The sequence below is a fragment of the Carassius gibelio genome, chromosome B21, assembly GCF_023724105.1.
Source record: "Carassius gibelio isolate Cgi1373 ecotype wild population from Czech Republic chromosome B21, carGib1.2-hapl.c, whole genome shotgun sequence".
Taxonomy (NCBI): Eukaryota; Metazoa; Chordata; class Actinopteri; order Cypriniformes; family Cyprinidae; genus Carassius; species Carassius gibelio.
Window position 1 is genome coordinate 2,554,770 of NC_068416.1, and position 72,089 is coordinate 2,626,858.

The following is a 72,089-nucleotide window of genomic DNA, read 5'->3' on the forward strand; positions in this document are numbered from 1 at the left end:
TGTGCATATAAATTCTAACACATTAAAAACTGTCTTACAGCATTGCAGAAAACATTGTATTTCATAAGGCATAAGCATCTTTCAGTTTGGCAAGATTTGCACTGAATATTGAATGAAACAGCTTTCTCTATTAGAGAGACAAGCTTTTGAGCAAATTTGGGCTAGATTTCATTTCATTTGAACAGAAGCACTATTTCAACATTACTGGACTCAGAAACATGTAAACTGACAATCTTGAGCATTGTAGTACTAGCATAAGTTTTTGTGCATATAACTTCTAACACATTAAAAACTGTCTTACAGCATTGCAGAAAACATTGTATTTCATAAGGCATAAGCATCTTTCAGTTTGGCAAGATTTGCACTGAATACTGAATGAAACAGCTTTCTCTAATAGAGAGAAAAGCTTTTGAGCAGATTTGGGCTTGATTTCACTTCATTTGAACAGAAACACTATTTCAACATTACTGGACTCAGAAACATGTAAACTGACAATCTTGAGCATTGTAGTCCTAGCATTAGTTTTTGTGCATATAACTTCTAACACATTAAAAACTGTCTGACAGAATTGCAGAAAACATTGTATTTCATAAGGCATAAGCATCTTTCAGTTTGGCAAGATTTGCACTGAATACTGAATGAAACAGCTTTCTCTAATAGAGAGAAAAGCTTTTGAGCAGATTTGGGCTTGATTTCACTTCATTTGAACAGAAACACTATTTCAACATTACTGGACTCAGAAACATGTAAACTGACAATCTTGAGCATTGTAGTCCTAGCATTAGTTTTTGTGCATATAACTTCTAACACATTAAAAACTGTCTGACAGAATTGCAGAAAACATTTTATTTCATAAGACGTAAGCATGTTTCAGTTTGGCAAGATTTGCACTGAATATTGAATGAAACAGCTTTCTCTAATAGAGAGACAAGCTTTTGAGCAGATTTGGGCTTGATTTCACTTCATTTGAACAGAAGCACTATTTCAACATTACTGGACTCAGAAAGCTGTAAACTGACAATCTTGATCATTGAAGTCCTAACATAAGTTTTTGTGCATATAACTTCTAACACATTACAAACTGTCTTACAGCAATGCAGAAAACATTGTATTTCATAAGGCATAAACATCTTTCAGTTTGGCAAGATTTGCACTGAATACTGAATGAAACAGCTTTCTCTAATAGAGAGAAAAGCTTTTGAGCAGATTTGGGCTTGATTTCAATTCATTTGAACAGAAGCACTATTTCAACATTACTGGACTCAGAAAGCTGTAAACTGACAATCTTGATCATTGAAGTCCTAACATTAGTTTTTGTGCATATAACTTCTAACACATTAAAAACTGTCTTACAGCATTGCAGAAAACATTTTATTTCATAAGACATAAGCATGTTTCAGTTTGGCAAGATTTGCACTGAATATTGAATGAAACAGCTTTCTCTAATAGAGAGACAAGCTTTTGAGCAGATTTGGGCTTGATTTCACTTCATTTGAACAGAAGCACTATTTCAACATTGCTGGACTCAGAAAGCTGTAAACTGACAATCTTGATCATTGAAGTCCTAACATTAGTTTTTGTGCATATAACTTCTAACACATTAAAAACTGTCTTACAGCATTGCAGAAAACATTTTATTTCATAAGACATAAGCATGTTTCAGTTTGGCAAGATTTGCTCTGAATATTAAATGAAACAGCTTTCTCTATCAGAGAGACAAGCTTTTGAGCAGATTTGGGCTAGATTTCACTTCATTTGAACAGAAGCACTATTTCAACATTACTGGACTCAGAAAGCTGTAAACTGACAATCTTGATCATTGAAGTACTAACATAAATTTTTGTGCATTTAACTTCTAACACATTAAAAACTGTCTTACAGCATTGCAGAAAACATTTTATTTCATAAGACATAAGCATGTTTCAGTTTGGCAAGATTTGCACTGAATATTGAATGAAACAGCTTTCTCTAATAGAGAGACAAGCTTTTGAGCAGATTTGGGCTTGATTTCACTTCATTTGAACAGAAGCACTATTTCAACATTACTGGACTCAGAAAGCTGTAAACTGACAATCTTGATCATTGAAGTCCTAACATTAGTTTTTGTGTATATAACTTCTATCACATTAAAACTGTCTTACAGCATTGCAGAAAACATTTTATTTCATAAGACATAAGCATGTTTCAGTTTGGCAAGATTTGCACTGAATATTGAATGAAACAGCTTTCTCTAATAGAGAGACAAGCTTTTGAGCAGATTTGGGCTAGATTTCACTTCATTTGAACAGAAGCACTATTTCAACATTACTGGACTCAGAAAGCTGTAAACTGACAATCTTGATCATTGAAGTCCTAACATAAGTTTTTGTGCCTATAACTTCTAACACATTAAAAACTGTCTTACAGCATTGCAGAAAACATTGTATTTCATAAGGCATAAGCATCTTTCAGTTTGGCAAGATTTGCACTGAATATTGAATAACTGGCTGTTATTAAGCCTGTTTGGCTGTTATTAAGCCTCTCATCAAAAAACCACAACTTGACCCCTGAGAACTTGTTAATTATAGACCAATCTCGAATCTCCCTTTTCTGTCCAAGATACTAGAAAAGGCGGTATCCTCACAATTATATTCCTTCTTAGAGAAAAATGTTATATGTGAGGATTTCCAGTCAGGATTTAGACCGTATCATAGTCCTGAGACTGCTCTCCTTAGAGTTACAAATGATCTGCTCTTATCATCTGATCGTGGGTGTATCTCTCTATTAGTTTTATTGGATCTTAGTGCTGCGTTTGACACAATTGACCACAACATTCTTTTGCATAGACTTGATCACTTTGTTGGCATCCGTGGAAGTGCATTAGCATGGTTTAAATCATACTTATATGACCGCCATCAGTTCGTAGCAGTGAATGAAGATGTATCATATCGATCACAAGTGCAGTATGGAGTACCTCAAGGCTCAGTACTAGGGCCGTTACTCTTCACGCTTTATATGTTACCCTTGGGAGATATCATCAGGAAACATGGAGTTAGCTTTCACTGTTATGCTGATGATACTCAGCTCTATATTTCCTCGCAGCCCAGTGAAACACACCAATTTGAAAAACTAATGGAATGCATAGTCGATATAAAAAATTGGATGACGAGTAATTTCTTACTGCTAAATTCAGAAAAAAACAGAGGTGTTAATCATAGGGCCTAAAAACTCTGCTTGTAATAACCTTGCTTGTAATAACCTAGAACATTGTCTAAGACTTGATGGTTGCTCTGTCAATTCTTCGTCATCAGTTAGGAACCTAGGTGTGCTACTTGATCGCAATCTTTCCTTAGAAAGCCACGTTTCTAGCATTTGTAAAACTGCATTTTTCCATCTCAAAAATATATCTAAATTACGGCCTATGCTCTCAATGTCAAATGCAGAAATGTTAATCCATGCATTTATGACCTCAAGGTTAGACTATTGTAATGCTTTATTGGGAGGTTGTTCTGCACGCTTGGTAAACAAACTACAGCTAGTCCAAAATGCAGCAGCAAGAGTTCTTACTAGAACCAGGAAGTATGACCATATTAGCCCGGTCCTGTCCACACTGCACTGGCTCACTATCAAACATCGTATAGATTTTAAAATATTGCTTATTACTTATAAAGCCCTGAATGGTTTAGCACCTCAGTATTTGAATGAGCTCCTTTTACATTATACTCCTCTACGTCCGCTACGTTCTCAAAACTCAGGCAATTTGATAATACCTAGAATATCAAAATCAACTGCGGGCGGCAGATCCTTTTCCTATTTGGCGCCTAAACTCTGGAATAACCTACCTAATATTGTTCGGGAGGCAGACACACTCTTGCAGTTTAAATCTAGATTAAAGACCCATCTCTTTAACCTGGCATACACATAACATACGAATATGCTTTTAATATCCAAATCCGTTAAAGGATTTTTAGGCTGCATTAATTAGGTAAACCGGAACCGGAACCGGAAACACTTCACATAACACCGTACTTTCTACATCATTAGAAGAATGGCATCTACGCTAATATTTGTCTGTTTCTCTCTTGTTATGAGGTCACCGTGGCCACCAGATCCAGTCTTTTTCCAGATCAGAGGGTCACTGCAGTCGCCTGGATCCAGTACGTATCCAGACCAGATGGTGGATCAGCACCTAGAAAGGACCTCTACTGCCCTGAAAGACAGCGGAGACCAGGACAACTGAAGCCCCAGATACAGATCCCCTGTAAAGACCTTGTCTCAGAAGACCACCAGGACAAGACCACAGGAAACAGATGATTCTTCTGCACAATCTGACTTTGCTGCAGCCTGGAATTGAACTACTGGTTTCGTCTGGTCAGAGGAGAACTGGCCCCCCAACTGAGCCTGGTTTCTCCCAAGGTTTTTTTCTCCATTCTGTCACCGATGGAGTTTCGGTTCCTTGCCGCTGTCGCCTCTGGCTTGCTTAGTTGGGGTCACTTCATCTACAGCGATATCATTGACTTGATTGCAAATAAATGCACAGAAACTATTTAAACTGAACAGAGATGATATCACTGAATTCAATGATGAACTGCCTTTAACTATCATTTTGCATTATTGAGACACTGTTTTCCAAATGAATGTTGTTCAGTGCTTTGACGCAATGTATTTTGTTTAAAGCACTATATAAATAAAGGTGATTGATTGATTGATTGAATGAAACAGCTTTTTCTAATAGAGAGACAAGCCTTTGAGCAGATTTGGGCTTGATTTCACTTCATTTGAACAGAAGCACTATTTCAACATTACTGGACTCAGAAACATGTAAACTGACAATCTTGAGCATTGTAGTCCTAGCATAAGTTTTTGTGCATATCACTTCTAACACATTAAAAACTGTCTTACAGCATTGCAGAAAACATTGTATTTCATAAGGCATAAGCATCTTTCAGTTTGGCAAGATTTGCACTGAATACTGAATGAAACAGCTTTCTCTAATAGAGAGACAAGCTTTTGAGCAGATTTGGGCTTGATTTCACTTCATTTGAACAGAAGCACTATTTCAACATTACTGGACTCAGAAAGCTGTAAACTGACAATCTTGATCATTGAAGTCCTAACATAAGTTTTTGTGTATATAACTTCTAACACATTAAAAACTGTCTTACAGCATTGCAAAAAACATTGTATTTCAAAAGGCATAAGCATCTTTCAGTTTGGCAAGATTTGCACTGAATATTGAATGAAACAGCTTTCTCTATTAGAGAGACAAGCTTTTGAGCAGATTTGGGCTAGATTTCACTTCATTTGAACAGAAGCACTATTTCAACATTACTGGACTCAGAAAGCTGTAAACTGACAGTCTTGATAATTGAAGTCCTAACTTAAGTTTTTGTGCATATAAATTCTAACACATTAAAAACTGTCTTACAGCATTGCAGAAAACATTGTATTTCATATGGCATAAGCATCTTTCAGTTTGGCAAGATTTGCACTGAATACTGAATGAAACAGCTTTCTCTATTGGAGAGACGAGCTTTTGAGCAGATTTGGGCTAGATTTCACTTCATTTGAACAGAAGCACTATTTCAACATTACTGGACTCAGAAAGCTGTAAACTGACAATCTTGATCATTGAAGTCCTAACATAAGTTTTTGTGCATATAACTTCTAACACATTAAAAACTGTCTTACAGCATTGCAGAAAACATTGTATTTCATAAGGCATAAGCATCTTTCAGTTTGGCAAGATTTGCACTGAATATTGAATGAAACAGCTTTCTCTATTAGAGAGACAAGCTTTTGAGCAAATTTGGGCTAGATTTCATTTCATTTGAACAGAAGCACTATTTCAACATTACTGGACTCAGAAACATGTAAACTGACAATCTTGAGCATTGTAGTACTAGCATAAGTTTTTGTGCATATAACTTCTAACACATTAAAAACTGTCTTACAGCATTGCAGAAAACATTGTATTTCATAAGGCATAAGCATCTTTCAGTTTGGCAAGATTTGCACTGAATACTGAATGAAACAGCTTTCTCTAATAGAGAGAAAAGCTTTTGAGCAGATTTGGGCTTGATTTCACTTCATTTGAACAGAAACACTATTTCAACATTACTGGACTCAGAAACATGTAAACTGACAATCTTGAGCATTGTAGTCCTAGCATTAGTTTTTGTGCATATAACTTCTAACACATTAAAAACTGTCTGACAGAATTGCAGAAAACATTTTATTTCATAAGACGTAAGCATGTTTCAGTTTGGCAAGATTTGCACTGAATATTGAATGAAACAGCTTTCTCTAATAGAGAGACAAGCTTTTGAGCAGATTTGGGCTTGATTTCACTTCATTTGAACAGAAGCACTATTTCAACATTACTGGACTCAGAAAGCTGTAAACTGACAATCTTGATCATTGAAGTCCTAACATAAGTTTTTGTGCATATAACTTCTAACACATTACAAACTGTCTTACAGCATTGCAGAAAACATTGTATTTCATAAGGCATAAACATCTTTCAGTTTGGCAAGATTTGCACTGAATACTGAATGAAACAGCTTTCTCTAATAGAGAGAAAAGCTTTTGAGCAGATTTGGGCTTGATTTCAATTCATTTGAACAGAAGCACTATTTCAACATTACTGGACTCAGAAAGCTGTAAACTGACAATCTTGATCATTGAAGTCCTAACATTAGTTTTTGTGCATATAACTTCTAACACATTAAAAACTGTCTTACAGCATTGCAGAAAACATTTTATTTCATAAGACATAAGCATGTTTCAGTTTGGCAAGATTTGCACTGAATATTGAATGAAACAGCTTTCTCTAATAGAGAGACAAGCTTTTGAGCAGATTTGGGCTTGATTTCACTTCATTTGAACAGAAGCACTATTTCAACATTGCTGGACTCAGAAAGCTGTAAACTGACAATCTTGATCACTGAAGTCCTAACATTAGTTTTTGTGCATATAACTTCTAACACATTAAAAACTGTCTTACAGCATTGCAGAAAACATTTTATTTCATAAGACATAAGCATGTTTCAGTTTGGCAAGATTTGCTCTGAATATTAAATGAAACAGCTTTCTCTATCAGAGAGACAAGCTTTTGAGCAGATTTGGGCTAGATTTCACTTCATTTGAACAGAAGCACTATTTCAACATTACTGGACTCAGAAAGCTGTAAACTGACAATCTTGATCATTGAAGTACTAACATAAGTTTTTGTGCATTTAACTTCTAACACATTAAAAACTGTCTTACAGCATTGCAGAAAACATTTTATTTCATAAGACATAAGCATGTTTCAGTTTGGCAAGATTTGCACTGAATATTGAATGAAACAGCTTTCTCTAATAGAGAGACAAGCTTTTGAGCAGATTTGGGCTTGATTTCACTTCATTTGAACAGAAGCACTATTTCAACATTACTGGACTCAGAAAGCTGTAAACTGACAATCTTGATCGTTGAAGTCCTAACATAAGTTTTTGTGCATATAACTTCTAACACATTAAAAACTGTCTTACAGCATTGCAGAAAACATTGTATTTCATATGGCATAAGCATCTATCAGTATGGCAAGATTTGCACTGAATACTGAATGAAACAGCTTTCTCTATTAGAGAGACAAGCTTTTGAGCAGATTTGGGCTTGATTTCACTTCATTTGAACAGAAGCACTATTTCAACATTACTGGACTCAGAAAGCTGTAAACTGACAATCTTGATCATTGAAGTCCTAACATTAGTTTTTGTGTATATAACTTCTATCACATTAAAACTGTCTTACAGCATTGCAGAAAACATTTTATTTCATAAGACATAAGCATGTTTCAGTTTGGCAAGATTTGCACTGAATATTGAATGAAACAGCTTTCTCTAATAGAGAGACAAGCTTTTGAGCAGATTTGGGCTAGATTTCACTTCATTTGAACAGAAGCACTATTTCAACATTACTGGACTCAGAAAGCTGTAAACTGACAATCTTGATCATTGAAGTCCTAACATAAGTTTTTGTGCCTATAACTTCTAACACATTAAAAACTGTCTTACAGCATTGCAGAAAACATTGTATTTCATAAGGCATAAGCATCTTTCAGTTTGGCAAGATTTGCACTGAATATTGAATAACTGGCTGTTATTAAGCCTGTTTGGCTGTTATTAAGCCTCTCATCAAAAAACCACAACTTGACCCCTGAGAACTTGTTAATTATAGACCAATCTCGAATCTCCCTTTTCTGTCCAAGATACTAGAAAAGGCGGTATCCTCACAATTATATTCCTTCTTAGAGAAAAATGTTATATGTGAGGATTTCCAGTCAGGATTTAGACCGTATCATAGTCCTGAGACTGCTCTCCTTAGAGTTACAAAGATCTGCTCTTATCATCTGATCGTGGGTGTATCTCTCTATTAGTTTTATTGGATCTTAGTGCTGCGTTTGACACAATTGACCACAACATTCTTTTGCATAGACTTGATCACTTTGTTGGCATCCGTGGAAGTGCATTAGCATGGTTTAAATCATACTTATATGACCGCCATCAGTTCGTAGCAGTGAATGAAGATGTATCATATCGATCACAAGTGCAGTATGGAGTACCTCAAGGCTCAGTACTAGGGCCGTTACTCTTCACGCTTTATATGTTACCCTTGGGAGATATCATCAGGAAACATGGAGTTAGCTTTCACTGTTATGCTGATGATACTCAGCTCTATATTTCCTCGCAGCCCAGTGAAACACACCAATTTGAAAAACTAATGGAATGCATAGTCGATATAAAAAATTGGATGACGAGTAATTTCTTACTGCTAAATTCAGAAAAAAACAGAGGTGTTAATCATAGGGCCTAAAAACTCTGCTTGTAATAACCTTGCTTGTAATAACCTAGAACACTGTCTAAGACTTGATGGTTGCTCTGTCAATTCTTCGTCATCAGTTAGGAACCTAGGTGTGCTACTTGATCGCAATCTTTCCTTAGAAAGCCACGTTTCTAGCATTTGTAAAACTGCATTTTTCCATCTCAAAAATATATCTAAATTACGGCCTATGCTCTCAATGTCAAATGCAGAAATGTTAATCCATGCATTTATGACCTCAAGGTTAGACTATTGTAATGCTTTATTGGGAGGTTGTTCTGCACGCTTGGTAAACAAACTACAGCTAGTCCAAAATGCAGCAGCAAGAGTTCTTACTAGAACCAGGAAGTATGACCATATTAGCCCGGTCCTGTCCACACTGCACTGGCTCACTATCAAACATCGTATAGATTTTAAAATATTGCTTATTACTTATAAAGCCCTGAATGGTTTAGCACCTCAGTATTTGAATGAGCTCCTTTTACATTATACTCCTCTACGTCCGCTACGTTCTCAAAACTCAGGCAATTTGATAATACCTAGAATATCAAAATCAACTGCGGGCGGCAGATCCTTTTCCTATTTGGCGCCTAAACTCTGGAATAACCTACCTAATATTGTTCGGGAGGCAGACACACTCTTGCAGTTTAAATCTAGATTAAAGACCCATCTCTTTAACCTGGCATACACATAACATACGAATATGCTTTTAATATCCAAATCCGTTAAAGGATTTTTAGGCTGCATTAATTAGGTAAACCGGAACCGGAACCGGAAACACTTCACATAACACCGTACTTTCTACATCATTAGAAGAATGGCATCTACGCTAATATTTGTCTGTTTCTCTCTTGTTATGAGGTCACCGTGGCCACCAGATCCAGTCTTTTTCCAGATCAGAGGGTCACTGCAGTCGCCTGGATCCAGTACGTATCCAGACCAGATGGTGGATCAGCACCTAGAAAGGACCTCTACTGCCCTGAAAGACAGCGGAGACCAGGACAACTGAAGCCCCAGATACAGATCCCCTGTAAAGACCTTGTCTCAGAAGACCACCAGGACAAGACCACAGGAAACAGATGATTCTTCTGCACAATCTGACTTTGCTGCAGCCTGGAATTGAACTACTGGTTTCGTCTGGTCAGAGGAGAACTGGCCCCCCAACTGAGCCTGGTTTCTCCCAAGGTTTTTTTCTCCATTCTGTCACCGATGGAGTTTCGGTTCCTTGCCGCTGTCGCCTCTGGCTTGCTTAGTTGGGGTCACTTCATCTACAGCGATATCATTGACTTGATTGCAAATAAATGCACAGAAACTATTTAAACTGAACAGAGATGATATCACTGAATTCAATTATGAACTGCCTTTAACTATCATTTTGCATTATTGAGACACTGTTTTCCAAATGAATGTTGTTCAGTGCTTTGACGCAATGTATTTTGTTTAAAGCACTATATAAATAAAGGTGATTGATTGATTGATTGAATGAAACAGCTTTTTCTAATAGAGAGACAAGCCTTTGAGCAGATTTGGGCTTGATTTCACTTCATTTGAACAGAAGCACTATTTCAACATTACTGGACTCAGAAACATGTAAACTGACAATCTTGAGCATTGTAGTCCTAGCATAAGTTTTTGTGCATATCACTTCTAACACATTAAAAACTGTCTTAGAGGATTGCAGAAAACATTGTATTTCATAAGGCATAAGCATCTTTCAGTTTGGCAAGATTTGCACTGAATACTGAATGAAACAGCTTTCTCTAATAGAGAGACAAGCTTTTGAGCAGATTTGGGCTTGATTTCACTTCATTTGAACAGAAGCACTATTTCAACATTACTGGACTCAGAAAGCTGTAAACTGACAATCTTGATCATTGAAGTCCTAACATAAGTTTTTGTGTATATAACTTCTAACACATTAAAAACTGTCTTACAGCATTGCAAAAAACATTGTATTTCATAAGGCATAAGCATCTTTCAGTTTGGCAAGATTTGCACTGAATATTGAATGAAACAGCTTTCTCTATTAGAGAGACAAGCTTTTGAGCAGATTTGGGCTAGATTTCACTTCATTTGAACAGAAGCACTATTTCAACATTACTGGACTCAGAAAGCTGTAAACTGACAGTCTTGATAATTGAAGTCCTAACTTAAGTTTTTGTGCATATAAATTCTAACACATTAAAAACTGTCTTACAGCATTGCAGAAAACATTGTATTTCATATGGCATAAGCATCTTTCAGTTTGGCAAGATTTGCACTGAATACTGAATGAAACAGCTTTCTCTATTGGAGAGACGAGCTTTTGAGCAGATTTGGGCTAGATTTCACTTCATTTGAACAGAAGCACTATTTCAACATTACTGGACTCAGAAAGCTGTAAACTGACAATCTTGATCATTGAAGTCCTAACATAAGTTTTTGTGCATATAACTTCTAACACATTAAAAACTGTCTTACAGCATTGCAGAAAACATTGTATTTCATAAGGCATAAGCATCTTTCAGTTTGGCAAGATTTGCACTGAATATTGAATGAAACAGCTTTCTCTATTAGAGAGACAAGCTTTTGAGCAAATTTGGGCTAGATTTCATTTAATTTGAACAGAAGCACTATTTCAACATTACTGGACTCAGAAACATGTAAACTGACAATCTTGAGCATTGTAGTACTAGCATAAGTTTTTGTGCATATAACTTCTAACACATTAAAAACTGTCTTACAGCATTGCAGAAAACATTGTATTTCATAAGGCATAAGCATCTTTCAGTTTGGCAAGATTTGCACTGAATACTGAATGAAACAGCTTTCTCTAATAGAGAGAAAAGCTTTTGAGCAGATTTGGGCTTGATTTCACTTCATTTGAACAGAAACACTATTTCAACATTACTGGACTCAGAAACATGTAAACTGACAATCTTGAGCATTGTAGTCCTAGCATAAGTTTGTGTGCATATAACTTCTAACACATTAAAAACTGTCTTACAGCATTGCAAAAAACATTGTATTTCATAAGGCATAATCACCTTTCAGTTTGGCAAGATTTGCACTGAACATTGAATGAAACAGCTTTCTCTATTAGAGAGACAAGCATTTGAGCAGATTTGGGCTAGATTTCACTTCATTTGAACAGAAGCACTATTTCAACATTACTGGACTCAGAAAGCTGTAAACTGACAATCTTGATCATTGAAGTCCTAACATAAGTTTTTGTGCATATAACTTCTAACACATTAAAAACTGTCTTACAGCATTGCAGAAAACATTGTATTTCATAAGGCATAAGCATCTTTCAGTTTGGCAAGATTTGCACTGAATATTGAATGAAACAGCTTTTTCTAATAGAGAGACAAGCTTTTGAGCAGATTTGGGCTAAATTTCACTTCATTTGAACAGAAGCACTATTTAAACATTACTGGACTCAGAAAGCTGTAAACTGACAATCTTGATCATTGAAGTCCTAACATAAGTTTTTGTGCATATAACTTCTAACACATTAAAAACGTCTCTAGGTTACGTATGTAACCCTAGTTCCTCGAGGGAACGAGACGCTGCGTCAAAAGTGCTTTGGGTAACGCGCCCAGCTTGCGCGCCTCTGAATATCGTGTGATATCAGACCAATGGAAGAGCGTGATTTCACCGGCGGAGTGACGTAAGCAACCAGGAAGCTAAAAAAGCACGTGCCACGCAGCTGGCATCAGCTTCGAGTACCAGCAAGCGCCGGCAGGGGTGCCGGGGGGTATGGCTCCGAGACGCAGCGTCTCGTTCCCTCGAGGAACTAGGGTTACATACGTAACCTAGAGACATTCCTCTTCAGGAACTCGAGCTGCGTCAAAAGCGCTTTGGGGAACGAGTACCAACGCCGCCAGACTACCAAACCCCTGCCTAGTGTGTATCCGAAGAGCACAGCTTAGGTCAGGAGGACTGAAGCGCCTGGAGTGACTGGCATGTCTAGGCCATAGAATCTGACAAACGTGGAGGGCGTGGACCATCCCGCAGCGTTGCAGATGTCCAGCATGAATACACCTGCTAAGAAGGCCTTGGAGGCCGCCATACCCCGGGTAGAGTGAGCCTTGGCTCCCGACAGCGGGGGACGACCAGAGGACTCATAGGAAGCGTTGATAGCCTCGACTATCCAACGACTGATAGTCTGCTTAGAAGCAGGAAAACCCCTCTTGGGGGGACCGTAGCATACAAGCAATTGATCGGTCTTTCTCCACAGGGCAGCTCTGTGGACGTATGCGTCCAGCGCTCTAACTGGACACATACAATTTAGCCTAACCTGGTCGGGCTCCCGAAAGGGAGGAGGACAGAAGGCCTGCAGTACGACAGGTTGTGGTGTAACAGAGGGAACCTTAGGAACATATCCCGCTCGAGGGTATATGAACGCTTTAGTCATGCATGGTGCAAATTCAAGATAAGTAGGGGCCACAGAGAGGGCCTGAAGGTCTCCTACTCTCCGCAGAGAGGTGATAGCCAACAGAAAGGAGGTTTTAAGTGTAAGATGTCTGTCTGAGATATCTTGAATAGGTTCAAATGGGGGTCTGCACATTGCCTCTAACACCACAACCAGGTCCCACGGGGGAATACGGGACCGTACTGGAGGTTTCAGCCTCAGCGCACCGCGGAGGAAACGTGTAACTAGGGGGTGTCTTCCCAAAGACTGGCCATCGAGAAGGGCGTGCTAGGCCGCAATAGCCGCCACGTAAACCTTCAGCGTGGAGTGGGTCAACCCTGCAGAGAGCCTAGCCTGTAGAAACTCCAGAACTGTACCAATCGGGCAGTTTGCTGGGTCTAGCTGGCGGTCTCTGCACCATGAGGTGAAGAGTTTCCACCTCAGGGCGTACAGTTTCCTCGTTGAGGGAGCTCTGGATTGGAGAAGGGTCTCAACAACCTCGGTTGAGAGACCGGCTGCTAGAAGTTGTGCCCCCTCAGGGGCCACACCCACAGCTTCCACAACTCCGGGCGAGGGTGAATTATCGTACCCTGCGCCTGCGAGAGAAGGTCTGTCCTGATCGGTATCTCCCACGGAGAGCCGTCGAGGAGCGAGACTAGATCTGAGAACCATACTTGGCCCGGCCAGAACGGGGCTACTAACAACAGACGGACCCCGTCCCGGCGCACTCTCGCCAGAACTCCCGGGAGCAGAGCAATAGGGGGAAATGCGTACAGACGAAGCCTCGGCCAGGTCTGTACCATAGCGTCCAGTCCCAGAGGAGCTGGATGAACTAGAGAGAACCAAAGGGGGCATTGAGACGTCTCTTGAGATGCAAATAGGTCTACTTGAGCCCTGCCAAATATTCTCCATATCTGCTTCACTACTTGCGGGTGAAGTTTCCATTCCCCGGGCCTCGGCCCCTGCCTCGACAGTATGTCTGCTCCCACATTTTGTTTCCCAGGAATATATACTGCTCTTAGTGAGAGGAGTTTGCTCTGGGACCACACCAGGATCTGGTGCGCCAGCTTGTACAAAGGGCGCGAACGCAGACCTCCCTGGTGGTTGATATAGGAGACCACCGATGTGTTGTCGGTGTGCACCAACACATGGTGACCCCTTAGGTCTGGGAGGAAGTGCTTCAGTGCACGAAAAACTGCTAGCATTTCTAGACAATTGATATGCCATGTTCGATGGCGATCGCTCCACAGACCACGGGCAGGGTGGCCACTCATGACTGCACCCCAACCAGTGAGGGATGCATCTGTCGCTAGCGTTCCACGGCGACAAAGAGCTCCAAGCACTGGGCCCTGTTTCAAGAACCAAGGTTTCTTCCATACATCTAAGGCACGTAGGCAGCGCCACGTGACCTTGATAGTGCGAAGTAGATTGCCCCTCGGGGAAAATCCCTTGGTCTTGAGCCACCACTGCAGGGGCCTCATGTACAGCAGGCCAAGAGGTATCACGTTGGACGCAGCTGCCATCAGACCCAACAATCTCTGAAATTGTTTGACAGTGAGTGACTGGCCTTCTTTGACTCTCTCGACTGAGATGCGGATCGACTCGATACGAGCAGGGGACAATCGTGCCTGCATCGTGGTCGAATCCCATACTACGCCTAGATAGGTGGTTCTCTGAACCGGAGAAAGTACACTCTTCTTGGCGTTCAGTCTCAAACCCAGCTCCCCCATATGTGCGAGGACGACATCTCGATGCCGAACCGCAGCCTGCTCTGACTGAGCTAAGATCAACCAATCGTCGATATAGTTGAGAATGCGGATGCCCTGCATGCGCAGGGGGACCAGAGCCGCGTCTACACATTTTGTGAACGTGCGGGGTGAGAGTGCAAGGCCGAAGGGAAGTACTCGATATTGGTAAGCTTCGCCCCCAAAAGCGAACCTCAGAAACGTCCTGTGATGTGGAAGGATGGATATATGAAGATATGCGTCTTTGAGATCTATTGTGACAAACCAGTCCTGGGACCTGATCTGCGCTACAACTTGCTTGATTGTGAGCATTCTGAATTTCAGTCTCATAACTGAACGATTTAAGACCCTCAAGTCTATAATCGGACGCAGCCCCCCATCCTTCTTGGGAACTATGAAATAGCGGCTGTAAAATCCGGACTCCCTGTCTTGAGGAGGGACCACCTCGATGGCCTCCTTCTCTAATAGGGTTTTCACTTCCTGTTCCATAACCAGACCCTGCCTGAGGCCGACTACTGTCTGAACGACCCCGTTGAATACTGGCGGCACGGAGCCGAACTGAATGCGGTAGCCTTTTTCTAATGTGTGCAGGACCCATCGAGATACATTTGGCAGTAGTTTCCACGCTGCTAAATAATCTACTAAGGGAATCAGTCTCTCGAGACTGATCTCTGGTGTAAGAGGCCCCCGCAGGGGCGGCGAGCGTCTCAGCCCCGCTACGTGCACGGGCGGAAGATACTGAAAGCGATGCTCGCTGGGACCTGCTGCCCCCTGGAACACTGGCAGGGTTGGCAGACCGGCCCCCAGAGGGCGCTGAGGGGAGACGGGCACCGTGTACTGTGGTGTGTACCGCTCTACCCCAGCAGAGGCTGCCCTCTGAAACCCTGGGTTGTTGGCGTCAGGGTTTCTTGGCCGAGGACTTCTTAGCTTCAATAACCGCCCTGAGATCTTGTTTGGGCTGGGAAGTCCTCGGCCGAGAAGCTCTGCTTCTGGGCCTCGTGGTACGAGGAGCTAGGGAGCGGCTGGGGCATCTCCCGCCCAGATGCCCCGAGGGAGCGACGAGGGAGGAACTTATGGAACGCCGCCGCTTGCTTGCGGGCCTCCTGAAACCTGTCGAGGACAGAATTGACTGCGTCGCCGAACAGGCCAGTCGGCTGGATCGGGGCGTCCATGAGGCAGACCCTGTCCCGCTCTTTCATATCGGACAGGGTCAACCATAAATGCCTCTCCGCGGCCACCATAGCTGCCATGGACCGCCCAATCGCTCGAGCGGTCTCCTTGGTGGCACGGAGGGAGAGATCAGCGGTCCTTCTTAGCTCTGAGATGTCATGGGACTTGATCTCCTCTCCCTCATCTAGCTCCTTGAGCAGATCGGCTTGGTACGCCTGTAACACCGCCATGGTGTGCAGACACGCACCAGCCTGACCTGCTGCCGCATACCCTTTGCCCACCAAAGCCGATGTTGTTCTTAGTGGCTTTGAGGGCAACGCCGGGGCCTTTAGAGACGACGCCGCACCGGGGGACAGATAGCTCGCGAGCGTCTGTTCCACCCGGGGCATCGCTCTATAACCGTGCTCTCCCATCCCCACTACGTTCCCATAGTAGTCTGACGAGGGGATGTAGAGGCGGGCCGAGAATGGGCGTTTCCACGACCTGGAGATCTCATCGTGCAGGTCGGGAAAGAATGGCAGGCCCCGGCTGGGAGGTGGCTGACTCGCGCGCAGGAAGCGTTCATCAAGCTTGCTTCTCTGGGGTTCAGCTGCTTTCTCGGTGGGCCAATCGATGTTTAACTTGGCCACCGCGCGAGTAACCACCTCCAAGAGCTCCTCATACTGCGGCGAGTGGGGTGGCGAATCCCTGTCGAGCGACTCCACATCAACCTCCTCCTCGGAGGAAGAGAGGCGGAGCGTCGACCCCTCTGCCTGAGTGGAAGGAACTGCTGAGCGTGCTTCCGACTCTAGGGATTGAGTGCCGGATCTGGCAGAAGTGGAAGGAGATAGGGACTGGCCCGTCTCCATTCCCTCCACCAGGTCCACTTGCGAACCCCACGAGTGCAGCCGCCGTTCTGCCTCAGCAGAAGCGGGACCAGCACCGCTGGGAACGCTGGCGAAGGCCCCCTCCTCGAAGAGGGCCCTCCGGGAACGAAGCATCCGCACCGACATACGCTCACAGTGCGGGCAGTCGGCCCCCTCGAGAGCCGACTCAGCGTGCTTCGAACCCAGGCAAACCACGCAAAGGTTGTGTGTATCCCCACCCGTTATATATCTTGGGCAGGGAGGAACACACAGCCTAAAACGCGATTTGGAATCGCCAGAGTGTTTAACTTTCGCCTTGCTTTTGGGCATTGTCTAGGAGCTCTTAAACTGGACAGACAACAGTAAATAAGACTCACAGACAAACAGTTTGACATTCACACACAGAGCGCTTGCTGAGAGACGCGAAGCTGACGCCAGCTGCGTGGCACGTGCTTTTATAGCTTCCTGGTCGCTTACGTCACTCCGCCGGTGACGTCACGCTCTTCCATTGGTCTGATTTCACACGATATTCAGAGTCGCGCACGCTGGGCGCGTTCCCCAAAGCGCTTTTGACGCAGCTCGAGTTCCTGAAGAGGAACTGTCTTACAGCATTGCAGAAAACATTGTATTTCATAAGGCATAAGCATCTTTCAGTTTGGCAAGATTTGCACTGAATATTGAATGAAACTTTTGAGCAGATTTGGGCTTGATTTCACTTCATTTGAACAGAAGCACTATTTCAACATTACTGGACTCAGAAACATGTAAACTGACAATCTAGAGCATTGTAGTCCTAGCATAAGTTTTTGTGCATATAACCTCTAACACATTAAAAACTGTCTTACAGCATTGCAGAAAACATTGTATTTCATAAGGCATAAGCATCTTTCAGTTTGTCAAGATTTGCACTGAATATTGAATGAAACAGCTTTTTCTAATAGAGAGACAAGCCTTTGAGCAGATTTGGGCTAGATTTCACTTCATTTGAACAGAAGCACTATTTCAACATTACTGGACTCAGAAAGCTGTAAACTTACAATCTAGATCATTGAAGTCCTAACATAAGTTTTTGTGCATATAACTTCTAACACATTAAAAACTGTCTTACAGCATTGCAGAAAACAATGTATTTCATATGGCATAAGCATCTTTCAGTTTGGCAAGATTTGCACTGAATATTGAATGAAACAGCTTTCTCTATTAGAGAGACAAGCTTTTGAGCAGATTTGGGCTAGATTTCACTTCATTTGAACAGAAGCACTATTTCAACATTACTGGACTCAGAAACATGTAAACTGACAATCTTGAGCATTGTAGTCCTAGCATAAGTTTGTGTGCATATAACTTCTAACACATTAAAAACTGTCTTACAGCATTGCAAAAAACATTGTATTTCATAAGGCATAAGCATCTTTCAGTTTGGCAAAATTTGCACTGAACATTGAATGAAACAGCTTTCTCTATTAGAGAGACAAGCTTTTGAGCAGATTTGGGCTAGATTTCACTTCATTTGAACAGAAGCACTATTTCAACATTACTGGACCCAGAAAGCTGTAAACTGACAATCTTGATCATTGAAGTCCTAACATAAGTTTTTGTGCATATAACTTCTAACACATTAAAAACTGTCTTACAGCATTGCAGAAAACATTGTATTTCATAAGGCATAAGCATCTTTCAGTTTGGCAAGATTTGCAGTGAATATTGAATGAAACAGCTTTTTCTAATAGAGAGACAAGCTTTTGAGCAGATTTGGGCTAGATTTCACTTCATTTGAACAGAAGCACTATTTCAACATTACTGGACTCAGAAAGCTGTAAACTGACAGTCTTGATAATTGAAGTCCTAACATAAGTTTTTGTGCATATAACTTCTAACACATTAAAAACTGTCTTACAGCATTGCAGAAAACATTGTATTTCATAAGGCATAAGCATCTTTCAGTTTGTCAAGATTTGCACTGAATATTGAATGAAACAGCTTTTTCTAATAGAGAGACAAGCCTTTGAGCAGATTTGGGCTAGATTTCACTTCATTTGAACAGAAGCACTATTTCAACATTACTGGACTCAGAAAGCTGTAAACTTACAATCTAGATCATTGAAGTCCTAACATAAGTTTTTGTGCATATAGCTTCTAACACATTAAAAACTGTCTTACAGCATTGCAGAAAACAATGTATTTCATATGGCATAAGCATCTTTCAGTTTGGCAAGATTTGCACTGAATATTGAATGAAACAGCTTTCTCTATTAGAGAGACAAGCTTTTGAGCAGATTTGGGCTAGATTTCACTTCATTTGAACAGAAGCACTATTTCAACATTACTGGACTCAGAAACATGTAAACTGACAATCTTGAGCATTGTAGTCCTAGCATAAGTTTGTGTGCATATAACTTCTAACACATTAAAAACTGTCTTACAGCATTGCAAAAAACATTGTATTTCATAAGGCATAAGCATCTTTCAGTTTGGCAAGATTTGCACTGAACATTGAATGAAACAGCTTTCTCTATTAGAGAGACAAGCTTTTGAGCAGATTTGGGCTAGATTTCACTTCATTTGAACAGAAGCACTATTTCAACATTACTGGACCCAGAAAGCTGTAAACTGACAATCTTGATCATTGAAGTCCTAACATAAGTTTTTGTGCATATAACTTCTAACACATTAAAAACTGTCTTACAGCATTGCAGAAAACATTGTATTTCATAAGGCATAAGCATCTTTCAGTTTGGCAAGATTTGCAGTGAATATTGAATGAAACAGCTTTTTCTAATAGAGAGACAAGCTTTTGAGCAGATTTGGGCTAGATTTCACTTCATTTGAACAGAAGCACTATTTCAACATTACTGGACTCAGAAAGCTGTAAACTGACAGTCTTGATAATTGAAGTCCTAACATTAGTTTTTGTGCATATAACTTCTAACACATTAAAAACTGTCTTACAGCATTGCAGAAAACATTGTATTTCATAAGGCATAAGCATCTTTCAGTTTGGCAAGATTTGCACTGAATACTGAATGAAACAGCTTTCTCTATTAGAGAGACAAGCTTTTGAGCAGATTTGGGCTTGATTTCACTTCATTTGAACAGAAGCACTATTTCAACATTACTGGACTCAGAAACATGTAAACTGACAATCTAGAGCATTGTAGTCCTAGCATAAGTTTTTGTGCATATAACTTCTAACACATTAAAAACTGTCTTACAGCATTGCAGAAAACATTGTATTTCATAAGGCATAAGCATTTTTCAGTTTGTCAAGATTTGCACTGAATACTGAATAAAACAGCGTTCTCTAATAGAGAGAAAAGCTTTTGAGCAGATTTGGGCTTGATTTCACTTCATTTGAACAGAAGCACTATTTCAACATTACTGGACTCAGAAACATTTAAACTGACAATCTTGAGCATTGTAGTCCTAGGATAAGTTTTTGTGCATATAACTTCTAACACATTAAAAACTGTCTTACAGCATTGCAGAAAACATTGTATTTCATAAGGCATAAGCATCTTTCAGTTTGGCAAGATTTGCAGTGAATATTGAATGAAACAGCTTTTTCTAATAGAGAGACAAGCTTTTGAGCAGATTTGGGCTAGATTTCACTTCATTTGAACAGAAGCACTATTTCAACATTACTGGACTCAGAAAGCTGTAAACTGACAGTCTTGATAATTGAAGTCCTAACATTAGTTTTTGTGCATATAACTTCTAACACATTAAAAACTGTCTTACAGCATTGCAGAAAACATTGTATTTCATAAGGCATAAGCATCTTTCAGTTTGGCAAGATTTGCACTGAATACTGAATGAAACAGCTTTCTCTATTAGAGAGACAAGCTTTTGAGCAGATTTGGGCTTGATTTCACTTCATTTGAACAGAAGCACTATTTCAACATTACTGGACTCAGAAACATGTAAACTGACAATCTAGAGCATTGTAGTCCTAGCATAAGTTTTTGTGCATATAACTTCTAACACATTAAAAACTGTCTTACAGCATTGCAGAAAACATTGTATTTCATAAGGCATAAGCATTTTTCAGTTTGTCAAGATTTGCACTGAATACTGAATAAAACAGCGTTCTCTAATAGAGAGAAAAGCTTTTGAGCAGATTTGGGCTTGATTTCACTTCATTTGAACAGAAGCACTATTTCAACATTACTGGACTCAGAAACATTTAAACTGACAATCTTGAGCATTGTAGTCCTAGGATAAGTTTTTGTGCATATAACTTCTAACACATTAAAAACTGTCTTACAGCATTGCAGAAAACATTGTATTTCATAAGCCATAAGCATCTTTCAGTTTGGCAAGATTTGCACTGAATATTGAATGAAACAGCTTTTTCTAATAGAGAGACAAGCTTTTGAGCAGATTTGGGCTAGATTTCACTTCATTTGAACAGAAGCACTATTTTAACATTACTGGACTCAGAAAGCTGTAAACTTACAATCTAGATCATTGAAGTCCTAACATAAGTTTTTGTGCATATAACTTCTAACACATTAAAAACTGTCTTACAGCATTGCAGAAAACAATGTATTTCATATGGCATAAGCATCTTTCAGTTTGGCAAGATTTGCACTGAATATTGAATGAAACAGCTTTCTCTATTAGAGAGACAAGCTTTTGAGCAGATTTGGGCTAGATTTAACTTCATTTGAACAGAAGCACTATTTCAACATTACTGGACTCAGAAACATGTAAACTGACAATCTTGAGCATTGTAGTACTAGCATAAGTTTTTGTGCATATAACTTCTAACACATTAAAAACTGTCTTACAGCATTGCAGAAAACATTGTATTTCATAAGGCATAAGCATCTTTCAGTTTGGCAAGATTTGCACTGAATACTGAATGAAACAGCTTTCTCTATTAGAGAGACAAGCTTTTGAGCAGATTTGGGCTTGATTTCACTTCATTTGAACAGAAGCACTATTTCAACATTACTGGACTCAGAAACATGTAAACTGACAATCTAGAGCATTGTAGTCCTAGCATAAGTTTTTGTGCATATAACTTCTAACACATTAAAAACTGTCTTACAGCATTGCAGAAAACATTGTATTTCATAAGGCATAAGCATCTTTCAGTTTGTCAAGATTTGCACTGAATACTGAATGAAACAGCGTTCTCTAATAGAGAGAAAAGCTTTTGAGCAGATTTGGGCTTGATTTCACTTCATTTGAACAGAAGCACTATTTCAACATTACTGGACTCAGAAACATTTAAACTGACAATCTTGAGCATTGTAGTCCTAGGATAAGTTTTTGTGCATATAACTTCTAACACATTAAAAACTGTCTTTCTGTCTTGCAAAAAAACATTTCTATTCATAAGACAAAGGAATCTTTCATTTTGGCAAGATTTGTATTTAACATGGAATGAAGCAACATTCTCTAACTGAGAAAGATGGTTTTCAGCATATTTGGGCTTGTTTCCACTTCATTTCAACAAAAAATTCAACAGCCTTCGAGCTATGTATCTCTGCTTAATTATTTTTATCCCTGGTGGGGATAAATGTACCCCCCCCCCTCAAAGTGATCAGTGCTACTACACTAATGGCGAGACGGATCACAAAACTTATCACGGATCCGTGGTTTGATAAAAGTCAATTTTATTTTAAAATGCGCTGTATTCACCACTCTGCAGACTTGCTCAATGTCCCACCCATGGCGTTATCTGATTGGTTACAACTCACGAGTAATAGCCTATTAAAACTTTCGAGATGGTTGAAGCCGGTCTGCTGGGCAGTGGAGTTGCTAACTTGGCATCTTTGTTTTGAGTTTTTGTTAAAGGGCGTGTCCATGGCGCTGTGATAAAGTTCAATATCTTGCAATGGGAATAAAAGATGTTTTAACTCAGGTATACAATTGTCATGGTCTTGTCATGATCCTGTCTCTCTCTCTGTCTCCCTCTGCTAGTTACTCTTCTCCTTTTCTCCCTCACTCTCCGTTTCTGTTTTACAGCTGTCTCCACTTCCCATTAAGATAATTTCCCTCTACCTGTTTCTCATCCTGCCTCATTATCTTGGCTACTTCTACCCTCTCGTTTTCTTGTCTCTTTGTCAGATTGTTGTCACCTATGAGCATCGGTCATTGGCGTCTGCACATTCAGTTGGTCTTGTCCTGTCCTGTCTCGTCGGGTTTGGTTAGTAGATCACAACCACTGCCGGAATTACTCTGTGCTCACCATTTGCACCCACAGAACCTTACCTGCTGTATATCGCCTTGGCCTCCCCGCTCTGCGAGCACCGACCGCCGGCTCCTCCGTGAGCCCTGTTAAGCCTCCGCCTCGCCAGTCTGCTGGTCGTTCCTGCCAGAGAGGTCATCTGAGTTTGTTTGTACAACCCAGTCTACGGGTAATCCTCTGTTTCATCCATTTCTCCCACGCCTTTGTTGGATATACCTGTGGCTTGACTTTGTTTAATTAAAGACGATTGTCATTGCTCTCGCATTTGAGTCCTCTCTCTCTTCAATCGCATCACAGAACAATCTGACCAGGATATGGATTCAAGTGGCAGCCCGTTCCAGACCGCTGTTGAACACCAGGGCGTCCTCCTTGGAAAGCATGAGGAGGACATCTCCGCTGCCCGACATGCCGTCGAGACACTGGCTGCCCAAATGTCCGAGCTTTCCTGCCAGGTCCACAACCTACGTCTCCAGCCTTCCGCCTCTCATGGTCCTCCTGTTCAAACGGAGCCACGGATCAATAATCCTCCTGTCTTTTCGGGTGAGCCAACACAGTGTCGTGCTTTCCTCACCCAGTGCGAGGTGGTTTTCTCGCTCCAGCCCGTAACATATGCTAAGGAGAGAGCCAAGGTTGCTTTTGTTCTCTCACTCCTCCACAGTCGGGCTCGCGAATGGGGAACGGCCAACTGGAAGACTGAGGCGGAGTGCATCTCAAGTTTTGAGCGCTTCAAGGAGGAGATGATTCGGGTCTTCGACCGCTCCGCCTACGGAGAGGAGGCTTCCCGTCGGCTTTGCAGACTCCGGCAGGGGAGGCGATCTTATCAACCTGGCCATTCGTGTGGAGAGGCGTTTTGACCAACGCCGCCACACTCACCGCCTGGAGGACACCCTCTTCTCACCGACTCTTGTCAGCTCCGCCCACTCGAATCCTGAACCCATGCAGCTGGGAGGTCTGCGTATCTCACATAAGGAGCGTGAGAGGAGGATTTCAAACTGCCTCTGCATGTACTGTGCTAGTGCTACTCACTTTGTGTCCTCATATCCGGTAAAAGCCAGTGCTCGCCAGTAGGAGGAGGGTTACTGGCGAGCGCCATCACTAAGACCATCCCTTCCGGATCCTGTACGACACTTCCTGCGCATCCCCATTGGGTGGGGTCGTCAGCCTTCTGTGAGGCCTTGATCGATTCCGGGGCCGAGGGAAACTTTGTGGATGAGGAGTGGGCACTCCAACAAGGTATTCCGCTCACACCTCTAAGAGACTCCACCCCTTTTATTTGCTCTTGATGGCAGTTCCCTACCTAGGGTACAGAAACAGACTATACCATTAACTCTGACTATTTCTGGTAACCATAAAGAGACAATCTCCTTTTTTTATTTTTCAGTCTCCTTTTACACCTTTAGTGCTGGGTCATCCTTGGCTAGAACTCCAGAATCCTCACATTGACTGGGCTAAGGGGTCTATTTTGTCTTGGAAGTTGTCATGTCATGTTGAGTGTTTAGTCTCGGCTGTTCCCCCTGTGTCTTCTGTTTCTGTGTTTCAGGAGGAGACGGGAGACCTGATGGGAGTACCGCAGGAGTATCACGATTTGCGAGGGGTTTTCAGTCATTCTCGAGCCATGTCTCTTCCGCCCCACCACCCGTATGACTGCACTATTGACCTTCTCCCGGGTACCACGCCCCCACGGGGTAGGACCTAGTCTCTTTCCGCTCCTGAACGGGAGGGTTTAGAGAATTATTTATCCGAATCTCTCAGCGCCGGCACAATCGTATCGTTCTCGTCTCCTGCCGGCGCCGGATTCTTTTGTGTCAAGAAGAAAGACGGCTCTTTGCGTCCATGCATAGATTATCGGGGGCTGAATGACATCACCGTTAAGAATCGTTATCAACTACCGCTGATGTCTTCAGCCTTTGATATCCTGCAGGGGGCAAAGGTCTTTACCAAACTCGACCTCCGTAATGCTTTTCATCTTGTGCGTATTCGGGAGGGGGACGAGTGGAAGACCACCTTTAACACACCCCAAACATCAGCTTCTGATGACAAAATACACCCTTGCGCGTACTTTTCCCACCGTCTCTCCCCCGCTGAACGTAATTATGATGTCGGTAATCGCGAACTCCTCGCCATCCGCCTGGCATTGGGTGAGTGGCGACAGTGGTTAGAGGGTTCTACTGTCCCTTTTATTGTATTGACTGATCATAGCAATTTAGAATACATTCGCTCTGCCAAGAGATTGAACTCGCGTCAAGCTCGTTGGGTTCTTTTCTTTACGTGATTTGATTTTGTCATTTCATACCGCCCGGGCTCTAAGAACGGTAAGCCGGACGCGTTGTCCCGGCTTTTCGATCCCTCAATCGCCCGCACCCCCCGGGAGGAGATTTTTTCTCCCTGTCGGGTGGTGGGTACTATGGTTTGGGGAATTGAAAGACAGGTTAAGTGCGCTCTCTCTCGCGTTGCTACTCCCCGTAACTGCCCTAGGGGCAGCCTCTTTGTCCCGGTTCCCACACGGTTAGCTGTGCTTCAGTGGGCTCATTCATCTAGATTAGCGGCTCATCCCGGGGTTCGGGGTACTATCGCGTTTATTATCCGCCAGTGTTTCTGGTGGCCAACCTTAGAGCATGATGCGTGACGTTTTATCGCCGCCTGCTCTATTTGTGCCCAGACCAAGGCGGGCAATTCCCCACCTGCTGGTTTCCTATAGCCCTCGATTTTATGACCAGTCTTCCGACCTCAGCCGGTAATACAGTCATCTTGATGGTGGTCGACTGCTTTTCTAAATCGGCGCACTTCATTCCCCTCGCCAAGCTACCCTCTGCTAAGGAAACTGCCCAGATTATGATTGATAATGTGTTCAGGTTTCATGGGTTGCCCACCAACGTCGTGTCCGATAGGAGATCTTAGATCTACCCTATGTCGTTCTAGAAGGCTCATGTGTGTCGCTGCTAATAGATCGCGTGTCAAGAGCCCTCGTTATGTTTCTGGTCAGAGAGTTTGGCTATCTACATCCAATTTACCCCTACTATCTGACTCTCGTAAACTGGCTCCCCGCTTCATCGGACCATTCCGCATCGTCAAGATCATTAATCCTGTCGCCGTCAAACTTCGTTTGCCGCATAATCTTCGTCGTGTTCACCCGGTGTTTCACGTTTCTTGCATTAAACCGGTCTCCCGCTCCCCCCTCCCACGTCTTTCTCTGCCGTTCGCATCGAAGGCTCCCTGGTTTACACTATCCGCAAAATCATAGACATGCGCCGCCGGGGCGTGGGCACCAATATTTAGTCGATTGGGAGGGGTATGGTCCTGAGGAGAGAAGTTGGGTTTCTCCTAAGGACATCCTAGACCCCTCGCTCATTGATGATTTCCTCCAGTCTCGCCAGAGCGGCGAGACCGGAGCCAGGAGGCGCTCTTTGAGGGGGGGTACTGTCATGGTCTTGTCATGATCCTGTCTCTCTCTCTGTCTCCCTCTGCTGGTTACTCTTCTCCTTTTCTCCCTCACTCTCCGTTTCTGTTTTACAGCTGTCTCCACTTCCCATTCAGATAATTTCCCTCCACCTGTTTCTCATCCTGCCTCATTATCTTGGCTACTTCTACCCTCTCGTTTTCTTGTCTCTTTGTCAGATTGTTTTCACCTATGAGCATCGGTCATTGGCGTCCAGAGATGGGACCAAGTCACACATGTGCAAGTCTCAAGTAAGTCTCAAGTCTTAACCTTCAAGTCTCAAGTAAGTCCCAAGTATTTTTTTCTTGGGCAAGTCAAGTCAAGTCAAGTCACAAGCTATGTCAAGTCAAGTCCAAGTCAAGTCACCTTAATATTGTTATTTTACCTGCAGAATCTGATCTTAATAAAGTTAAAAGACAAGATATAGGTAACTGTCAGTAAATTAAAATAATTTGGATTTGCATTGTAAATACTCATGTTCAGTAAAATACATCATGGAATCAAACAAAATTGTAACTTCCTAAAATTATTTATTTTTCACTTCTGCCAACAGTGTTTGAAATGTCTTACATTTTCAACATTGAGTCCCTAAAAAACTAAACATCCAACAGACTCCTCTCTGAACACCTCTCTCTCTCTCTCTCTCTCTCTCAAACACAGTTTACATACAACATTAAACTTTGTTACATTTCTCCTCTCTCTCTCTCTCTCTCTCTCACACACACACACACACACACACACACACACTCACTTTCTCTCTCTCTCTCTCACACACACACACTATCTCTCTCTCTCTCTCTCTCTCTCTCTCTCTCAGAGTATAGAATATAAATATGACGTATTTTCAGTTGTTTCATACTTTTTTGTTATGTACAGTACAGACCAAAAGTTTGGACACACCTTCTCATTCAAAGAGTTTTCTTTATTTTCATGACTATGAAAATTGTAGATTCACACTGAAGGCATCAAAACTATGAATTAACACATTTGGAATTATATATGGAATTATATACATAACAAAAAAGTGTGAAACAACTGAAAATATGTAATATTCTTGGTTCTTCAAAGTAGCCACTTTTTGTTTTGATTACTGCATTGCACACTCTTGGCATTCTCTTGATGAGCTTCAAGAGGTAGTCACCTGAAATGGTCTTCCAACAGTCTTGAAGGAGTTCCCTGAGAGATGCTTAGCACTTGTTGGCCCTTTTGCCTTCAGTCTGCGGTCCAGCTCACCCCTAAACCATCTCGATTGGGTTCAGGTCCGGTGACTGTGGAGGCCAGGTCATCTGGCGCAGCACCCCATCACTCTCCTTCTTGGTCAAATAGCCCTTGATGCCTTCAGTGTGACTCTACAATTTTCATAGTCATGAAAATAAAGAAAACTCTTTGAATGAGAAGGTGTGTCCAAACTTTTGGTCTGTACTGTACATAACAAAAAAGCATGAAACAACTTAAAATACGTCATATTTATATTATGTACTGTATATATATATATATATATATATATATATATATATATATATATATATATATATATATATATATGTAATATGCACTTCTCATGATTGGGTAATCGCGGCAGCTACATTTGTTTTTCTGATTAATTGTTTTGCTCTATAAGAAAGACTAGGTAACAAAATATTCGGGGCTTATGCCCCCTTAGCCCAGCCCTAGCGCCGCCCCTGGAATGCGTTTTTTTGACGGCCTGCTAGCGGATCATTAGGGGCCGTTCACATCACGTCTTTTGTGCGCGCAAGTTAGTTATTTCCAATGTAGGCGTGGTATGCGCGCTCATAATGGAAGCAACGCGCTCACGACGCGCACCGCATCGAGTTAAAAACATCTACACTTTTCAGAATGCCGCAAGCGCACCCCAGTTCATGTGACAATAATTAACCAATCAGCTTCAACCTTTCCCGTATCAACGTTGAAAGCTCAGCTAAGATGAAGGAACAGCTGATCATAGCTGTATATGGATTGCCATTTTGAAATGAATTTAGTAGCAGAGCTACTGCGAGCGATTTTTAGTGCTGCAAATCCATTTATCCTTTGCTGAAATTTCCGCGTCTTCACTGAGAGAGAGCGTGTCATGGATGCTTAGCAACGACAGACGCCCCAGGAGCACTTCTGTCTGAGCGCTTTGGAAAGAAGGAGAAAGCGGCGCGACTAGCGTTTTCCACGCGTTTTTAGGCGCGAACTATTGAAGACAAAAGCGATGACCCTCGGTACCTCTCAGGCTGACATGTTGATGTGATGTGATATCTGATTTAAGTGGGCGTGGTGTGTGTAAGGTAGAGAGGGCATGACTGATGATTGTGTCCTGATCCAGTCACGACGCTATTCTCAGCCTGCGCTCCAGCTGAGAAATCAACTTTATTTTAAAAAATAATTTATATATTTTATATTCAAACTGAAAACATGATGTGATTAACACTCAAGTCATTCAAGTCATCGTGTCTCAAGTCAAGTCAAGTCCCGAGTCTTTAACTTCCAAGTCCGAGTCAAGTCTCAAGTCCTAAAAATAGCGACTCGAGTCGACTCGAGTCCAAGTCACCAAGTCACAAGTCCCCATGTCTGTTGGCGTCTGCACATTCAGTTGGTCTTGTCCTGTCCTGTCCTGTCTCGTCGGGGTTTGGTTAGTAGATCACAACCACTGCCGGAATTACTCTGTGCTCACAGTTTGCACCCACAGAACCTTACCTGCTGTATAATGCTTTGGCCTCCCCGCTCTGCGAGCACCGACCCTCGGCTCCTCCGTGAGCCCTGTTAAGCCTCCGCCTCACCAGTCTGCTGGTCGTTCCTGCCACAGAGGTCATCTGAGTTTGTTTGTACAACCCAGTTTACGGGTCATCCTCTGTTTCATCCATTTCTCCCACGCCTTTGTTGGATATACCTGTGGCTTGACTTTGTTTAATTAAAGACGATTGTCATTGCTTTCGCATTTGAGTCCTCTCTCTCTTCAGTCGCATCACAAAAATGTCCAAATTTCCACAAACGTTTAATATTAATATAATTAACTATTGATCAATTCTTAGTATAGGAGGAACATGTGTCTGTGTGTGTCTCTCTTTCACACATACACACAGAGAGAGAGAGAGAGAGAGAGAGAGAAACTTAACACACACACACACACACACAAATGCACATGCAGCACATACTAGCAAAACTTCAGCATAATTGTATATCAAAAAGGATTTACTGCTATTATTATTTATAGTTTTTGCTATATTCTATTCCTTTTTTGCTATTATTACTTGTTTGTATTCATGCATATTCCAATTTTGAGAGCAGTCAGTGAGAAAATATTTTGCTGTAATGTTTACATCCTATACTGTGTTCATTAATTATGATGTTGCTGGAATCAGTACAGCCAGTGACCCCTGTTTTTCCAATACCAGTGCTGTGAGGAGGAATGCTAGGCCTAACAGAGACAGGTTAAGAGTGTGATAGAGGTAGGAAAAACCCAACAGACAGAAAGTGACAACAACAAAAAAAAACATACAGAAGAGATTGACAGTAACAACAGACAAATGGCATACACAGACAGCACACGGACTCTACAACATAATCAGAATCTTCTTTTTTTTATTTTTTTAATGTATGTGTACATTTGTTATAAACATGCTCTTTAAAAAGTAGTAAGCATTGTTTGCCTCATAAATACATTAAATGTTTAAATATCTGTTACATATATGGTACAGCTTATATTATTTCACCAGCTGCACGTACACAATTGTAAGTAGTGAATGCATGCGTCCATGGGTGGGGCTGGTTCACTGTGGTAATGTTGTGACGATCGCGACCCAGTAAGACACAGGGAGAGAGAGATCCAAGTGCAGGTATGTTTCATTGAGGTAATCCAAATCGTAGTCAAAACAAGCCAGGGTCAAAACCAGAATGCAGTCCAAAAACAAACAAACAAAGAACAGGAAAGGGAACAGAACGGGAACTCGGAATATGAGGAGTCTCGGAGGACGAGAAGACAGGATCACAAAAGAAAAGGACTCCATACAGACAACAGAAAAGGACTGGTAAATATAGGGAGGCTAAAGACAATTAAGTGAAAGCACCTGGTGCAATTAGCAGGAGTGCAATTACTGTGATGAAGGGACAAGGCTAGTGGGAATTGTAGTTCCTACGGTGAAGTGCCTAAGGGGAAGTGAGCCCACTAGTGGACACCCAGGGAAACAGAGACTAGACAGCATGACAAATGTGGGCCAGTGTGGCTACAGTGCCAGGGCTGAATTTTTGTCCCAGTCCACCCCTGTGTAACTTTTATTTTCGCTGTAGTGTTATTATTGCCATCATGTTGTGGAGATGCTGTGTTTTGTTGTGAAAGCTCAACTACTTAGTTTGGCCTTCCAAAAGAGGACGATGTCCGCTTCATCGTGCCTAGAGCTGAACCGTGCTGGTCACTGAGGAAAAACATCAACTTCGTGCTGTGTATTGCCGGATCAGCATGAATAAAGGACTAAGCGGAGTCCAACCCGGGGTCATCACATGAATCCTTCGTCAAATCCGCCTGCCAACTCTCACTCAAGTCTGCAGTGTGTGATACTGTGTGATGCATTTTATGCAGGACGGTTTTCTGAACCTGCAGACTAGCCTACAATGTGTATGTGGCTCAAAGGCTATCTATATAAAGTGAGGCAGTTACTACTTTGCAAGGACAGTCTAGCGCTTCTGACACATAGCCTATAATTATGGGATGAAAATAGACTCAAAATGATTAATAGATGCACGCAAAAATATAAATGTACTATACAGTTTTATATATGCATTTTATGAACCACAAACAAATGGCTTTCAATTTGATTTTGGGATTAAATGATTGTGGAGCGATTTGTACATATACAGACATGTTTGTGAATAAAAATGTTCGGTTCTGCATTAGTATATCACAAATTGCTTGTGCAAAAAGGATTCCATGCATACGTGGATCGGGTGACACGTGTGCATTAATTGACATCTAGTTCGAGTTGATCTTGTTCGGTTCATTTGGATTTTGAGACTTCATTTTCACAGTTTTCAGCATTTCACGTTGCACACACACACAACTACTAAGGAACAAGGCCCGGTGCAATTCGTGAATGTGTACACGATTTGAAAAAATTGCGAATGTGCGTCACTACACTGAAACAAATGCTTTTCAACTGGTGTCTGCAGAGTTAAGAATTACATGAATGTGAAGCATTTTGTTCAAATAGAGACATATTTGTGAATACAAATATTATAGTTTGCATTAAAAATTATCATAATTTGTGCATGTAGGGATTAAAATGTGCATTTGTGGATCAGGTGATGCACGTGCATTCATCTGCGTCTATTCTGAGCTTCAGTGTAGTGATGCACATTCACAATTTTTTCAAATCGTGTTCATGAATTGCACCGGGCCTTGTTCGTCAGTAGTTGTGTGTGTGTGTGGGGGACGTGAAATGCTGAAAACTGCAAAAATAAAGTCTCAATATCCAAATGAACCGAACAAGATGGACTCGAACTAGATGTCAATTAATGCACGCATGTATATATACATGTATATTATACATGTATAAAACTGATGTAGTACATTGATATTTTTGATCTTTTAATTTTGAGTATATTTTCATCCCATACATAATTACATGTTTCATATTTAAAGAATTTACCACTGATGATTCAAACTCAACTTTTAAGCAGTGTAGAGTAGCGCTTGATGTTTGTTATTTCTCAGATCACAAATGCAAACATGGTTTTATATTTACGTGGCGTGATACACAATGTAATGCATAAACACCCAGTATAAGTCATTATAATCAGTAATTATGTCCCCACTGGATGCAACAAATGCCTGAGTTTTATTGATTTTTTCTGGTCATTCCGGGAGACAGCATCACAGTGTGTAAAGGGGCGTAATGTTTCAGTCACTAGTGATGTGTCGTTCTTGAACAATTTGTTCATTTTGAACGAATCTTTAATGTGACTCGGGAAGAACGAGTCGTCTCGGGGATTGATTCGTTCAGTCACGCATGTGCATTATTCTATAGGTTCTGTTCTAGTAGTAGTAATTCACCTGTCAGTTAATGCAGTCTTGAGCCGGAAAGAGAACTGATTAGTTCATAGTTCGGGTCTATCGGGTTTTTGACTCGTTCCTTAATCACGTGACAGCCCCATACGCTTACCCAATGCAGTCTGAGCCGGAAAGAGAATTGATTAGTTCATAGTTCGGGTCTATCGGGTTTTTGACTTGTACCTCAATCACGTGACAGCCCAATACGCTAAACCAAATGCAGTATGAGCCGGAAAGAGAATTGATTAGTTCATAGTTCGGGTCTATCGGGTTTTTGACTCGTTCCTTAATCACGTGACAGCCCAATAGGCTAAACCCAATGCAGTATGAGCCGGAAAGAGAATTTATTAGCTCATCTCATGAGTCTTCGGGTCGAGTCATTCCTTAATCACGTGACAGACCCATACGCTAAAACCATAGACAGTAAAAGAATGCAGTATTGAGCCGGAAAGAGAATTGAATAGTTCATCTTTTGGTTCTTCGGGTTTTTCGTTCTTTTGTCCCGTGATGTGACAACATTGGCTAGAGTAATTAGTTAATTTACAACTTTCCTTACAAATGGGTGCGTAGTAGCCTACTTATTTAGTATTATTATTATTTACTCTTACAGTAACGTGATGCATTTCTGGTTTCAAATTGTTGCTTTTAATTTATGTCATGATGGTACTTTTCCATAACACTGAATGTGGAAATAAAGAGTTGGTTATGCTTAAAATGTTGATATTTTTTTCTGTCTGTTTGTTTGTTTGTTTTTGTTTAGTTGTGCAGTTATTAAATCAGATTGTCTGTGTAAACCATACTTTTGTAACATATGACACTTTACATTAAAAACACTGTGTAGGTACTTTTGAATTGTGGTTTATTGTTTATTTTTGTGCCAGAAAAGCTTTGTAACAAAGAGGACAACTATTCCAAAATAAATTAAAATAATAAAAATGTAAATAATTAAAAATGAAATTAAAATTAAAAGATAATAAAGCCACAGGGTCTAATAACCTTAACAAATGAACTTTAAAAGTACAATAAAAAAAAAATAAAAATAAATAAATAAAAACTAAATACTGCACAACAAGCTTTGATTTTTTACATAATAATTTTAAATGAATGCGTTTTAAAATAAATAACACTTTTGTGCCAAAATAAAAACTTTATATGAAAGAGGACAACTATTCCCAAAATAATTTTAAACCATTTGAATAAAAAATAAATGAAAATTAAGAGATACTAAAGCTACGGAGCCTTATAACAATAACAAATTACCTTTAAAATCACAACAACAACAACAAAAATATTGCACAACAAGCTACTCTTTTTCTAAATAAATAAAAATAAATAAGCTTTAAAATAAATAACACACTCTGGCTATATTTTTAGGACTTGCTTTAAGGCATGTTTGCATTTTAATTTAAAAAAAAAAAAAAAAAAAAAAAAAAAAACAAGCTCCCTGACCTTGGATGGGCTGAGTCTGTGATTTCTTCTATCTGAGATAATCTGCCCAGTTTTAGAAAAAAAAAAAAAAAATTCAGATGGCACGGATGTGGCCACAATGCAAAGTCTTGTCTTTGTGACTTCAGAAAGGCTTTTGTATACTGGTGAACATCTCCTCCACCAGGCCAGAGGGTCTGATGTGCGGGGTAAGAGTAGCTCTGCAAGGTTGGCCCGCATCTCCATCATATCATCTGAGGTCTTAGAAGAGGTAGCAGAAGGCTTCAAGCTTGCTACCCTCCCGTCAAAGTCTTCCCAAAACATGGCCCCTGCACTGGCAGTCGGACCAGGATCTGAAACTCCTCACTCTGAGCTGGGTTAAAACTGTTAAAGCTGAAGTTATCATAACCATCTTCTTATACATATATTACACCAATATGTCAAGTCTGCCTAGGAAAAGCAATTATTATATATTATATATCACGTGATTAAGGAACGAGTCAAACTCGACCCGAGACCCGAAAGACTCATGAGATGAACTAATCAATTCTCTTTTCGGCTCAAGACTGCATTAGTTTTGGGTATGGGGCTGTCACGTGATTAAGGAACGAGTCAAACTCGACCCCGAGACCCGAAAGACTCATGAGATGAACTAATCAATTCTCTTTCCGGCTCAAGACTGTGTTAGTTTTGCGTATGGGTCTGTCACGTGAATAAGGAATGACTTAAACTTGAAGACTTCTTGTCAGGTAAGAGGTGAGATGAGCTAATCACAGACTGAAGACCCAGGTAAAGAATGACTATTTTTTTTCTGTATCTTATAGCATTTTAGTTTTGTATTGTTTGTAGTGTGATCAACGTTTGCGTAAGTACTAGATGTGTTGGGGAGGTAGCACTTAATATTTTAATTACATTTTGCTAAAATGAACGAAATGACTCGAAAAAAGATTCGTTCATTTTGCTGAATGAGACTCAAAAGTCTGAGTCGGTAAAATGATCCGAACTTCCCATCACTATCAGTCACACACTTGAGGTATTCAGCCAATCACAATGCACTGGATAGCTGGCCAGTCAGAGCACACCTTGCTTTTCAGACCACTGAGCTTTGTAAAAATCAACACATTTCAGAAAGACGGGGCATAGATTTTAAATAGTTTAAGAGAGAAAAACTGCTGCATGATCACAATTTTTTATGCAGGACATATTTTGCATATTCACAGTAAAAAATAATTTTCAATAATCAAAGGGATAGTTCACCCCAAAAATGAAAATCACTTACCCTCTACTGTACTGTTAGAACATTCTTTAGAATATCTTGTCAGAATATCTGAGTAAATGACACAATTTACCCCTTTAAGTACTGTACATCAGGTGTTCACAAATTATTTGATAAGATCATGTTCTTTGTATGCATCTTTTAAATAGTCTAAAACAACACAGGGTATAATTATAATTTCTAACATCTTTGGTGTGATTTTTTTTTTTTTAACACAATAATTAATCTTCAATTATTATGCTCATCTAAGAAATTAATATGCTCATTCAATCCCTCAGGCTACTATAAGCATTAGTAGGAAAGCTAAAAGTGTTCGACAGATATCCATCTCTTCGGTGGTCAAGACCTCTCTATTTGTGACCAAACAATGAAAATGCCACTAATTATTGGATATTTTTTAACAGATAACACTTGTTTGATGCCTATAGTTCGCATTTTACACCTTCAAAAGTCAGTTACAGCATCAGACAGCACACACTCTGTTGTTTGTGATTCTTCAGTAATTGGTTTATTAAAAGATTTTGTTGAGAAGATTTTATTTCATTTCATTTATTAGATTTCATTTCATTAAAGTGTTTAAATCAAGACAATAACACAATGATCATACATTTTCATTTCAGTGCTGGTCCACACCATGCAATCTAACTAAACACAGGCTAAATGTGCTGTCACATTTACCATTGTTCTGCATTTTTTCACTGGCAAAATCATGCAGGAATCCATTCAAATGGAAATTTTGTGAAAAAGCAAAAGATTTCCTCATGCAGACGTCTCTTTGGGTTCCAGTTAGTTATGCTAATTCAATAATTTTTGGCAACACTTTATTTTAAGGTGTCCTTGTTACATATTACATTACATGTACTTTCTATTACCTTAAGAATTAATTATGCATAATTAAATGCAAGTGACCCTAAGCCAAACCCCAATCCTAAACATATAAAGTAGTTAGTACATGTAGTTCATTAATATAACCCAGTTCTTAAATGTATAATTACACTGTAACAAGGACACTTAAAAACGAAGTGTAGCCTAATTTTCTCCTAGAGAATCTGCATATCTGAAATAAGGTCCGTCCCTAAGATGTCCAAAATTTTTTGATATTTTTGAATATGAGTAACAAGTACATATTAAAAAAAATTTAATAATAATAAGTAAAATAACTATACATTCACAGGATTTTTTTCCTGGGTAAAAATGGTCTTCAGCGTAAATGTGCTTGACAAACAAACCCAAGAATGACAATAAATAAAAAATACATGTCAAGTAACCATTACAGCTTATCCTAAAAAAAATAAAAATAAAAAAATAAAATAAAAAAATAAAAGAAAGAGAGAATGAAAAAAAAAAAACCTTTCCAGAAATGTTTTACTTTCACAGTGCAAGTCCATGACACAATTACCACATCTAATACTAGAGATTGCAAAAAGGCTGCTTGGAATTAAAAAATAAATAGAAAAATAAATAAAACACATGAATCTACCTCAAATACTATTAACTTTGCTTAGGTGGCCCAGGCAATGATGGATAAAAAAGAAAGAAAAAAAATCTTGGATTGGATTGCAAACAAAACTCTGTTTTCATTATGCTCATCTGAGAAATCCAGTGAGCACCTTATTTAACACAATCCCTCCAGCTAGTATAAGCAGCATGAAGAAAACCGCAAGTCCCCGACGGATAATAAGCTGTTTGGTTGTCAAAACCTCACCAACTCTGATCTTTGTGCCAGCATCTGTTATTCCTCCTCCTTCACTGAGACCCTCCACATCTGTGTTTGCATGTGTTTGGCTTTCTTCAGTGTGCTGTGATACCTGTGGTACTTCTGTATAATGACAAAGGACAGTTTTATCAGTTAACAGGGAAAGTCCATTTTGTTCATCTTTTCATAAACCACAAACACAAAAAAAGTACCTTCTGTGCAGCCCTTATTTTCCATAGCGTAAGATTCATCTTTAATCTTAGGGGGTGGTACACCTGCTCTGATCAAGGCCTGAAAAAAAAAAAAAAATAATAATAATAAATAAAGACATAAGTCATTATCTATCAAATCAGAATATAGATGTGGATTAAGAAAATAGACCCACCTCTTGAGTCGCTTTTTTCCAATCCAGTTTGCAAATGAGGATGATAAAGAACAAAGACTGTAGGAAAACACATCCAAATAATCCAATCCACAGACCTAACAATTGAGAGAAGAGACAAGAAAAGATGGATGAATTCAGCGTGTTATCTGAATTTAACCCTCTAATGTTCCTAACTTACGAGTCCCACTTGTACTCCTATGTAGTTATAAGTGACCAAACACCTTGAATTTGACACCTTTGTTCAGTTAAATGAATGTTCTATATTTTAGTTCAATATTATTTTAATTAGTATTTTAATAAAATAATAAAATAATATTTGTGTGTCTATTTTAGGGAGACCATATGAGCCATTTTCCCAGGACACGTCCTTGCCAGGATTTTTATATTGCCAAAAATATCCAAATTTTGAATGTTTGTGCTGTGCAGATCAATCATTGTATGACATTCATAAGAGCTATAGAGAGCAGAGCAGATAGCTCCTTATGCATTAAAATCACTCTTTTGGTACTTTGGTGTCTAACAATGATCGGTGCACAGCGACACCTCAAGTTGAATGAACAAACAAACGCCTAACATGTACGTGTATTTGCATTGCTTTGATCGTTGTCTGTAGATCTTACCTTCTCACACGATATGATTGGTTGATTATGTAACATACCTGCAGGTTATTGGTCAAACTACTTTAGACGTTTTAGGCAATATAGAAATCCTGGCTAGGATGCGTCCTGGGAAAATGGCTCATATGGTCACCCTAGTCTATTTTGATCTCATCATGTTTTAGAATTTAAACTCTTCATTGCTGTATATTTTTCTGCATCATTGTATCCCCCCAAAATTGTAAAGTTCTGTAATGACACTCTAGATGGTGTAGACTGATACCCTGTCCATACGGAGATGCATTTTGCTGTATACGCATACATTTTGTATCATATAGTCGTTTCTTCCATAGGATCCGGAGTTTTGGGAGAGTGAAACCGATATTTATTGAAACCAGTTCCCAAAGTGGATAAATTTGAAAACGCTGCCCTTCTGTTTTCGTTTGGACTGTGAATCTGTATATTTTCTGAAACGATGACCTCATCAGCCCACGTCTTGCCCCTAATCAGACAACGCTACAGTACATCATGTAACAGCAGCAATGATTGTCTTTTTATTAACTAACATTAACACAGATTAATAAATTTATTGTTCTATGTTCAACTGTATACCCTGTGCAATGTTTATGCGCATAGCCCAAGTCTTCTTCCTGTTTTTAGTGTAGGCTTTCTATGTGGAAAAATTACAGTGCCACATAGTGGTCTGGCATGTATACTTCATCGTTTTGTCTTGGTTTTGTCATTTCGTGTGGACACAGATATTTCTTGAGATGAGAAATGAAGAAAAAAAGATTTTATAGGGAAAGCTCTGGCTTCGTGTGGACGTTGCCTGATAGGTGTTTAATAGGGGTGTCACGATTCTCCAAATCCTCGATTCGATTGCATTTTCGATTCTAAGGTCACGGATCGATTCGATTCTCGATTTTTACATTTATTCTCTTTAAAGCACAGATTGTCATTTTTCAAACTAGACTTTTATGTAATATAATATCTGACCTTTGTTTGCAATGTACCACATTACACTGTCAAATTTAAAACTTTTATTAACAACATAATGTAACAATAACTTATATCTTTAGTCAATTGAAAACTTAAAATAAACTGACATCCAGTTTCTCTTTTGTAAGTGCAGTCACAAAAGATGACATTCAAGTTCATAACAAAACAAACAAAAACAATAAAAAATGACTAAACTAACCTTCAAATATTACAATGTATCTAATTAAAAGATTAAAGATAAAACGCTTATTAAACACTTCACTGTCATTCATTTAGATTTATTTATTTATATATATATATATATATATATATATATATATATATATATATATTATGAATGTATGTACAGTATGTGTGTGTGTGTGTGTGTGTTGTTGTGTGTGTGTGTGTGTGTGCATCATTACAGTCTGTAAAATATGTGTATCTCTTATTACAAGACTGCAATCACTAACAATCAGAAGAATTCCAGTTAATCAAGTATCTACAAAAGATGTACTCTATAAACAATGCATTAAATTACATTAAAGACAAAAATAAATTAAACAAGCAAAAGAAATGATTACTCGCATGTATCTGGTCCACTGATGAAGTCATGGGTCAAGTCAAGTGAATTATTACTCATTTTCTAACAGGCGTCGAATACTGACTATAGGAAAAGGGGAATAACCAATGACATTTGAGATAACAATTAAAACAGCAAGCCCCGCCCCACGACTGACAAAAATAAAATTGTTCGCGCGAGCAGAGGTGAGATGATCAAGCGCGAGGATGTGGGGAATGAGCATGCGCGCGCGAGGGCTTTTATTGCGCGCAGAGTACATGTCACGCGCGCGAGAGTTTGAAATGAGCTCGCGGGCTCCCGTTTCTTCGCATCCGATTCAGTTTTCCTCTCGCGGAAGCCATATAGCGCGCGCGCGCCAGCATCAGTTGAATGCTCGGTTATTTTTGTCATTGATTTGCCGTCATACAACATGGGGGCGTGGCAGCATCGACGATTCCATTTTTTAATTCGAAGTTCGAGACTGTGACTTAATTTCGATCGATTTCGATTTAAAATCGAAATCGTGACACCCCTAGTGTTTAATTCAATCTGCTAGTAAAAACATTTCTTAGCATTGCACTGACAAATCCACAAATGCGTGAACTCCATCTACTGTCACATGTTAGTTTCTGTCTGTGATTATTTTGTTCAGTTCAAGCTCATTTAGTTAATTACCATCCATTAGTTTCCACCTGTATTATGTTAATCATCTTGTTCCCTATCTGTCGGTCACTACGAGTTATGTCAAACGACATATGGGGTCTCAGGTAGGAGGCCAATCATCTCTGAGTTTAAGAGAAAACGCCAATGAAAATTGGCTAGTGGATTTAACATACCTGAGCCACTCCCCGTGCCTACGGGTATAAATAGGATGACTGGTGCATCCACTCATTAGATTTTTGAATGCCCAGGGACACCACTGACGCCACCATCGGGGATGGGCTATTGAACTGTGTGGATGAAGATTCGGCGGGGCTGCCCCCCTCGGGTGTTGTCGCCACTGCCGAATTGGACCCAGAGTTGACAGCCATGCTTGCCCTGGCAGCTGTGAGCATCAGGATGTAGGTGAATGCACCGAGGGCTGCGTCGACATTACCCAGCAGGAAAGTGCGAATGCAGTGCACTTGTGTCTGCAAATCGCAGCCACTGGGATGAATAGTCCTCGCCTCTCACCCAAGGCCTGTAAGCCGCTCTCGCTGCCAAGGCTTAAAGTGCTGCGGGCCAAGCTGCCTCTGCACTGCGTGCCATGGCTATCCTGCAAACTCACCAAGCCAAGGCTTTAACAAATGCACGAGGGTAGAACAACCCGAGGTTGATGAAGGAGCTGCGCACAGTGACTGACCTCACCCTTCCGGGTGACAGAAGTCAAGATGCAGTCCATCGGGAAGGTGATGTCCACTCTGGTGATCCAATAGTGCTGTTTCTGGTTAAGCCTGGTCTGTATGACAGACGTTGACAAAGTGCACTTTCTCGACACTCCCATCTCCCAGGCTGTCCTGTGTGGCGACACTGTCAGGAGCTGTGCCCACCAGTTCCTGACAGAACAACAGCAGACTGAGCCCATACAGCACATCTCAACCCGACGTGATCCTCCATTTGCCACCAGTCCGTCACGGGCAGTGCCTCAGCCTGCTCGTTGCCATGGGCGCCACCCTGCATCCTCCACACCAGCTCCGCCCCGTGCTTCGAGTTCTTCGAGGCTGGCACGTAGAGCCCCGTGAGGGAGAGAGGCGACCCCTGTGTCACTTCCAGTTGCGAAGTCCTCTAGGAAGACGACTAAGCGGCCCTTACTCGGGCAACTCGGAGATGTGGGAGACTGCTCTTCAGGAGCTGGCAGAGACAGCCCCACTCCTTACCTTGGAGGAAGGCCGGGTGGAGAATCCACAGTTTTTTTCATAAAAGAGCAATTTCACTACACTGCGGCTGTTTCGTACACCAACCGACATGGCGGTCAACGATCTGGTCGCATTTCCCAACTCGCCCGTCAGATGCGGCTCAAGTCACTGCGTGCTATCCACATCCCGGGGGAGCTCAATCGTGCAGCCGATGCGCTCATGCGCTCATGCGCTCATGCGCTCACCTTTTCTGGGGAATGGGGACTCCATCCCCAGACGGTCCAGCTGATCTGGAGTCGATTCGGGGAAGCCCAGGTAGACATGTTAACTTCCCACGAGTCCTCCCACTGCCAGCTGTACTATTCCCTGTCCCAGACCCCCTGGGCACGGATGCACTGGCACATGGGCCTTGGGCTCTATGCAAGTATTCATTTCCCCAGTGAGCCTGCTCGCACAGATGCTGTGCAAGGTCAGGGAGGACGAGGAACAGGTCATGTTGGTTGTGTTACTGGCCCACCCGGACCTGGTTTTCGGAACTCATGCTCCTCGTGACAGCCCCTCCCTGGCGAATCCCCCTGAGGAGGGACCTCCTCTCTCTAGGGCTTGGCACCATTTAGCAGCTGCGTCCAGTTCTTTGGAACCTCTATGTGTGGCTTCTGGACGGGACGTGGCAGACCTAAGTGATCTGCCACCAGCAGTGGTAGACACTATCACTCAGGCTAGAGCCCCCTCTACAAAGCAGGCCTATGCTCTGAAGTGGAGTCTGTTCACAAATTGGTGGAGATGCCCGGTCAGAGTCGTGCTTTCTTTGCTGCAAGAAAGGTTGGAGTGTGGACTGTCACCCATTGCAGCCCATCACGATGCAGTGGACGGCTGGTCCCTGGGGAGGCATGACCTGATCGTTAGTTTCCTGAGGGGTGCCAGAAGGTTACATCCTCCTAGGACACCCCTGATTCCCTCCTGGGACCTCTCTATTGTCCTGGCAGGACTCCAGAGGGGTCCCTTTGAGCCACTGGATTCAGTCGAGCTTAAGTTCCTGTCTCTCAAGACAGCACTCCTGGTCGCGCTCACTTCCATCAGATGGTCGGGGACCTCCAAGCATTTTCGGTGAAGAGTGTGAAGTGAAGAGTGCCTTGTGTCCGGGCCGATATACTCTCACATTGTCCTGAGACCCCGGCCTGGATACATGCCCAAGGTTCCCACCACTCCCTTCTGAGACCAGGTGGTGAACCTGTAAGCCCCTGGAGGAGGCAGATCTAGCCTTGGCGTTGCTGTGTCCCGTAAGAGCGCTTTGCATATACGTGGACTGCACCCAGAGCTTCAGAAGGTAGGACCTGCCTCAGAGACCCTTTCCACATGTAGTACTGCTCCCTGGGTCAGTCCATATCAGTATCTCCACGTCACCTCGGGTAGGATGTGGTCTCCGTAGTGGCCTGTTCCTAGGCTCGCTTCCCCATTGTCTTGCCAAGCTGAAAGAACAAATACGGAAGATTTGAAGCAATCTTTCACCAAAGGTTGAAATCCCTTCCACTAACTTTGTGTGGGCTGAACAGCAGCGTGGCCTTCTCCAGCAGCGATGTACTAACCCTTTGGCCCCTTCAGTACCAAGGTCAGTGAAATTGCGCTGGGGCTTTGGGAAGGTTATGACCTTAAGCGTAGCTTTTGTGGCACGCCACGTCTTGCCGGCAATTGAAGCACCACAGGGTTGTGATGGTGTTCAGGTTGTGGCGTTTTCCATAGGACCCCATATCGTTCGACATAACCCGTAGTGACCGATAGATAGGGAACGTCTCGGTTACGTATGTAACCCTCGTTCCCTGATGGAGGGAACGGAGACGTTATGTCCCCATGCCACAACCTTGAACCGGTCGCTGTTGCCGGGACACGTTATTGGCTCCTCAACATAAACCCTAATCAGTGGATGCATCTGTCGCCCTATTTATACCCATTGGCAATGGGTGTGGCTCAGGTATGTTAATTTCACTAGCCAATTTTCATTGGCGTTTTCTCTTAAACTCAGAGATGACTGGCCTCCCAAGTGAGACCCCATATGTCGTTCGACATATGGTCTCCGTTCCCTCCATCAGAAAGAGGGTTACGTACTTAACCGAGACGTTTCCTCCTTAGTTGCCTGCCTTTTATAAGCCATCAGTTTCTGTCATCCTTTGTCCTGAATTAATGTTACTTGAATTGTCAAAATGTGTTTCTGTTCATTAAAGATTGCCTTTCTTACTTCTCCTCTGTGCACTGTTTCTAAAACCACTACCACCAGACACCTATCATCTACTCCAGCTAATAAGATAATAGCCAGTACTCGCTGACCAACTGTAGCACATTCTTGCTATAGCCAGTCACGCTATTATCATTTTCATAAGCATGTAAAATGTAATACTGTGGCTTGGCTTGTTATACAATCAAATGTTATGGTTGTATTCAATATTAAATATATTTTACGGTACCTTTTTTATGGCTTTTTTCTATTTGAGCCAATGCAAATGAATGTAGACGGTGGGTGGGTAATTTGTGGATTTATGATATTTGTGAATGTATATATATATATATATATATATATATATATATATTCACATATACAGACAGAACTGCTTGTGGTTCCAGCAAACCCATTGTTTCATCACAGTTTCACCATCAAGTTAGGCACATCAACCATAACTCCTTCAAAAACAGCCAGAAACCTTGGAGTTATGACTGATGATCAGCTGACTTTCTCAGACCACATTGCTAAAAGTGTCCGGTCCTGCAGATTTGCTTTATTTAACATCAAGAAGATCAGGCCCTTTCTTTTGGAACATGCTGCACCACTCCTTGTTCAAGCTCTTGTTCTGTATTAATTCTGAACGCGGCAGCAAGATTAATTTTTATGCGCAGAAAAGAATACATTTCACACCTCTGTTTATCAATTTGCACTGGGTACCAATAGCTGCTCACATAAAATTCAAAACATTGATGTATGCCTACAAAATCACCACTGGCTCTGCACCCATTTACCTAAATGTATTACTTCAGATTATGTGCCCTCTAGAAACTTGCATTCTGCAAGTGAACGTTGCTTGATTGTGCCATCCCAAAGAAGCACAAAGTCACTTTTACTCCAGGTGGAATGGCCTGCCCAACTCAATCCGAGAAGCTATATATATATATACAGTACAGACCAAAAGTTTGGACACACCTTCTCATTCAAAGAGTTTTCTTTATTTTCATGACTATGAAAATTGTAGAGTCACACTGCTCTATTATTCTTCTATTCTATCTGTTTTATTTTTAAATTTTTTATTGTATTCATTTATTTCCAAGGGTGATGTTTCATTATGCTCCTGTCATTCATTTATTGCTCCTAATGGCTTTTCACTTATTCAGAGGATAAAGGATTATGTCAGTGAAAAAATAAAAAAAATCACTTTTGGTGCTTGCTCAGATGGTTGCTGGGTTTCCTTATCCCTATCAGCCTTCAATGTGATATCTTTTTGTTAACATTTATAGTCAAGCCATTCAGTGTAGAAGCCCGGGCACACATTCAAATTTCTACAAAAATGTGTTTTTTTGTTTTTGTTTTGTTTTTTTGGTCAAATGTAACTGAGGAATTTTTTTATTTTGAAATTCACTGAGAATGTTTTTATTTCACCACATTAAATTCTTATGTTATCATGTGGCTTCCATGGCTTGAATCTGTTTGCAAGACACCTACCAATTATGCCCATGCTGAGAGCAAACATCAGAGACACTCCAGTTGGGAATCCCACAAAATAATATCCCACAATATTACAAAGAGCACCGAGCAGCTGCTTTCCAGCACCTCTGACAATGCCACCTGTAATGCCCTACAGATTAAAAAAATATATATATATATAATAATTATTTTTATTACAATTATAGGAATATAACCACACACTTTTATGAAACAAGAAAAAACAATATACCAGTGATGTTATGAATAATGTCTAGACTTTTAATATTTTATTCAATTTCAGAAAATAAATGCATATTTACAGATTTTTTTTTTTCTAGTGCAAAATTTAATTATAAATAATATACTGAACAAATTAAATCTTACCGCAATGGCATCAAATAAATGAAAGAAGCCATACATGATCATGACCTCTGATACTCTGAGCACTATCTGCCTGTAGAGAGAGATAGTTTAGCACACGGATCAGATATTAATAGTTGAATGTTTTAATGGCCACAATAACATGCTCCTAATACGATTCCAAAATGAATACTTATTCAGAAGATGGGACTTCTTTACACAAGCTGTCATACCGCATGTTGCAGTTTCTCCTTTTCATATTAATAGAAGTGTACCTTCTTGATACTGTATGTACAATTTTTGGAATATACACAATATCCAATGTAAAATGTTATATTGCTTTTTAGTGTAATTCAATCTGAACTGTAGATTTCTGTAAACACTTACTCTTCTGTGGTAAAGATGTATCCAATAATATCTTTTGTACTTCCAATTAAGGTTGCCACCACACAAGAAACCAGCACTAGAAGAAGAAAAAAAAATTAAGCACACTATGAGGGTAAACTAAAACCAGTAACCATAAACCAATAACTATATACATGTTAATTTTTTTATAGTAAAAAATGTTCAATTATGCAATTTTTTCAGTGAAACATTTGGGCATTTTAAGCATCAGTCATGAAAAAGCTGTTGATGAACAGATCACATACGTCCACAGGCTAAAGATACTTTGGCAGACAGCTTGGCTTGTTCTGTGTTTCCAGCTCCTAGTGCATTTCCCACCCTCACACTGGCTGCCACTGCAAATCCCAGTGGAAACTAAAAGTTGATAATAATAAGAAACTGAATGACAAAAGAAGGCAATTTATGTTCAATGTAATCTGTATACTTCAAACAAAGGAATTAAAATATAATTTGTTACAGATGTTCAGAAACAGAACTTGTTACTGCTACAACTGTTTTTTTCTGTTACTTCTATCCTATTTCAACAGCAATTATTATAATTATAATTATTTGTATTTATTATTAAAACTGTACATGTACAGTATTTCAGTTATTTCTGGCACTAGATTTAATAATTTAATTTAAAGTATGGGTTAAGTTAAACCTCACACAAACTTATTTCCCATGAGAGAAAATCAGAATCTTCAGTAAAGTGTTACAGGTAAGGCAGCTGCATTCCTGTGCATGCTCTTACAGCTGTCAGGATCTAATTATTTTATCATTTGTTCAATTTTATACATATTACAGTGAGTTGTTTTAGAAAAATAAATAAATAAATAAAAGACTGGTGTATTTGATTATAATGTATGATCTGGTTGCTGTTACCAACCCATGTATCTGTTTTTACCACCCATGTAGAGGATAACATAATAATATTTTCTAATGAGAACTGATACTTTTAGTAATGTAAAAAGTGAATGTGGAAAAACAGAAATGTGGCACTTCTTAGTTCCACAGATCTGTCAACAGGTTCCAATTTCAGTTTATCTTTTATATGAACGTAATGCTTATATCTTGACCCATTGACCAGTAAAAGAAAACTGGTGCTGTTGGGTCTGAGAAGACCCCTGAAATCAGCACAAGTAGAGTTTTGTTTTTGTTACGGGTTAAGTAAATATTTGTACACCTACCATATATGCAATAGTGGCCAGCTCATACACAACAGATTGGGCTCCTAGCTCAGTCTCACTGATGAGCCCTACAACAATAAAATACATCAAGATCACAAATATATTCATGACAAATTAATTTAATTAGATAAAAACAATAAAATATTGCAAACCTGCTAGGAATCCACCAATCTCATATGTCCACCACTCCACACATAGCATGAGCATGCTGGGAAAAGCCAAGCGAATGAAGGCACCCCATTCCTGCAGACAGTCAAGAGACCAGCCTAGGATACATGGTGAAAAATCAAATACCGGATTTATTTATTCAATAATAATAGATGAAGATTAGAAAAAAAAGATATGATGTTTTAACACTGAGTACCAGGCAATATGTTATAAAATTAACCAGGTGAGACATGACTCATCAAAAACATTTCAGTGAACTCTCCACCACATCATCATCAGTCACATAGTGAACAACTTTCTGGTCAAATATTAAAAAAGAACATACTTTGGACCAAGACATAAAACTGTTACATACTTCTCCCGCAAGAGACGTCCCCTTTGAAATATTTATTTAATGGTAAAAATTTTTTTTAAAAGATTTGTTATTCATGGAATAATAATAATAATAATAACAATAAATATTAAACTATAGTAACATTTAAACATTTCAAAACTAGCTTGCAGTGAAAAGGCATGTGGTGAAAATACATCACATTCCTTGACTCTTGTCAGTTTTGAATGTCATATTGGATTATAAAACACCAATATGATATTGTGTATTGTAAAAAACAGCAATATTTTGATATTGTGTCCTATATCAAAAACATACACTCTCTTGAAAACCAAATAAAACATTCACCATCCCATGTGGCTTCATGCAGGCCCTTCCAGCGGATGTATACATAGAGAAACACAGCTAAGGAATACTGGGAAATAGTGTTTGCAGCAGCAGATCCTCTGTGAGTTAGAAAAAAAAAAAATGGTACAGTTATTGCGACCACATTAATACTTTTAAGCCTGGGTTCTTTAGAAATAAATGACAACAAACTAAGATCCTTGGAAACGGGATAAACAGAAACTGGAAAGCTTCTTACGGCACACCAAGATCAAGCAGATGAAGGAAGATGTAGTTTATTAAAGCATTGAGGATGTTTCCCGCTGCTCCTGTGATGACCTGAGGCCAAATAATACCCTAAACATACAAAGAAAAACAGACCATCATACTGAAAAAATGGCAACATTAAAAATTAGCCAAAAATAGTTACTTTATTATCTAAACCACTCATATCTAAAACGCACGCTTCATTTCAAAATCGCTTAAATCATTTAAAAATAGCTCTCTATGGTAATAATAGCTGGTTACCACTTTTTAAAGTGTACAGTAGGCTATATATGAACACTTAACTCAGGCAAATTAGCAATGGAAAAACATTGCTTGGGTTTACCTGATTTTGAAGATATCGTCCTTGCAGCTGGTACATGAAGGCAGCCTGAATTTTTTTTAAAAAAGTCATATAGTGGAATAGTTTTTAATTTGTTAATTGTTCATAGTTATAGTGGAAACATTTAAAATGTTTAATGTGTTACTCACAGGCAGAGCAGGCATAAATATTTTTACATAGAGTTGTGACAGACTGAGAGAGAGAGAGAGAGAGAGAGAGAGAGAGAGAGAGAGTAATCACAAAAAAAGCAAAGTGTAGGTCCATGTGATGGTCACTTGCCCAGATGATATGACATTATGTTTAAACCAACTTATTTCACAATACCTGCGTAATTTACATCCATTAAAATATACTGAAAACTAGTGTTTTATCAGCAAATGTAGGTATGTTTTGCTAAACAGGAACTTTATTTAATGCATAACTTTCAGTTAATGCTTAAAGTGTCAGACCTGGCCACACTGGGACTCTGTCGGACAGCAAGCAGGATGGGCTCTGTATTGATGAGCAGTGCCCAGCAAGGGAAACAGGCCAACAGGAGGATGAGAATCCCTCTCTGCAGTATCACACCCACCCGCTTCAGATTATTGCTGCCAAAAGTCTGGAGGACACAATTCAATTTAAATGACACCTGAGTACAAATGATACACATTACTGAAAATCAGACCTGAGAGATGAGTGTATCGCATGCAGAAGCCAATCCAGAGCCAATGGAGATGCCAGTCACATTAATAACCTGTGAGCAAAAAGGATGTATTTACAAATGTAATGAGCATTTTAATGAATGCCACTATAATGAAGTAATTTGTGAACTCACAGCAATAGCCAGAGCCACACCAGCCAGTTCAGTTTTCCCCAAGTGTCCACAGAACACAGTGCTGATAAAGCTGATCAGAAAGATCATCAGCTGAGATATAAACTGTATGAAGAGAAGAAACATTTTGAGGATATGATAACCACAATACATTGTCAAATTGTTCCAGTGTTAAAGCTACAATATTGTATGTTTGATTTGTCATGCGGATTACAGCCACTACTGACCTAGTATTTGATCATTATTTTACATTATTCTGCTAAACTTACTATTCAATTACCTATTTTTTTTTATAAACGAGTCTAATAAAATATGTCTATATAGATGAATATAAACAGACAGACAGATAGACTTAATTAAATACATCTGTCTATTTTTAAAGATGCATATTTATGTTCTTATGTCTTCTACAAAATTAATCACATCATACCTATTGCTTTTTTTAAAGAACCTTTAGAATTTGTACTCTTTTCACACTTACCACTGGTCCAGCCAGTTTTAGCAGTTCTACAGTTTCTTCTTTATAATTCACTGGTAACAAACTCCAGAGTTTCTTTCGACATCCTCCACAAACAACCTGTGAACTTGACGTTGACTGATCATCATCACTTTTCTCCGCTTTTGAGTGCCAGTTTATCTGGGTCACTGTATTAATACTGTCCATTTTCGTTATTTCTAATTTAATTGACACAAAGCAGTTTATATTTTGTTACAATACAGGACAACATCAGCATGAAAAATATTGTGCTAAAGGTCCATTGCAGGGAGACGTCTGGGTGGATCTCAAAAAGTAGCAAGTTTAGCCCTGCCTGCTGAACTCCAGGGGGTTATTGCATAAACAGAAGTCACTGCATGCTTGGGTAAGGTTTCATTAAAGGGGCACCAACATTTAAACTGAAATTTCAATAAAGACAATAGAGACTGTGAAACTTCATTCTTATACATATACATATACATATACATATACATATATTATTATAATTATTATTATTATTATTATTATTATTTTATATATATATATATATATATATATATATATATATATATATATATATATATATATATATATATATATATATATATATATATATATATATATATATATATATATATATTCAGCTTTAAATACACTGCAGATTTCAAGTCCTTACACATGTCATTTTCATTTTCTTACCAAGAATGCTATGTTAAGAGCAAACATAAGGGACACTGTAATTGGGAATCACATAAAATATCCAACATTATGTTACAAAGAGCACCAGTGAGTTGCTTTCTGTCACCTCTGATAATGCATATTCAGTACAATAGCCAACAACTGGAGAGAGAGAGAGAGAGAGAGAGAGAGAGAGAGAGTTTGCATTTTTAAATTCAGGAAAATAAAATTAATTATAAAAAAATAGAATGAAAACGTAAAGTAACATCAATACAGAGCATCCTTGTTCTACTTTAGAATACCAACACCTGTGTCAGCAGCACCACACATATGTGTTGTGGTACTTTCATGACACGTGGTGAAGACTGACACAGAAGAGAAGATTTTTTTGAGTAAAGTCATTATTTCGGTTATTAATAATAATTATCAATAATAATAATAATAATAATAATAATAATAATAATAAACATATGTATGACTATCTCCTGTCCTTCATTCACTTTTTAAAGAGTCACTACAGACAGCAACTGTCCTCGCCCTCTGGACAACTGCCACTATTATTCCTGTACCCAAAGATCTCATCCCTGTGAATCGAATCATTACAGACCAGTAGCACTTACCTCTATAATAGCAAAATGTCTTGAGAAACTGGTATTAAACAATATCCTTCCGGTTGTCGGACCACAGCTGGATCCTTACCAGTTTGCCTACAGAGCCAAAAGAGGAAAAGAGGATGCTGTTGCATGCCTTCTTCATACTCTCCTCCAACATCTGGATTCTCCTGGCCATTATGCCAGGATTCTTTTCATAGACTTCAGTTCCGCCTTTAATAGTCAAGTCACCTTTATTTATATAGCGCTTTAAACAAAATAGATTGCATCAAAGCAACTGAACAACATTCATTAGGAAAACAATGTGTCAATAATGCAAAATGATAGTTAAAGGCAGTTCATCATTGAATTCAGTAATGTCATCTCTGTTCAGTTAAATAGTGTCTGTGCATTTATTTGCAATCAAGTCAACGATATCGCTGTAGATGAAGTGACCCCAACTAAGCAAGCCAGAGGGGACAGCGGCAAGGAACCAAAACTCCATCGGTGACAGAATGGAGAAAAAAACCTTGGGAGAAACCAGGCTCAGTTGGGGGGCCAGTTCTCCTCTGACCAGACGAAACCAGTAGTTCAATTCCAGGCTGCAGCAAAGTCAGATTGTGCAGAAGAATCATCTGTTTCCTGTGGTCTTGTCCTGGTGCTCCTCTGAGACAAGGTCTTTACAGGGGATCTGTATCTGGGGCTTTAGTTTTCCTGGTCTCCGCTGTCTTTCAGGGATGTAGAGGTCGATAATACGATACAACGTCACCTCATGATAACTAAACTTCAACAACTTCACGTGCCAACTCTTTTTATCCATTGGATTTATAATGTTCTCAGTGACAGACCACAGGGAGTAAGGGTGGGTAGTATAACATCCTCCACCGTTACTGTCAACACTGGAACCCCCCCAAGGCTGTGTCCTCAGTCCGTTCCTTTACACATTATATACTGACGACTGCCGTAGTTCTTCTGACATAACAGAGTATTTCAAATACTCGGATGACACAGATAAACACATCTTCTTCTTCTTTTGTACCGTAGCATCATTGAACCCGTCCTTCTGTACTGTGCCACCTGCTTTGTCACTATACTTTCTCTCACTAATAGGAACAAGCTTCTTAGAATCACTAAGACATCATCAAAAATAATTGGTCTTCCCACACCCAACTTGCCGGCTCTCATTGACGCTGGTACCATTCACAGAGCAAATACCATCAAACAAAACCCCAGCCACCCTCTTAACTCATATTTCACCCTTCTTCCCTCAGGTCGCAGATATAGACAAATGCCTCATAAAAAATTACGAAAAGGGTAAAGCTTTGTAATTTCAACAAAAAGAGCGCTGAATTTACAGAAAGCCTAATCTACTCATGTGTACAAAATTCTGTGTTGTACGTGTATGTTATGAGTGTTGAATGTCACTTTTTGGTACAGACTGTGGAAACAAATTTCCTCTACTGAGGACAACAAAGAATTAATATGAATATGAATATGAAGAAGAGGAAGAAGAAGAAGAAGAAGAAGATATATAAAATATAAATATAAAACAACCTGATCTGTCATGACTCATCAGAAACTCTTTCTCAATTGAATCATCTTCAAATCATCTTAAAGAGTCACACAGTTAACTACAATCTGGTCAAATATTAAATAAAGGAGATCATACTGTACATGTGAATTAAAACTGTTACATATTGTTACTTGGCCAGTGTCTGTGACTTCACTGACAAGATAAAACTTAAAATAAGTAAATAATTAAGTTAAGAAGCAAATAAACGGTTTGATTATATTCTGGTTCACTATTTATGTATGTAGGTATGTATGCATTTATTTATCTTCTTTGTCTTTCTTTTTTTCTTCTTCTTATAATTATTTGCAGTTTAATTCATAGTGAAAATATATAAGACACAAGGGCAAGGAAAGTACATGGGATAGAAACAGGAACATTATGTACCTTTTACAATATGGAACACATGATCTCACAGACACAAATTACTCTTTTGTTCCAGAATTTGTCAAACAAAATCAACTACCACGCAGAACACACACACATATGAAGGAATGACACCATAAAACAATCATCAATCCAACAAATAAGCACACACACACACACACACACAACACATTTAACACCAAGTTCAGGTCACCTAATAATAAAAAAAAAAAAAAAAAAAAACGTCTTGGGTTACTTTTGTGACCATGGTTCCCTGAGTAAGGAACTAAACATTGTGTCTTCTAGGGGTTACTATGGAGAAACGTCTCATCATGATCGGTGTCTGAAGCATACATACAAAAACACCAACAACATGTTGGGCAGCAATAGCTCATAACTTCAATACCGGTGCGACTATAGTATAAATAGGCTATGGGAGAATATGTCATCCAATTCTTCATCCGAATAGAAACCTAAAGGATGCAGTGTTTCGTCCACTACTCAGGGAACCATGGTAACATTAGTAACCTGAGACATTCCCTTTCAAGGGTACTTCAAACTGTGTCCTCTAGGGGTCACTGTGGGGAATGGTACACCCATACTACCATGCTAAGGGGAGTCCATGCCAGAATCTTGGCGAGCACCAAGTACCAACCTACCATAGCTATGAAAGCTGCCCCTGGAACATAAAGATGGCTGTCAGTGACATTATCCCCTACGGCCAAAGACCTAGGCTACATACCCCAAAACTAACAAGTTATACCCAGAACTCCTGGGCCTGGAGTAGAACTCAAGGCTTGGAATCAGGAATGGATTCCTTTAAGGGGATATGACCAAGAGCCTAGTATCATACAAAGTCTTGGCCTGTTACACACAGTCTACCACTTGCTCTGCATGGGCTTGCTGAAGGACCTGTCTCAAGAGAACCCTGATAGAAACACTCTGTTAAAATTGTTTTCCAGATGATACATAGGTGGAGTTGTGCCCAAGGTGATCGGGGCTGTAACCAGCTCAAGAAATGGAACAAAGTTATCATGCATAACCCTTACCATAACAGAATTTTAGAAAAGAATGCAAAGTACTAGTGTAATTATAAATTTAGAAAGCACACAAAGCCTGAACCAGGATACAATATCGTCAATCTTTTGTCTATCAGCACACATCTCGCCTCTAGTCAAACAGCACTACATCACGTAAGAGCAACAAAAACATGAACAAACACTGAACGATTGTATTTTTTATTAACTAACAGTAACACGGATTAATAAACGTATTGTTCAATGCTCATTTGTGTACCACGCGCAAGGTTTATAAGCAAATTCATGTCTTCTTCTCAGTTTTAAGTGTATCTCTGTGGCAGAATTACAGCGCCACAAGCTGGTCTGGCTTGCATACTACATCGGTTCCGTGTGGACGCGGATATTTCTTGAGACGAGGGAAAAAAAGATTGGGGATAAACAAAATACATTGCATCAAAGCAACTGAACAACATTCATTAGGAAAACAGTGTGTCAATAATGCAAAATGATTGTTAAAGGCAGTTCATCATTGAATTCAGTGATGTCATCTCTGTTCAGTTAAATAGTGTCTGTGCATTTATTTGTAATCAAGTCAACGATAGATGAAGTGACCCCAACTAAGCAAGCCAGAGGCGACAGCGGCAAGGAACCAAAACTCCATCGGTGACAGAATGGAGAAAAAAACCTTGGGAGAAACCAGGCTCAGTTGGGGGGCCAGTTCTCCTCTGACCAGATGAAACCAGTAGTTCAATTCCAGGCTGCAGCAAAGTCAGATTGTGCAGAATAATCATCTGTTTCCTGTGGTCTTGTCCTGGTGCTCCTCTGAGACAAGGTCTTTACAGGGGATCTGTATCTGGGGCTTTAGTTGTCCTGGTCTCCGCTGTCTTTCAGGGATGTAGAGGTCGATAATACGATACAACGTCACCTCATGATAACTAAACTTCAACAACTTCACGTGCCAACTCTTTTTATCCATTGGATTTATAATGTTCTCAGTGACAGACCACAGGGAGAAAGGGTGGGTAGTATAACATCCTCCACCGTTACTGTCAACACTGGAGTCCCCCAAGGCTGTGTCCTCAGTCTGTTCCTTTACACATTATATACTGACGACTGCCGTAGTTCTTCTGACATTACAAAGTATTTCAAATACTCGGATGACACAGATAAACACATCTTCTTCTTCTTTTGTACCGTAGCATCATTGAACCCGTCCTTCTGTACTGTGCCACCTGCTTTTTCACTATACTTTCTCTCACTAATAGGAACAAGCTTCTTAGAATCACTTAGACATCATCAAAAATAATTGGTCTTCCCACACCCAACTTGCTGGCTCTCATTGACGCTGGTACCATTCGCAGAGCAAATACCATCAAACAAAACCCCAGCCACCCTCTTAACTCATATTTCACCCTTCTTCCCTCAGGTCGCAGATATAGACAACTGCCTCATAAAAAATTTACGAAAATGGAAAAGCTTTTTAATTTCAGCAAAAAGAGCGCTGAATTTACAGAAAGCCTAATCTACTCATGTGTACAAAATTCTGTGTTGTACGTGTATGTTATGAGTGTTGAATGTCACTTTTTGGTACAGACTGTGGAAACAAATTTCCTCTACTGAGGACAATAAAGAATGAATATGAATATGAATATGAAGCAGATGAAGAAGAAGAAGAAGATATATAAAATATAAATATAAAACAACCTGATATGTCATGACTCGTCAGAAACTCTTTCTCAATTGAATCATCTTCAAATCATCTTAAAGAGTCACACAGTTAACTACAATCTGGTCAAATATTAAATAAAGGAGATCATACTGTACATGTGAATTAAAACTGTTACATATTGTTACTTGGCCAGTGTCTGTGACTTCACTGACAAGATAAAATTTAACAAAATAAGTAAATAATTAAGTTAAGAAGCAAATAAACGGATCAATGATATTTTGGTGCTCGGGGCTGTAACCAGCTCAAGAAATGGAACGAAGTTATCATGCATAACCCTTACCATAACAGAATTTTAGAAAAGAATGCAAAGTACTAGTGTAATTATAAATTTAGAAAGCAAACAAAGCCTGAACCAGGATACAATATCGTCAATCTTTTGTATCAGCGCACGTCCTGCCTCTAGTCAAACACCACTACATCACGTAACAGCAACAAAAACATGAACAAACACTGAACGATTGTATTTTTTATTAACTAACAGTAACACGGATTAATAAATGTATTGTTCAATGCTCATTTGTGTAACACACGCAAGGTTTATCAGCAAATTCATGTCTTCTTCTCCGTTTTAAGTGTATCTCTGTGGCAGAATTACAGCGCCACATGCTGGTCTGGCATGCATACTACAATACATTGCATCAAAGCAACTGAACAACATTCATTAGGAAAACAGTGTGTCAATAATGCAAAATGATAGTTAAAGGCAGTTCATCATTGAATTCAGTGATGTCATCTCTGTTCAGTTAAATAGTGTCTGTGCATTTATTTGTAATCAAGTCAACGATATCGCTGTAGATGAAGTGACCCCAACTAAGCAAGCCAGAGGCGACAGCGGCAAGGAACCAAAACTCCATCGGTAACAGAATGGAGAAAAAAACCTTGGGAGAAACCAGGCTCAGTTGGGGGGCCAGTTCTCCTCTGACCAGACGAAACCAGTAGTTCAATTCCAGGCTGCAGCAAAGTCAGATTGTGCAGAATAATCATCTGTTTCCTGTGGTCTTATCCTGGTGCTCCTCTGAGACAAGGTCTTTACAGGGGATCTGTATCTGGGGCTTTAGTTGTCCTGGTCTCCGCTGTCTTTCAGGGATGTAGAGGTCGATAATACGATACAACGTCACCTCATGATAACTAAACATCAACAGCTTCACGTGCCAACTCTTTTTATCCATTGGATTTATAATTTTCTCAGTGACAGACCACAGGGAGTAAGGGTGGGTAGTATAACATCCTCCACCGTTACTGTCAACACTGGAGCCCCCCAAGGCTGTGTCCTCAGTCCGTTCCTTTACACATTATATACTGACGACTGCCGTAGTTCTTCTGACATTACAGAGTATTTCAAATACTCGGATGACACAAATAAACACATCTTCTTCTTCTTTTGTACCATAGCATCATTGAACCCATCCTACTGTGCCACCTGCTTTTTCACTATACTTTCACTATATAAGCTCTGTCTCCGTGTGGACGGGCAGAAGAAGTAACGGGTACTTACGGTTATGGATAGAAATGTAGCGGAGTTAAGATTACAATATTTGCCTCTCAAATGTACTTGAGTAAAGTCAAGAGTACTCCCCAAAAATGATACTCGAGTAAAGTACAGATCCCTCAAAATTGTACTTAAAGTGTTAGTTCGCCCAATTTGCAAAATTATGTCATTAATAACTTACCCTCATGTTGTTCCAAACCCGTAAGACCTCCGTTTATTTTTGGGACACAGTTAACAATATTTTAGATTTAGTCCGAGAGCTCTTAGTCCCCCCATTGAAGCTGTGTGTACAGTATACTGTCCATGTACAGAAAGGTAAGAAAAACATCATCAAAGTAGTCCATGTGACATCAGAGGGTCAGTTAGAATTTTTTTAACTTAAAGGGTTAGTTCGCCCAATTTGCAAAATTATGCAATTAATAACTTACCCTCATGTTGTTCCAAACCCGTAAGACCTCCGTTTATTTTTGGGACACAGTTAACAATATTTTAGATTTAGTCCGAGAGCTCTTAGTCCCCCCATTGAAGCTGTGTGTACAGTATACTGTCCATGTACAGAAAGGTAAGAAAAACATCATCAAAGTAGTCCATGTGACATCAGAGGGTCAGTTAGAATTTTTTTAACTTAAAGGGTTAGTTCGCACAATTTGCAAAATTATGTCATTAATAACTTACCCTCATGTTGTTCCAAACCCATAAGACCTCCGTTTATTTTTGGGACACAGTTAACAATATTTTAGATTTAGTCCGAGAGCTCTTAGTCCCTCCATTGAAGCTGTGTGTACAGTATACTGTCCATGTACAGAAAGGTAAGAAAAACATCATCAAAGTAGTCCATGTGACATCAGAGGGTCAGTTAGAATTTTTTGAAGCATCGAAAATATAGTTTGGTCCCAAAATAGCAAAAACTATGACTTTATTCAGCATTGTCTTCTCTTCCGTGTCTGTTTTTTATTTTTATTTTATTTTATTAAACTTCAAAAAACACAGTCAAAGTTACAGCAACAATAATACACATGAAAACCTAAAACACAAACAGAATATAATACGCATTCAAAATACACATATAGCCAGGGGGTGGGCTAAACATTACATAAATATATTAAAGGATTTACAAATGGAAACTGTCTTAATTGCTTTCTTATTAAGTGAATAAAAATTGTCTTCACATAAATTCAAATTTCTTTTTCAAGAACCAAAAATAAAGGATTGGTTTTACTGTACTTACATTTGTGGATATGAAATTTAGCAAAAATGTAAATTTAATTTATAATGTAATACTCTTTGGTTTTATTTGAAGGGATATTATTAAAACTAAATAAAACGTTTCAATGTTATCAATTATAAATCTAGTCAAATCTTTCCAAAATATTTTAACATAATAGCAATGCCAAAATAAATGAAACAAAGTTTCAGTACTCATATTACAAAAAAGAACAATTCAAATCAATGTCATTTTTTAATTTAACAAAAAAAATTATTTACTAGGTAATATCTATGTAAAATTTTTAAAAGATACTTTCTTGACTTTATTTACCAATACACTGTAAAACCCGACAAGTTAACTTAACTCAAACCGTTTGAGTAAACCAATTGCCTTGACTGTGGTTCAAGTTCAAGTTCAATTTATTTGTATAGCGCATTTACAACAGCCTCCTGGCTGACCAAAGTGCTTTACATAAGAGCAAGAATATTACACATACATAAAAAAAAAAAAAAAAAAAAAACAGACAAAAATTTAAAACCACCCATTTCAAAATGTAGCATAACACAGTAGCCAGTACACTAAGGAAAATAAAAAAGTTTTTAGCAAGGATTTAAAAATAGACAAGGAAGGGGCCAGTCTGATCTCTAAAGGCAGGGTATTCCACCATGGCAGGGTGGAATACCCACCCTGCCATGTGGGTATTCCAGGGTATTCCCACATGGCAGGGTATTCCATGTGGGGTTGTTTAATCAGATCTTGAAAGATTTCATGTATTTTATTTCAGTTGATTTCATCTAAGTCTGTGTCTGAAGTCAGTTGTAGTAGTTCTTGTGTTTCTCTTTTCTTCAGTGATTCTGTTTGTTAACAGCAGCTGTTCATCACTAATTCTCAATCAGCACTTAGTTAATCACTTAATTACTTGAATGCAAAGTTTTAAAACTTACATGGTTTAAATCAAGGCAATCTGTTTACTCAAATGGTTTGAGTTAAGTTTACTTGTCGGGTTTTACAGTGTATGTATTTGTTTGGCAAGGTCCAACTGTCCTTCCATATTAAACATTTAACTAATCTGTTCCAATAAAATAAAATAAAATTCCACAGAGAATTTGGATTTAGAGTGAAATGTCTGATTCAGTTAATTTTAAAGGTATTATTTAGAGGGGAGAAATCAAGAAAGTTCAATCCTCCTGATTCATATGTATTTATTATTATAGATTTTCTAATGTAATGCGTTTTATTTCTCCACAGAAAATTAAACAAAGCAGTATCAACATCTTTACACATTTCCTTAGAGACACTAAGTGAAGTGGCCGCATAAACTAATCTTGACAGTCCCTCTGCTTTACACAACAAAACTCTACCTTTTAGGGATAAATCCCTCAAAAGCCAATGATTCAGTTTTGCCTTAGTCTTCTGAATAATAGATTCAAAATTAATCGTACACCTACATTTCTGATCTTTCGTGATAACAATCCCCAAGTATGCTACAGAATCCTTCACTGGAATATTAGCAATTTGTTGTAATCACAGTCTTTAATAGATAACAATTCACATTCATCAATGCTTAAACAAAGGCAAGAGGCTTTAGAAAAGGCCCTTATTACTTTAAGAGCAATTGGGCCCTTATAATGATTTTTCAAGAAGTGCATCTGCTAGTTGGGATATGATAATATTTCTACCAGCTACAGATATACCTTTTAAGTGGCTTGATCTAACATAAATATTCATTAGCTGAACACAAAAAAGAAAAAAGGTATGGGGAAATGGGACAGCCTTGTCTGACACCACGTTTTAAATCAATTATAGAGGAAGAACCTCCTTTAAGTTTAATAGAACTGTTTGCATTCGTATACATTGTTTTTATAGCTTTACAGAAGAACTCTCCAAACCCAAATGTTTTTAATGACCTAAAAATAAAGGCATGCTCTAAAGTGTTGAAGGCTTTATAAAAGTCTAATAAAATAATAAATCCTTTATCCATACATAAATTAGAGTAGTCCAGCAAGTCTAAAATTAGCCTTATATTATTTGAGATATGCCTTTTCTTTAAGAAGCCAGATTGGGCCTCATCTATAAGGGGGTCTATAACTGACTTTATTCTATTTGCAAAGATCAGGGCAGAAATCTTATAATCGTTGCTTAATAGTGAAATAGGTCTCCAATTGTCTTTTTTATTGATTTTGGAATCAGTGTTATTAATCCTTGAGTTAATGTAGGTGGAAGAACTTGATTTTCTATAATTTCCATATAAACTTCTTTAAGAAAGGTAGCGATAAGATCAGAGGATCAGTTTGGTAGAACTCGGCTGTGAGGCCATCAACCCCAGGAGATTTATTAACCTTAATATGTGAAATAGCACATAAGACCTCTTCAATAGTAATTGAGCTTTCACAAAGTTCTTTTTGCAGAGATTGATTTGACACACAAAATGACCTGACCCATCATGATCTGTATGCACAACTTCCCCGGTGAATCTGTTCTTTAAAGTAACAACGCCAGCAGAGCGCTCATTTGCATGAGCACACCAGATGTCGTTTCCACACTGTGTTCTCCAAAAACGTACATCATCAGCAATTGAATGAGATTCTTGAAAAAAACAAAAATCAGTCTTGTGTTGCTTAACAAATAAAAACATACAGTAGTTTTCCGTTTAATACGATCTCTTAACCCCCTGGCATTTAGTGTAACTATACACAATGACAGAATGAGAATAAAGGTAAACGCAATCCACAAACAAGAAACGCGTTTACAAGAACAAACGTAAGGAAAAAAACACGTTTAGACTGTTATAAAGGAGAGTCAGGATTCAATAAGTACAACAACAATTTTTTTTACCAAATCTTCATTTGAAAGCAAAAGTTTAAATCCTTTGTTAAATCCTTTGTTTCTGTCAGACGTGTCCTATTCGAGAACCGAGGAGCTGATGATACTGCGCATGTGTGATTCAGCATGAAGCAAACCGACACACTGAGCGTCTGAACCGAACTGATTCTTTTGGAGACTGATTCTGAACTGATTCTGTGCTAATGTAATGAGCCCAGGTAAACCGAATGTTTGCAGTCATCGCCAACAACGCCATTACGTCGAGTGCAAAAGAACCGGTGAACCGTTTTCTTCAACCGGTTTATTGAATCAAACTGTCAGAAAGAACTACTGGTGATCCGAAAACCGATGCAACCGGTTCTTGACTCGTGAACAAGTCATTATCTGGATCGGCTTGGTGTTCATCTCTCTCTTCACAGCAGTTCTGTCAGTGTACTGTTTAAGTACATGAATTACTCCAGGATATTGTTTTTTTTTTAACTCAAAAGGAGTGTCAGCCACATTAAAAAAGTTAACATCTTAAGTAATTTGTGGATTAATGCGTATTGGAGAGGCGAACCGTTTAAAATGATTCAGTTCGATTTAGTGAACTGTTTCAAAAAGATCCGGTTACATCGAACGATTCGTTTGCGAACCGGATATGAAAAACTGCTTTGTTTTGAACTGTCTTATAACAGACACAGAAGAGAAGACAATGCTGAATAAAGTCATAGTTTTTGTTATTTTTGGACCAAAATGTATTTTCGATGCTTCAAAAATTCTAACTGACCATCTGATGTCACATGGACTACTTTGATGATGTTTTTCTTACCTTTCTGGACATGGACAGTATACTGTACATGGGCAGTTCTTAGACTATGGGCACTTTCATGTCCTTTGATCATATTTTATAAAAAACATTTAATTTTGAAAAATTCACACTTTCATAGTTAAATGTACAATGAAAGTACTTTAGGAACTTTTTAAAAGTAGTCTATAATTATTTTTTCACCTTTTTAAACATCATTATACATGCAAATATTGCTGTTTTGTGCTTGTCCCACGCCCAGACTTCAATAATGAAAAAGAAGTGTAAAAAAATGATTAATCCATTTTTTTATATGATTGAATAAAGTATCAGTAAAGGAATCAAAACATAATTGGGGATTTTAAGGTCAGACAACTATTAATGTGATTTTATATACAAAATGTAGTTGTCCCACAGTATTGCCGTCATTTCCACCACAACGCTGTAATGTCCTTTTAAAAAGTTTTTTTGAAAGATTGTTTGGGTAGTTTCTATGGAGATGAACAATGACATCACAGCACATGGAGGAGATTTTCAATTTCTTCAGCAACTTGGAGAAGAAAACTCAAGGTAAATATTGCTTGAAATGAAAATATTTTTATTGTATGTCATTTCCAAACATGGCGTAACATCAAATGAGTCTGTAAATAAATTGATTTTTTAAACACAAATAGATTTATTTTGCATGCATGGAATGCTTGCTACCAAGTCATAGCTAATCTGTAATACTAGCTTGGATTTTTTTACAAAATACAGAATTGTCATTTCCATCACTGTCATTTCCACCACATTACCTTCTTGGGTGGAAATGACAAAGGTGAGGTGGAAATGACTTACAAGGTGCAATTCATAGAATGAGTGGCTACATATGAATATTTTTTTTTTATTGAAATGTACAACGCTTATGTTTTTATTCAAATATATATTTGTTGAAATTTCATTTTATCTATTTTTAAGATGCCGCAGAAGTCAACTGGAGAAACGTCTCAGTGGTGCGGGGATCAAACACTTTTATTGGCCACTGAGAGATGATGTCATCTGGTACCAAGTCATGGATATAATAGGCCTCATCCCTGAGCCCGTACCAGTGATAAAACGGCACAAGGAGATTATGGCCCAATCCCAATACTTTTTTATACCCCTTCCCTTATGGTTTAGTGATTTCTGATTATGTCTATGGCAGTTATCGCCTTGATCAGACATATGCTGTGGCACTATCATGTCTTTAATGATATGAAGTTAGCAAATATTAGCGATTTTTTTGCAAACATTTCTTTGAGTAACATGACCGTTAATATGAACTCACAATTGAGTGGTCCCGAAAAATCTTCATTTGAAGGGCTATCTGGCCCTTACCCCTACCCCTCCAACCAAAAGAGAATCAAGATACCCCTACCCCTTCACGTGAACGCGCAAAACGTTGGGGTTGGGGTTGGGGAAAGGGGAAGGGCTAAGGGGTAGAATTGGGATTGGGCCTAAGACGGAAGTTTGGAAAGAAATCTACAAGATTTGGCCTTGAATCACATCTCTCTCTCTCTCTCTCTCTCTCACACACACACACACACACACACACATACTCCCTCTCTCATAAACTCTTTCACACACACTACCTCACTTTCATGCACATTATCTCTCACACACATACCGTCTGGTCACCATAATTGCCCTCTGGACAAGCCTCCATGTTACTCTCTCTCTCTCTCTCTCTGTCTATCTCTCATACACGCACAGCCCTCATGATCTAGGTGCTTCATGTTATATGATAATTTATATGTTATTGTTTAAGGTGTCTTTTAAATGTTCTCTTCAGAATAGTGTTCATCTAAGAGACCGATTAGAATTGTACAATACCAAACTAACTCACTAACAACGTGTTCATGCTCAAGATGCTTATTAGTTCATGTTACAATGTATTGACATGACTAACTTTTCAGGTGTTTTTTAAGTATTCCAAAATTCAAAACAGTGTTCATCTAACCAATTATAATGCTATAATTTTACAATTACAATTTATGCTTAACTTACATTTTTCATGTGATTATTTGTGGTTAAATTTGTTTATAGTAAGACTGTAACTGTTCATCTTGTTATGGAACCAAACAGACTAATGATTTGTTAAATGTGTTTCAAATAAATGTTTTGTGTTTTTCTACATGGACGTCCATTCATTGTCATTTCCACAACACCCAGTCATTTCCACCACCTCATAACTCTTTTAAAATATATGTACAAAATTCTAATCACTCATTAAAAATTTCTGCATAGTTTATGGGATAATCTTCCACTTAATGTAATAACACAAGTAGTAATTTTCAGAAATGTATCTAATCAATGCAATATTATATTTCAGGTTGTGGTGGATGTAAGCTTTGCGTTTGGGCCTCATGACAATTAATTTACTTAATCCACAAATGTCATGTCCGCTGTCTGATCACCCCGTTCTTCTGTGTGTGTGTGTTTCTGTATAAGTCTGCATTTCGTGTGCACATGGTGTTTTGTTTTGGTTTTGATCGTTCGTCTTGCACCTATCTGTGGCGTTCCTCCCTCCCCCTCATCACTACAGTTTCCGCTTCTAATTGTTTGACTCCGCTAACCTGAATTCAATGTCTGTTCATCTCTTGCTCTATTTATTCCCGTCTGTCGTGCCTTTCGGTGCCAGATCGTTGTTCGTCAACCGCCGTTGGGCGCCCCCTGCCGGATGTTTATGCAAGGACATTGAAGTCCCTTATTTTTCTGTTGGACATTTTTCCTAATTTCCCGGCCTGTTTCAGTTCGTTGGAGGAAGTTTTTCTGTTTTGAATTTTTTAATAAATTGGTCTCGCACTGTAACCTGCATCTGTGTCCAGTTGTGTTCCTGACAGAACGATCTGGCCAAGATAGACACAGCAGGTCCAGATTCTGTCAGAACCGCAGTCACCCACCAGGGTGTTCTTTTGGGCCAACACAAAGCCAGACTCATGAATACCACAAGGGAGGTGGAGTTTTTAGCCAACCAAGTGGCTGAGTTGACCAACCGCATCGAAGAGCTGCAACGAGAGGCTGCTCAGGGGGGTGCAGTTCACCATCTTTCTCGCCATGAGCCTGAGCCCCGATGCAATAACCCACTACCCTATGATGGGGACCCCAATTCCTGCCGGGCCTTCTTGTCCCAGTGTTCTGTGGTGTTTGCCTTGCAGCCACGCACATACGCACTCGAGATGTCCAAAGTGGCTTTTGTATTGACTCTCCTAACCGGCAAGGCCAGAGACTGGGGAACCTCCGTCTGGGAGACTAAAGCTCCCTGTTGTGCTTCTTTTAAACATTTCCGCCAGAAGATGGAGAGACTATTCGACCGCTCTGCCAGAGGTCAGGAAGCGGCTGACGAGCTAGCACGACTCCGTCAGGCAGGTCGCTCAGTGACGGACTATGCGATTCATTTTAAGACTCTGGCAGCGACCTGCGATTGGAATGAGGAGGCCTGTCGAGCTATGTTCCGTGCTGGGCTAGAGGATGACATCCAGGATGAGCTGGCCACTCAGGACCTGCCATGTGACTTTGATGATCTTGTTAACATGGCGTTGCCGATTGAGGGTAGCCTTCACCACTGTCGTCAGCGCCTGGCAGTTCGTGCACCCTGGAGGACTGAGGAGTCGTCATCTGTTTCCCCCACAGAAACCACTGAGCCTGAGCCTATGCAGGTGGGGTGCCTTCGGCTCACTCCCCAACAGAAGCAGCAACGACTCGCCCTAGGGCTATGTCTGTATTGCGGCAAATCAGGTCACTTTGCAGCAGGCTGTCCACTAAAAGTCAAGGCTCACCAGTAAAGAGGGGGATCCTGGTGAGCGCTACCCCTTTATTGCATCCCCCCTCCTCTCGCACTCTCCTTCCTGTCTCCCTTCAATTTGGTGATGTCCTTAGCTCCTGTACAGCACTGGTTGACTCGGGAGCTGAGGGCAACTTTATGGACCTCTCTCTAGCCACCCGTTAGGGGAATTCCTTCCATTCCTGTTCCTGAACCTATTCCTGCCCGTTCATTGAATGGCACTTTAATCACCACTGTCTCCTATGCTACTCCCCCTGTCATTCTTTAGTCTTGGGCATTCGCCGTGAGGTGACCACACTGTACTTTCTTGAAACCCCCGAGTGCTCCCATAGTTCTGGGGCACCCGTGGTTGGTGCAACATGGCCCTCACATGGATTGGTCCAGCAACTCTGTCTTGTCCTGGAGTAAGTTTTGTCTTGCGTCTTGTTTGGGTGCTGCCTCTTTTCCTGTGTCTGTGTGTCCTGTCTTGCAGGTGGAGGCTGCTGATTTGAAGGGGATCCCGGTGGAGTACCACGACCTGTGCCAGGTGTTTAGTAAGTCCCGGGCCACCTTCTTACCTCCACATCGCCCTTATGATTGTGCCATTGAGCTCCTCCCAGGCACTTCTCCGCCCAAGGGTCACTTGTTTTCCCTTTCAGGCCCTGAAAGAGAGGCCATGGACAAATATATTAATGAATCCCTCAAAGCCGGTCTCATCCGACCCTCTTCATCTCTTGCAGGTGCTGGGTTCTTCTTTGTCAAGAAGAAGGACGGCTCCTTGCGTCCTTGTATAGATTATCGAGGTCTGAATGACATCACTAATAAAAACAAGTATCCCTTGCTTTTTATGTCATCTGCCTTTGAGCTATTGCAGGGAGCCAAGGTCTTCACCAAGCTAGACCTTCGGAATGCCTATCACCTAATTTGCATAGGGGGATGAGTGGAAGACAGCTTTCAACACACCCACGGGACACTTTGAGTACCGGGTCCTACCATTCGGTCTGACCAATGCCCCAGCTGTCTTCCAGGCCCTGGTTAACGACGTGTTGAGAGACATGGTGAATCGCTTTGTCTTTTTGGCCAGGTTCATTGGCCCATACCAGATCACCAAGGTCCTGAGTCCAGCGGCGGTACAGCTCAAGCTCCCTACCACGCTTGGTCGGGTGCACCCTGTTTTCCATGTTTCCAGGGTTAAACCTGTGTTCCATTCCCCTCTTGTTCCATCTGCCCCTACCCACCTCCCTGTCTAGTGGATGGCTCCCCGGTCTATACGGTGCGGAAGTTGCTATATGTCCGACGTAGGGATAGGGGCTTTCAATATCTTGTGGACTGGGAGGGCTATGGCCCAGAAGAGAGGAGCTGGGTTCCGGCCCGGGACATCTTGGATCGGACACTTATCGAGGACTTCTACCGGCGACGAGGTGAGCCCCTTCCTGCGGCGCCTGGTGGCGTCCGTCGGAGGGGGGGTACTGTCATGTCCGCTGTCTGATCACCCCGTTCTTCTGTGTGTGTGTGTTTCTGTATACATCTGCATTTCGTGTGCACATGGTGTTTTGTTTTGGTTTTGATCGTTCGTCTTGCACCTATCTGTGGCGTGCCTCCCTCCCCGTCATCACTACAGTTTCCGCTTCTAATTGTTTGACTCCTCTCACCTGAATTCAATGTCTGTTCATCTCTTGCTCTATTTATTCCCGTCTGTCGTGCCTTTCGGTGCCAGATCGTTGTTCGTCAATAGTCCTTGTGTAGCCATTCTGTCTGATCCTGTCAAGCCTTGTTCTGTCGTGCCTCTGTTTGCTGCTATTGTTTTGTTTGTTTTTCTATTTTTCCCCTCCCTCATTTCCCAGACCGGGCACCGGCATTTGTCAGAAGAGTTTTTGTTTGCTCCATCACTGGCTCTCTCGTGGCTTCCTCCCCTCTCCACTCTCTAGGCGACCGCGCCGTTGGGCGCCCCCTGCCGGATGTTTATGCAAGGACATTGAAGTCCCTTATTTTTCTGTAGGACATTTTTCCTAATTTCCCGGCCTGTTTCAGTTCGTTGGAGGAAGTTTTTCTGTTTTGAATTTTTTAATAAATTGGTCTCGCACTGTAACCTGCATCTGTGTCCAGTTGTGTTCCTGACAACAAATCTATGGTAATTGCAATATAGGTATAAATTGGTAAAACTATGTGTGACAGTGGTCTTACACTGTTAAGAATCGGAAATCGGATCGGAAAATATGTCAAAAAACACCAATTTGTCTTATAATGTAAGTGCGTTCTCTTAGGGATCATTAAACTAGACTAACTATATTTAATTAGGTCGTAGATTATTATTAAAATTAATGGCAAACTGATATTTCCTACTGACACACTACAGCAAAAGATATAAATAACTGGCTTAAAACCCTTTTTTGGGGAGAAAATACTAATTTTTCCATAAGACTTTTGCACAGTACTGTATTTTAAAAACGACATTGTTGCTACTTTATAATGACCATACAGTAATTCACAGAACTGATTTAAGACAGTGACAGACAGCACTCATCTTAACTAAATATCAGAGTGAGTGACAGAGATACAGTAGAAACATTATGTGTGGTTTTGTATTAAATAATGACCCAGATTGTGAAATACAGTTATTAGCCTTAGATTAAGGGAAGCACAACTTGCACAACAAGCTATGGATTTATTTTAAATATTTGTAATGTTCTTTAAAGTTATCCATAGTTTTTTTGTGGTTCTTTTTTTTAAGTATCGGTTCAGGCACCGTTTAGGAGCCGGTACCATTTTAAAAGTATTGAAAAGGCACTGGACCCTACTTAAAAGTTATTATTTCTCACTGGCTCATTTACCAAATGAGTGCTTTTTCTTCGCCCTCCACAAATTAAGCTACTGTAGGTAGTTCGGTAGCAAGACGTTTTAATAAATTAGCGTTTTCGATTGACGATGTGATTGACAATGTTGTGATAAGTAGGCTATACCAACTTTGTAACTCGTTACCCCCCGAACACTGGACATAGCAGATGTATGTACCAAATACAAGAAGCTATCAATCAAGAAAGTATCAGGATTATGATTTCTTTTTCAGTTTAAGTTTTTGATTAATCACTTGGATTAATCATTCATTTTGACAGCACTATAATGTTTACTGTAAATAGACCACCATACAAGTGTAATTGTTACTAAGCCTGCACCAATGTTCTTGTCCATTGCCCTCGCAGATTCCTGCAGCTAATCTTGGATGTACATAAACATTCCATTAAAAGTTATTGATGACAAGCCTCTGAAGTTTGACTTTTTGCACCATAACAATACTTATTGGCAACTAGTCATCATATATATAGTCCTTTAATGTATTTGCATTGTACTAAAGTGCGTTCATTTTAAATGGGCATATATGCGGCTGATGAAGACCTGAAGGTCGAAACGTTACTTGATTAAATTCCTCTGGAGCAGTAGTTTTCAGTGTTCAGACTTCACTTCTTTATTTGTCTATATCATTTAGTTGTCTTGCACCTGCGTCCTAATTGGATGTTTGGGATGTGCACACCATTTTTGTATTTTCATATATGCGGCTGAAACAGGAAGCCTAGTGCATCCCAAATTTTTCAACATGAACATTTTAATATAACATTATAGGCCTATGGCCTTTAGAAAAATGTTTTTTGAGGCGGTGGGGTAGTGCACAATAGGCCCCTGTGGTGCGGCATAAGCTTTTGTTCTTAATGGCATTTTTTTCCCCTTACATTACTTTTACTTTTATACTTTAAGTAGTTTTTTAAACTAGTACTTTTACACTTTTACTTGAGTAAAAAGCTTGAGTTGATACTTCAACTTCTACAAAAGTCTTTTAAAACCCTAGTATCTATACTTCTACTTGAGTAATGAATGCCAGTACTTTTGACACCACTGCTTATACATAAGAAAAAGTTATACTTAGGTTATAAATTTTTACATAATGCCAGGTCACAATATAATGTGACGAGTCAGCTGCCTCCTCCCTGATGAGTGGGTGTGTCAGAGATGAGGGGCGTTGGATAAGTCAGGGCTGGTGGCGTGTAATGGGGGCACACCTGAAGGAAATGGAGCCTCATCACCGCCGCTGTTGAAAGGCCCAACGCGCCTCTCCTCGGGAGACCGGTCTCTTCCCCGTGCATGCACACTGGTGTCCCTGTGGGTCCAGGAAGGGTGTATTGAGGGATTGCCATGCCACTTGAGACGTGAGCTGCTGCACACGCGGTCTGGACGAGAACCGCATCCGTTTACACGGCCGTCAGGCCAGGATGCTGGGCCGTCCATCCCCTGCAAGTGCCGTGGCCAACGAGAAGGATGTGGCTGCTAGAAGAAGCCGCCACGCCCTGGACCAAAGAGGCCTGATGCCATGCCCACTGTGTCTGTCGTTTGCTCCTCCCACTACCATTAGGGTCGGCAGTGGCTCAGTGGTTCATGTAGGTTCTCTTCAAACCGGAAGGTTGGTGGTTCAGTCCCCGGCTCCACCTGACCAAGTGTAGTGGTGTCCTTGAGCAAGACACCTAACCCCAGCTGCTCCCGACAAGCTGGATGGTGCCTTGAATGGCTGACACTGCAGTCGGTGTATGAATGAGTGAGTGAATGGGTGAATGTGAGGCAACTTGTAAAGCGCTTTGGATGGCCATGGGGTCTGTTGAAAGCGCTATATAAATGCAGTCCATTTACCATACAGTAAAATTCTTCTTGCAAAACTGTACTGCCATTTTAGTGCAGGTCCCTGAATAAGACTATACTCAGTATTATTTATGTGCTTTACCTCAGCAACCACTATAGAACTTACTTTAAAGTTTGTAAAAGTCCTGCTCTGTTGGTTAGATACAATAATGTGCGGAGCTTGTGAACATTTAAAACAAAAATTTCCTCAAAATAGTTAAAAGGTTGTCTCACAGAGTTAAAACCAACACAATGTAATAAAACATGCTTCACAGATAAAGGGTTCTGGCAGAAGCAACATGTTTGGAGGATCTTCTAGTTTTAAAAATGAATGTGTCATCCTGGCAGTGGTGTATAAAGTACCTGAAAGCCATACTCAAGTAAAAGTACAGATATCTTTCAAGAAAATTTCTTTGGTAGAAGTTGAAGTCACCATTTAGAATATTACTTGAGTAAAATGTCTTAAAGTATGTGATATTTATTGTACTTAAAACAAAAATACCTTGAATTTTTAGCTTTTTAAAAAAATCAATGCATCTCCAACAAATTCTGGATTGAATATGAGGATTTCAGAATCGATTCTAAGCTTAGTTTTTAAACATAGGCACGATGAGATGACACTGAATTTGCTTTAGAAACACCCGTACCATGCTTACAATTGCTTACAATTACTCACACAAATACACCACTCAAACCTTCAGTAAAATAATCTTTCATAAAGTTGAACTGAATAATAAAGACATTTGTGGAGATCACTGCACAGGATGTGCTGTGAGAGATAAGTGCTTTACACTTGAACTGTGTGTTATCGCCCGTCTGTATTTTCCTTATAAATGCTATACAAAGTCATAATTTATGTGGTTTAGAATGCAGTGGACTTACAGAACATATTTAAAATGTTAACTCCACTAACAGAAGGCTGCCTTCAATTTCAAATGCTGACACGTGTTTTGTTTGTGAAGACTGCTTGTGCGCGACTCTCTGTATGTGGTTTAATGGCAGAGGTGGAAAGTAACTAATTACATTTACTCGCGTTACTGTATTTGAGTAGCTTTTTTGTGTACTAATACTTTTTAAAGTAATTTTTTAAATCTGTAATTTCACTTTTACTTAAGTATATTTTGTTTGAAGCATTGTACTTCGCTACATTTTAAAACACATTAATTACTGAGTAAAAAAATAAATAAATTAAAAAAAAATAAAAATAAAATAAAATCGCTCCCTGAACACTACTGCAGTAAATAGTGGGCAGGAGGGCAAACTGGCGCTAAAATCACAAGAAAGATGCAGACGGACAAAACAGGCGTTAGTGGTGCAGACACCGCTGAAAACGAAACCCTGTCATATTCTGAAGTCTAACTCGAAGGAAATTAAGTGAACCCCTGGCCATATGTATGCTTTATTATGCAGTGTAAGCTGTACTTGCCTAGGAAGACCAAACTAGCAGCTTATAAAATCTCGACAAGACCCTTTGCAAGAATGTAGAGGTAAGCTAAATAATTGCATCATTGCATTGTTGGTTAAAATGAAGCTTTGACATTTTAGCAAGAGGTTTTGCACAAATTAGCCAAAAGGACAGTGGTGAGGAGTGTGCTATATCTATCATCTGCGATAATATCATA

At 39.9% G+C, this 72,089-nt stretch overlaps 1 protein-coding gene across 1 annotated transcript; it reads right to left on the bottom strand.

Moving 5' to 3' along the window:
- Nucleotides 1-35,351: 35,351 nt before the first annotated feature.
- Nucleotides 35,352-50,067, bottom strand: LOC127985959 (multidrug and toxin extrusion protein 1). Its single transcript, XM_052588174.1, has 17 exons — nt 49,773-50,067; nt 49,295-49,396; nt 49,145-49,213; nt 48,930-49,078; nt 48,630-48,672; nt 48,484-48,528; nt 48,133-48,230; nt 47,898-47,995; nt 47,203-47,316; nt 47,051-47,118; nt 46,127-46,235; nt 45,864-45,939; nt 45,501-45,570; nt 45,135-45,267; nt 37,461-37,555; nt 37,288-37,366; nt 35,352-37,198 (listed from the first exon to the last, which is right to left on the bottom strand). Exons 1-17 carry the CDS (start codon nt 49,953-49,955, stop codon nt 36,966-36,968), a joined length of 1,764 nt encoding a protein of 587 aa, XP_052444134.1. The 5' UTR covers nt 49,956-50,067; the 3' UTR covers nt 35,352-36,965.
- Nucleotides 50,068-72,089: the final 22,022 nt, after the last annotated feature.

Excerpts from the sequence above, each read along its gene's own strand:
- LOC127985959 (XM_052588174.1), bottom strand. The coding sequence starts at position 49,955 with ATGGACAGTATTAATACAGTGACCCAGATAAACTGGCACTCAAAAGCG. Across the intron at positions 48,231-48,483 it reads GACGATATCTTCAAAATCAG|GGTATTATTTGGCCTCAGGT; the intron begins GTAAACCCAAGC and ends TTGTATGTTTAG. Across the intron at positions 45,268-45,500 it reads ATTTATTTGATGCCATTGCG|GGCATTACAGGTGGCATTGT; the intron begins GTAAGATTTAAT and ends TTTAATCTGTAG.